Source organism: Papaver somniferum, unplaced genomic scaffold (assembly GCF_003573695.1).
Source record: "Papaver somniferum cultivar HN1 unplaced genomic scaffold, ASM357369v1 unplaced-scaffold_10, whole genome shotgun sequence".
Taxonomy (NCBI): domain Eukaryota; kingdom Viridiplantae; phylum Streptophyta; class Magnoliopsida; order Ranunculales; family Papaveraceae; genus Papaver; species Papaver somniferum.
The window spans coordinates 11396017-11468105 of NW_020618825.1; the positions used below are offsets into that span (position 1 = coordinate 11396017).

General features: G+C 35.3%; 2 pseudogenes; both read right to left on the reverse strand.

Annotated features, from left to right (window-relative positions):
- Positions 1-8908: 8908 nt before the first annotated feature.
- Positions 8909-18441, reverse strand: LOC113326340 (annotated as a pseudogene).
- A 35381-nt stretch (positions 18442-53822) lies between these two features.
- Positions 53823-53922, reverse strand: LOC113327449 (annotated as a pseudogene).
- Positions 53923-72089: the final 18167 nt, after the last annotated feature.

Genomic DNA, 72089 nt, shown 5'->3' on the forward strand with positions numbered 1-72089 from the left:
TGATTCATGAATCAAAAGAATCAATAGGTGTATTGGTCTGGGTATTCATCGTATATTCATTGGATGACCAATATATGTGTGATTTGGTAAAACCAATCATAATCCTAGACTCGCGGATGGTGCAACCGGTCCCAAGTAATCACCATGTAATGGTATGATCGATCCTTGTAATAGGTGTGACTGATTCTTATAATTGGTGTGACCGATCTCAAGTATATGTATGATCGTTCCTTGTGAGAGGTATGACCGATCTCAAGTGAATATCATAGTAAATGGAACCGATCATAGTGAGAGGTAAAACCGATCATAGTGAGAGGTATAACCGATTCTAGTGAGAGGTGTAACCGATCCCTGTGAGAGGTGTAACCGGTCCTCGTAATATGTGTGACCTATCACAAGTAGGTACCATATTTAGGCGGAACCGATCCTTGTGATTGGTGATAGACGCATTTATGTGTCTATTTTGATATCAGTTTTCTATGTTCTTGGTTCCCATTTATGTACTTATTTTAGTGTTTTATGTCTTTGTAGGTACTTTTGGAGACATAAGCTTTTGCGGAGAAATTGGCTCAGAAAAGTGCCGTTTGCACCCTCGGCAGGAGTTGTCAAAGGCACACAGGAAAAGTACTATTTACGCTCGAAAATTACTATTTGCACCCACCATGGCATTCACTAAAAGGACTGATAAGCACGTATGTGCTACATTTTATATCCATATTTATATTAACTAGGACTCTATATTTTATTAATAAAACTATGTTAGTGCTTTTGTAGAAAGTACACGTAAATCTGATCAACGAAGGAGAAACAACTAAATAAGAGATAAAATGGCATTTGCAACAAAAATGGCCTGGTATGCGTACAATCTATATATCAGCACCACATCGTTGCCAGAGAGATTGATTCAGTGAAAGAAAGATATTCTTTGTTCAACCACGTGAAGCTCCTAGCACATAAAAGATGAGTGAACGTGGCCAGCTCTTAACCACAGAAATGTTTGGAATAGTCCGAAGCACCATCAACATCTTTTGTTCTCTGCCAAACACAGAAAGTGCATTTCTTATTAGGCAAAAGAAGAGGTTCTGGGCAGTAGCGTCGGTGGAAGAAAATAAATCAAGATTGGTAAAATGCAAACTGCAGCCTGGAGCTGGTTTGAGTTGGTGATTCAATTAGAGGCTTAATTGGTGCTTGGTGTATGCTATACGCTCTTGGTAATCGATTGGGATACAAATGGCAGCAACCAAGTTAGAGTTCTGTTGTTGCAGATGGATCGTATGTTAACCGTAAGCTGAAATTTGGAATCCCAGACGTCTCTAACAACTACAGCAGCGAGCTAAGTTTGAGCTGGTTTTGTATGCGGCTATGCGATCGACTGAAATAGAGTTCAGTTAGGGGTTGAAAGAAGTGATTGCAATCAATTTAAGCAGGTCCGTTATATGCACCAGCTATTTAACGATGCATGTTGCATGGGAATGTAACTGAAAAGTTCGGTGCAGCTACTAGTGACGAAATGTGGCAGTGATGATGATTGAATTGAATGGTGTTAGCTGAATCGATGTGTTTGAATGGGACTGATTGTTTTAGACAGTATCCAGCTTCGAATCTAACTGGAGATGAAGTGGAGATGTTTGTTGGCTCTTGGTTGTGAGAAGACGGTCAGATGGAAATGGGCTGGTCTGAAGTGTTGCTGCCAGTGCAGTAAAGACTGGTCTTGTGGTGAGTATGTGAAGGAACTGGAGTTACTGTTTAAACTGGAATGAGCACAAACTTCAGTTTATTAAGGTGAGAGTTGTTTCTGCGATGGCCGAACAATGAAGCCAAGACGTGATTGTCCGAGACTGTTCGATTGGCAGCAAACAAAACATGGAGAAGTGGTGTTGGATCGAGTGTTATAAGCCCGTGTAGAGTGTTAGGAAAGCAAAGAGACAGAGTTTACCAGTTGAGTTGGTTTGCTGGTAAAGGAAGTTAGTGATATGAAGCTGAGATGGAGAATGACTGGACAGCGGTACTTGAGATGCTGGTGTTTGGATTATCTACGGACTGAGATATTAAAGATGGGTCTCTGCCCAGTTCTGGCAGCGACAATGGAATGGGAGCTGAGGATTTCTGGAGGTTGTTGTTGAGAGATCGAGAGATGAGACCGTAAGAATAATGCAAAGACAAGACAGAAGAATGTTGAGATGGCCAGAAAATATAAACGCACAGGCCTGCAGGGTTGGAATTTAGAGTCCTCGAATGGACTGGGACTTGGCAGATGACTCGCAGCAACACGTAGGGAGAGATTTCCCTCGAGACATAAGGGGGGAAGATCCCAGAGACGGAGGGAAAAAAATAGGAGGCGGCATGGAGTAGGAGGAGGCGGCTACAGAGCCATGAACTGGGAGACAAGGGTATGCAATTTTGATTGTTCTCTTCTTGCCATGTCTTGCTAGTTTTTCCATGTTAGGGCGACGGATGAACTTGTAGATGTTGGTTTATTTTGTGTTCTAAAACAAAGTCAGATTTATGCCTAATGATGTTTGAGTGTCTCAGTTGATGGGTTTGATTTATAACTCCCTTCATGTTTTATGCCAAGTACATCTCATAGTTTGATATTAAAAAATCCATCTATAGACTTGATTGATTATTTTCCTATGATTATTTTCCTATGATTATTTTCCTATGATTATTCATGTACTATCGATGCCATGTATATTTAGTTCTTCGAATATCTAATTTTAAGTCGAGACCAAACATATCTTTTGCTAATCATAATTGAGCTTTTTATCGATAAATCCTCCTTGTATGATGCTATGTGTTGCTACCTTATATGAGTAATATGAGACTTTTGTGATAGGATACAGATAAATTCAACTCTACAATGGAATTCTCGAGTCACAAACATGTTTGTCACCCTTGATATTTCTTTTGTCCACAGTAATCTTATTCTTTTAGCTTTTGATTATCTACATACTTATTTTCTTCGACTAGTAATTTCTGGTATTGATAAGTAGTATTTTCACACTCCTTGAGGGAACGAACCACATTTGTTGTTGTCTACAATTTCGACACCGTGCACTTGCGGTAAAACAAAGTCGGTCTACCGACACATAAGGGGCACCGAAATTACTAAGGGGCACCAAATTTCTATCGCCACCCCAGCAGGTTGGTTAAGGGGTGATCTTCTTCAAGCTTTTGAAAACCAAAATTTTGCGGGAAAAAAGGATACGAACAGAATTAGGGTTCTTCAGTTGGTTGAGTTTGAAGGAGATCTAATCGCCAAATCAGGTTGGAGTGGGCTCGATTTATCTAAACAGGGTTGATACATTTGTTTGGATCAACCAGATTGGGTTGTATTATGGATTCGAAACATAACAGGGAGATAGATATTCACGGGAGTTTCATGCGAGATTCAGAGGAGTTTTAGTCGGTTTAAATTGCTGGATTGGACTGGCACGGTAAAACATGCCTGGTATAGGAGTTTAAATTGATTAACTTGGGCTGAATCATAGATGGGAACGAAATAAGGGACGTGTATCACCGGAAGAGGTATAATACGAGTTTTCTTGTGTTTGTGTATGGTTGAGACGAGCTGGGAGATTTTGAGATAGTGTTTGATGCGTGGAAGAGTTAAAACAAGGAATATAAACAATCTGCAGATGCGTGCAGAGATAAATCAAACCCATGGCTGTCCGGAATAGAGAATTTTTTCACCGAAAAAGAAAAGAAGATATTCAGAGTAATTGCAAGAGATTTCTTGTCGATGTTGAATATAAAAAGAATCCTTGGGATACAGAGAAGAGGGGACGGAGAGCCTGGGGGAAAGAATAGAGGCTCAGAATCGAAGAATTGAGGTTTGCAGAATTGTTCTTCTGCTGCTGCAAGAAAAAAAACACGTAGAACATAGCCTGCAATAGACAGTCGCGGAAACTATCGTTATACAACCACATAAGTGCTCTATCGTTTACTGTTTAGTTGCATAAGGTCTTTTTCTACTGATTGCTTGCAACTGCCTAGCGACTGAGAATCATTGTAAGTTATTTTAATTATTTTTGAATACAATGATTAATCAAGTTTTCTCCATTTTTCGATTCATGGGTAGCTAAATATCTTTTCTAGGGTTTTGGAAGAAGCTATTTTTGATGCATAATATTTACTAATTAATTTCTTTGGCATATTTACTCCATATTTCTGCTTTTAATTGTCTAGAAATTTTCTCTTCTTTATATGCTCCGTAACAATATTGTTTTGGGTACTTTGAGCTATCGATCTTTCATAAGCGAAGGAAAATTAAGCCTTAGAATAGTGATGAGAGTCATAAAAAGAGCTTGTAACGTTTTATCTTCCAAAGCATGATATTGGGTTCGAAATTGTTTTGAGTAAAATAGGAGTATTTTGTCAAAGTATTATTATTGAGATTACAAACATTAGAAGTAGTGGAATCCAAAACCCTAGGATCATCTCTCCTTGATAAACCAACAATCAAATTTTATTAGTATTTTTCTTTTAATAATCAAAAACCAAATCTTCATAAAAGTCCGAGCAACGAATCTTTTATTACCACAATCAAAACTACATGAATTGGTATAACAGATCCAACCCATGTATGTGACTTGATAGGACCTATCACAACTAACCATTGTGACTTGGTATGATCAATCACATTGTAGTCTTGGAATTTCGGTAGAACCAATTCTAAACTTGTTTGGAAGTGTGGTAGAACCGATTCCAATATACAAATTCGATTTTCCATGAATAAGGATTTGTGAAGTAACGATGTCAACATACTTTGAACATGAGCATTCACTCTTTATTGTTCAAATATATTCATTGGTACTCAAGGTGATCATGTGCCGAAATAAATTGAGAATCTTTTAATTAAGGTTTTTGGTTTTATATGCTTTTGTTACCATCAATTAAAGCGTAGCTCTAGAGAATAAAAATTATGTGTATTTACTAATTGGATATTTTCTATGAGAGATTTCAGAAAATATTGGACAACATTTATTATAATTATAAAAACCGAATTTGGCCACTCATTGCATATCTTAAATATATTTCGGATTTGGAAATTCCTTGATGTCCAAACAACCTTGGTCTATAAATACTAAAGTTTGCATTTCTAGAAAATTATCCTAAGAGCTACGTAAACTTCATTTCTTGTTGTTTATGGTAAAGCCGTCTAATCGGAGAGGAAAGTACCATAATTAGGTGAAATCTCTTACGAACGCTCGTTTAGAGACTTCTGTGGGATTAAGAATCTCTACAAGTACCATTGGTGGGAAAACTAGATATTGCATGATTTTATTAGTTTTTGATTATTGATTTGATTGACTAACGGGTGTTGTAACTTTGATTGCACCTAATTTAATTATTCTTGAGAGACTTCTCTTCTAACATAAGGGTCACTCAAACTAGATCAAAGTATCGACAGGATCTTTAGAACTGTTTGTAGATCTAAAGACATCTTGTGATAATCCATTGTTAACAGACTCCGTTCTGTGTGAAATTGAGCACAAGAATATTCGAGTGTCGTTGTGCAGGGTTTGAAAAGAATTAGAACTAAGATTTGAAGACGAAGAAGATTTCTTATTGGTTTTCGTATCTTGTGGATTTTATTGCACAAACTTTGATCGGTTGGGATCCAACTAGAATCTATTTATCTTTGATAGATTTGATTATCTAGTTGCATAAGATCGACACTCTCTAATTTTCATATATTTGGACATTATATGTATTGGTATAAAAATAACTCAACATAACGAAGATAAAATGTCAAAAAATGTCGACTAGACATTATATGTTTGAAGGTGCTTATAGCTAAACATAACCCAACATTATATGCTTTGTTTCCCAAACTTGAAGTTATAAAAGTGTCAATCCTATATCAATACATATAATGTTCAAGTTGGGGAACAGTTGACATGCTATCTTCAATATTGTCTCTTGGACCATATTACAACTTTGCAGAGATTTCACTCAAAAATTTATGAGTAGTGTGCCTGACAAACATAAACGAATAGTTGAACACATTTCCATATCAAGGTCAGACCACTTCTCATTGTTCCAATCCTTTGGTAACACCGCTGGTTTCCCATTGATTGATTTGATTTGTTTCATACTAACAAGAATATCTTTTACATTAGTTTTCCATGATGTAAAATTATTCTCCCTACTGGACTAGATAATATCAAATCCATGCAGCTTCGAAAAACTTCCACTTGATGTACAACCAGACATCTTTATATATAACTATGATCCTCTCAACGCTCACCAGACCACGTGTTAGGAAATTTCCACCTTCACTGCATTACTTGTTGGGTAAATAGAACTCAAATTGTCTCACAAGACACAAGATCTTTGGATGGATGTAAAATGAAAGATAAACCAAATGCAAACATAAACAAAACAATAAGTAAAACACACAAGCTTTAACTTGGTTCAGCAATATGCCTACGTCCACAAACGTATACGATCAACTCATATCATAGTACAACTAAATAGAAAATTACACACTCAAAGATTGATAGAATAAATCACAAAATTATAACCAGCAAGGTGTTGTTTATAATATCTCAAATAACTCTCTATGAACAAAACGTTATGTTAGAGCATTGCTCGGTCGAACTCGCAAGTGTTGATATCTCAAGCTTGTTGTAAAATTTATTTGATCAAAACTATTACTTGATTTCTAGTCTGCTTATAGCTATGTCTCGGATTAGGATAGAAGTGTGTAGTTGAGTATTAGATTTCACGACATTCACCAATTAAAGAAGAAGATCTACTGAAGAGCTTGGAGAAACATCAACAAAAGATATTAGGAGAGTAAAACTTATATATCACTCAGAAGTCTATTCTATTTTATCTTCTAAAGAGACTAAGTCGTATAGCTATATAGACTTTGTGTTTATGCACAATTTAAATTTCGATCCGATTTTATCTCGTATATCTATTTCTCGAAATACAAGTTGGAAGCTTTCATAGCTTAGCTTAAGTTCATCATCCACTTGATGAGTTTATTGATAAAAAATTTATTTATTGAAAACTAATTAATGAGTCAAGATGATCATGTGAAAATTACCTTGAACATGTCTTACATGATTTGTGTGAGACAGTCATTTGATGTTAACTCGGGAAGTTTCGTCTTGATCATTTAATCACTTAAAAATTACTTGAAGCTAATGGTATGTGTGAGGTTACCATTGTTTTCTTCTAAGGATGATTCAGTGATTGAAATGAGAGTTTAGAATGATTACCAATGTCTGGATACAACACGGTATGCATACTCAGTATGGGAACTGTATTGTGGCAATTCAGGTCCAGAACTCTTGATTGCGTACCTAGTATGCGAACGGATTAGCCTGAGAAGGTCCGAAACTCTTGTTTGCGTGCCCAGTATGCGAACGTATTTACCCGAGTTAGGTCCGGAATGGTTTTTCATGAACTGGGTTTGCGAACGGCTTGACTAGGACAAGGTCCGGAACTATTGTTCGTATACCCAGTTTGCGAACACAGTGGTTAAGTTCCAAAATCGGTAAACTATGATTTCCATACTCATGAACACAGGTTCTTTTGAGATCATGTCCCTTGAACGATTAATGATTTAAGGTATGTGAATTATCTTTGCAAACCGTGGCATTATGTTCATGAATTGATTCTTGTATATGTATTTTGTACAATTACGAATCAAACCGATTCTGATTCAATTTGTTCATGAATATTTTTATGAGATAGTGAATAATTGAACAACTCTATTTAAGCATGATTAGATTCATTTGATTATGTATCGTCATTGATTGATCATCATATTTGATCTAAAAGTGTTGGATGAATATGGCTAAGTTGAAAGGGTTAAAATGGCTAACTTCGGTTGACTATTTTTGAGCCAATTTGGTATATATTTTAGGTACGGTTACCCATATCTAAATGAAGGTGTATTTCATTTGTGTGTAACAAGCTAAGAATACCATCTAACAGTGGAGATTGATTACTTATTTTCTAAGCAGACTTAGTTTGAATCTGAGGTCAGGATTTCATCTAACGGTGAATATTAATTGCTTTGTTACTAATTAAGCTATCTTAGCTTTGATGGTAAGTAACCCTGATTTGGAAGACTATATAAGGGAGAACTCTAGCAACTGGGAAAAACTAATCCCTTCATTATTGTGTGTACTAGTTGTATACTAGAGTCAGTTCTCCTTTAACCCAGGTTTTCATCTTCTTTGAAAAATTGTTCTAGGGTTAACGACTTGAAGACTTCATTCGGGATTCGTGAAGCCAGGTCCAACTATTTTACTTCGTAGTTGCGCATCCTGATCTTACGTTTACTATCGTGTTGAGTTTAATCTTCTCTAAGGTTTTCTCGAGATTATCTCTGATAGGTAAGATACAAGAAATCATAAAGTTCTTCGTCTCAGACTTTGTGGTTCCGCAATAACTTCTTTTTACACCATATAGTTAATTTATTGTGAGGTGACTAATATTTCTAGGTTGCACTCGGTGTTGTAAGACCGGATTATTAGTTGGTTCATCTTCACCTTGATCTATCATAAGACGGAACCATCCAAGTTATTGTGAGGTATATCCGACCTTTGTTTGACTCCTGGATATTGTTCTTTTTGGTACCATCCAAGTTATTCTCATAACAATCAGTTTCACGGATTTCTATCTGTTAGATTTACTGACTGTATTGAGAAAGAGATTAAGCTCATGAATATATATTTTGATTGAGCTCTGTTGGTACCCAATTTCATCAATGGTAAAATGATGCTTTTATAGGCTACAATACACGACAAAATTTTACTAATCTAGGTTTTTCTATGATTTAGAAAATCACATATTAGCAAATATTTTGAACAGAAGACTGTAGTAGTTCTAAAACCCGATTTTATTCATTGCTGTAAAATTTCAGCTGATGAATCGAAAAACATCAAACAGAAGAAATCAAGCTAGCAGTAATACTACTACCCCATCTAAAGGCAATTGGACTCCTCACAACATGTACTCCATCATACCATTCGATTGACCCGAATTCGTGTCTGGATCGGTTAGACTTGAAACGAATGTGATTTCATAAGACAAGCTGGTGTTATTCTTGTCAAACACAAGTTTAGTTGGAGAAACACTTGCCGTAACATATGGTGTTCCGTTTCTAATCCTTAAATTGTAAACCACATCAACTGAGCTTCCGACATTCGTAACGACTCTCTTATACTTGACGGTATCAACTTTTCCTGATTGAAATACAACTGAAAATGATGGATAGTTAAGATTACCCGGATTTGATAACGCAACTGATTTGCAATCAACCTTCTTACTCTTGACAAATATAGAAATCTGGCGCTGAGTGTAACCAATGGAACAAAGAAACGCCACATAATCATCAGGGACAATATCATATACCAAACCCGGATTTAAAGATCGGTTTGCATCCACATGTCCTGAACCATGCCCAAATGGTGTTGAAAGCTGGCCAGTAGAGAGATCACTGATGTACTTACCTGAAATGTCAATGTTATAAGCAGTAGTCATTAGAGCAGACTTAATTGCAGCTGGTGACCACTTAGGATGAGCTTGTCGAAGCAGTGCCGCCAATCCACTCACATGAGGACATGCCATGGAAGTACCAGACTTTATATTGAACGAACTTTCGATCCAACCGGCCAAAATATTAACACCAGGAGCAATAACATCTGGTTTCAGTATCTCTGGTGTTAAACTGTTAGGACCACGGCTAGAACTTCTGGCAATTTTAGGAGCTGGTGGCGAATTACTGATCACAGTTCTTTCAAATTTGAACGTAGCTGTTGGATTTCGATCAAATTTGATGTACTCTCGAATCGCAGCTCCAGTGTCTACATCAGCAGCTACTACTACAGGTGTGCTAGATGTAACACCGGACGATCCATATCCGGTTTCTTTTGGATCTTCTACTAGAATCAATCCGACTCCACCAGCTGTGTTCACCGTGTTCATTTTTCTTGGTCTTCCGAAACCACCACCAGAATTACAAAGAACTATATTTCCAGCCACTTTAGAAGAATTTGAAGCAAAGCTTCTGTTGCAAAATTCGTTACCGATATCGCCAGCATAAACTAATTTCTTGGCTAAATTCCCATGCGGCTTGCTAGGATACACTGAGAAACCATCAAAAGTCTTACCATCACCTGAAATGACATCTGCGTGAAATTCTCTATCAACTGTTGATGCCCCGACACTCAACATCCACGGTGCGACTTTATTTGTAGTGGATGGACCAGGCCCTGCATTTCCAGCAGAGGTGAAAACAAGAATTCCATTCTCCATAGCACCAAAAGAAGCGATCGAGAATATATCCAAATCATATGGCCTAGCAACTCCTTTGGGACCAATAGATAAAGATATCACATCAACTCCATCTGCAACGGCTTGATCCATTGCTGCGAGAATATCTGAATTACCACATCCAGTGATCCAGCATACCTTGTATACAGCAATTCTTGCTCGAGTGGCAACTCCCTTAGCTTCTCCTACAGCATATTGATTGAATCCAGCATTTTTAACCGAAGATCCAGCTGCAATGGAGGCACAATCAGTACCATGTCCACCTGTATCTCTTGGTGATATCGATTCGTTGAGCACTTCGCGTCCTGTATAGAAAGCTCTGGCACCAATCAATTTTTTGTTGCAGGATGTTATCGGAAAATCAGGACCTGTCTCACAAGTACCTTTCCACCTATTTGGTACTGGGGATAATCCGGTATCAATGAAACTCGGCAGTTCAGGCCAAACTCCGGAATCAAGAACTCCAATAATGACATCCTCGCCATAACTCGAATTAGGCCAAAGACCATAATTCTCACTCAGACCAAGAAATGCTGGAGAACGTGTAGTCTCGAGTTGGTAAATCTCTTCTGGAAGGATTGAGAGAATTCCAGGGAGATTACCTAGATGAGAAGCTTGAGAAGGTGTTATACGGGCCGCAAAACCATGAAGGACATGATTATAAGTATAAAGGATCTCTCGAGGATGAGATGAATGAGGAAGAGATTGGAGAGTCGATGTATACCAGTTATGGTGGGAAGTAAAGATGGATGGTTTTTCAGATTTAAAGACATGAACATCAAGTTCTCTGGTTCTTCATCCAGCATTAACGCCATTAAGATCGAAACTGATGATATGATTGATAACAGAAAAATAAATAAATACAACGACATGATAAATGAAGTCATCTTCTTTTCTGTGTATGTTGTCTTTCCTCAGTGTAACTTACTTTTATAGATGATCGCATAGAGTAGCAAAATATATGCATCGAGATCGGGTTCTTTTAATAATATGGTTCGGACAACCATTGATTGATTCGTTATCTGGAGAATCTTTTTCTTGTATGAAGAAAAGTAGTTATATATATATATCTTGAAAGCTTCATATTTTGTTTGATTCTCTATCACAATTTTTGTACGAAACAGGGTTCACAATATAAATACATAAGTAATCCAAGTACTAACAAACAATAGGATGCGAATTCGGATACTTTGTTCCCTTGCTACCGATTTTAACTTATGAAGAATTTTCACTATGTTCAGTATCTTCATATTTGTTTGATTCTAATTTCTTGGAGTTACATATACAACAGTGACGGAGCTACATTGGGATACATGTGGAAATATGATCTGTATGATTTAGATGGGCTAGATTTTTCTGACCTCAGTGGCGGAGCTACATGGGGATACATGTGGAAACATGATCTGTATGATTTAGATGGGCTAGATTTCTCGACCTCATCTGTTTAACTTTATGGTCTCAACTTATGGCAAAGTTCCGAGTAAATTTGGATATTGTAAAAATCAATATTTATTACAAAATGATCTTCTGGATAGTTAAGACTTAAGAACAAAATTCAATAGGGGTTTGGGAACCCAAATTCTAAAATAACTTGAAAAGTTACAAAACCACATATGCCTTCTATTGTGAATCACGTCAAAAGTAAAGTTATTCTATAAAAAAAAGTACACAAATTGTATTTGTTTTTGACTTCAGGAGAGCAAAACTACTTCCGGTAGAAAAACACAATTTTTATGTTCTTATAAGTCATTTTGAAATTATATCATCCAATTAACTTCTGGCTTTTCGACTTTTATCCAAATACCCAATAAAAAATGTGAGCATTACTTACTTGATTAGACTTGAAGTGGCGTCCATTTTAGGACTACAAATCGGTGCTCATAAAATTGTAGAAATTTGCTCTCGAAAACTAGGATTTATGATGAACTAAGTAATGGGTTTATTTATATTTTTTTTTCCGCATGATACAGATTGGAAGCTAAAAGGTAATGCCGCCATGAGCTCTAATATCAGGTAACCCTTTACTCTAAAACTGAACTAACTGTAATAACAATTTTAAAGATGACTTCCCTTTCTGATTACGAAAATTATGAGTATCCTTCACCATCTGGAGCATCTGCAATAGTCAGCAATGTCGATATGTTAATCCAGATTCTACCGCTTTTACCAGCAGGCGCGATGCACCTGTCGTTCCGCAATTTTATTGTTTTCATGTAGTATAGTCGACGGTCAAATTCAACACTAAGTCAATTTTCAAAGTCAAGGATCAACGCCAAGTGGTGAAAACTCATTTCAAGCTCACCTGTAAAAAATAATTACAACTAAATTCGACTTTTTCATTTAATAATTTTTCAATCATAAGTATCCTTTTACATCAAGAATATGTATTCGTAGCTCGTAGTTTTTAAGACAGAAAGACTTCTTTATATACAATATTTTTCATGTATGTTCCCTTCTTCTTTGCAACGGTGCCTTTAATCACTATGTTGCTACTTGACACTCTTCTCTAGAGAGAAACGTATAGTTGACCATGGATGAACACATGTCCAGGGAAAAAAATAGTTGTGTTTTCAATCGTTTTCCCTTGCGCCTTTTTGACAGTAAAGGCGAAACACAAACGGATCGGAAATTGTTTATGTTTAAATTTGTATGGGAACTTCAGATTCTCAGGTGGCTCCAGTGGCATCCTGTGAATGAAGACTCGTGTACTTATATAATTCCCACTAATAACTACAACATCTATACAATTTGGGAAAAACTCTTTGATTATTAACCTGGTACCATTATATAAACCATTCTTAGTGAAAATGTGGGGTACCAAAATAAACCACCAACTTTTTCTTAGGAAATTCGGAGAGTTACAACTTGATGAATCTCAATCAGGAATAATATTTAGAGTTTATATCTCTTTCTCTCACAATCAGATTGTAAACAGAGGCTATTCCGTAAACCTGATTACTTGTGACAGTACTTGGACGATACCAAAGATCAATATCCAAGAATCAATCGGGTCGTATCTAGTTAATTACGATGGACGTATCAACTTTGATTGATTTACGTACAACCTGTGATATTTGAATTATAAATGAAAAGAAGAGAGTACCCAAATACACCACAGTCTTTTTGTTACAACCTATAAGTCCTCTTACCAAGTGTGATCGCCTATGGACAAAGTCGAGACAATACAACAACTTCGGTATTCACACTTTGTGTGATTGTCTACGGATACGAAATCGAGACAATATGACTATCAAAGTGTGATTACTTGATAATAGGTTCGGACTTAACCAAACTCTATAGGATCATTATCAAGTATATGCGGAGTTAACGTTAAGTGCAATTTACTTTATATTATACAAACAAATGTAATTGCGGAAAACAAAAGTAAATCACACAACAATATTTTGTTAACGAGGAAAACTGCAACTGCAGAAAAACCCCAGGACCTAGTACATAATTGAATACTCTCAGAATTAAGTCGCTATACAAAATCTACACCAACTTCGTATAGTTGAGACCAATGAACTATCCCTAGTGACTTAGTTTCCTCAGTATCCATTCACTTCCGAATTCCAATGTCACGCACGGGTACAATTCCTTTGGATCGTATTCCAAACAGTAAAGGAACAACAAATCTGTTTGGTAACAACTCTATTGATTCTTTCAAGATAAAAATATCTCAAGTCATACGCAAAGGCTCTTCCTTTTAATCCAATAAACTCTTTTGCCTAGTTAGATCAATCTATCCAATAACTACAACAGTAGTTAAGTTTAGTTTCACACTAAATAAAAATAAATCTCAAAGAGATATATTGAGAATGCCGATCTCATGAAACTAATCACTCGAAGATATCCGATTATAGTTGGATCCAAGTCGTTCAAGGTTTGTGCACACACAAAGATATGAGAACTAATAACAAATCTTTTTCGTCTTCAAATCTTCAATAAATACCTGCACAACACCACTTGAATCTCTTGTAATCAATCACACACAGAACGGAGTCTCTTAAAAATGGATTATCACAAGATGTCTTTAGATCTACAAACAGTTCTAAAGATCCCGTAGATATTTTGATCTACTTTGAGTGAATCTTATATCAAAAGAGAAGATTCTCAAGAATAAACAAACTAGGTGCAATCAAAGTTTCAACAACAGTTAGTCAATCAAATCAATCGAAAACTAATAACACTGCAATTATCTAGTTTCCCACCAACGGTACTCGTAGAGCTTCTTGATTTCACGAAAGTCTTTAAACGAATAGACGGCTCCACCAGAAACAACATGAAGATGAAGTTTGCATGTCTCTTAGGATAGTTTGCTAGAAATGAAAACTTAAGCATTTATAGACCAAGGATGTTTGGACACCAAGGAATTTCCAAAACCGAAAATATTCTCAAGTATACAATGAATACCAAAATTCGATTTTTCTAATTCCAATAAATGCTTGTCCAAAATTTCTGAAATCTCTCAATAGAAAATCTCCAATTAGTAAATGAACATTACTAATTTTTATTCTCTAGAGATATGCATCTAATTGATGGTAATTAAAGCGTATAAATCCAAAAAACTTAATTAAAAGATTCACAATTTATTTCGCTACATGATCTCCTTGATTACTAAGGAACATATTTGAACAATAAATGATAATAGATATTGTGCGTGTTCAAAGTATGTCGACATATCTTCACTGTAAATCTTTATTCATATTTACATGGATTTACATTTTTGGAATCGGTTATACCATACTTCCAAACAAGTTTAGAATTGGTTGACCTGTATTCCAAGATAAATATGTGCTTGATCAAATATCAAATCACATACATGGGTTCAATCTGTTCTACCAATCACTAGGATCGGTTATACCTCAATATGGAAATACTTGTGATCGGTCATACAAGTTACCAGGACCGGTCACCATATTCTCAGGGTATTGCTTGTGATCGGTCACACCATTTACCATAATCAGTTACACCAATTACCAGGACCGGTTACCAATTACAAGAATCGATTACACAGTACTTTGTGATCGGTCACACCAATTACTAGGATTGGTCACACAAATTACAAATATCGATCATACCATATATCATGGTGATTGCTTAGGATCGGTGACACCTACTAATAAAAACTAGTCATACCAAATCATAATTCAGGCATTGTGGTAAGTTATACAAGATACATACGATCGGTTTTACATCTCACACATATTGGAAATCCAAAGATTTGCAATGAATAACTGTACCAATAACCTTAATGATTTCCCTTTCGATTCATAAAAAAAGTTCATGAATATACTTCCTTTAAATGAATGTAAAACATTGTTTCCTAGGATTAAATATTCACCATAACCCATTCACATAATCATAATCGTATATACAAGATTATGTCGATGTCACATCTATGAGGTTCAAAAGATAAGCGTTATACTTCGTAGTCTAATTCTCTAATACTATGATCATACAAATATGAGCATGTCACATAACTAGAGTATTATACAATATGTCACAATATTCCTAAACTTTCTAGTACTACTTCTTCACATTCTCCAGGTCTTCGGAGTAATACTTGTATGTTTCAACATTCCTAGACTTTCTAGTCTAACCTAAATGAAGTTGACTTCAGTATATAATCAAGCGACTTTGGATGAGTTTTGACACACTAAAATATGACAACCAAACTTGAAATACTAATGTTTGGTGAGTTCAACCGATATGTGCTCTATCAATAAAGATAAACAATATAATGCAGAAAAGAAATAACATAGACGCCAGAAATTTTGTTAACGAGGAAAACGCAACTGTAGAAAAACCCCGGGACCTAGTCTATATTTTAACATCAAACTATATTAAAACGCTAGAGACTCTAGCCTACTATTAATACTTCGGATTGGAATGTAGTTGAGACCGAGTTGAACCCTCACAAAAATTCAGTTACAGTAGCACTCCTTGCGTCTCTTGAATCCCAGCAAGACTCTGCGCAATTGATTCCCTTAGATGACGTTCTTTACCGTCTAAGATTTTCTTCAACTCAATTGAAGACTTGAAGACAATCTTCCTCCCACATACAAGCCTATATGTAATTTTCATCCCGATCAAAGATCAAGGTGAAATAGGAAATCGAATGCAATAAACAAAATTTAGCAAATCTCAAAATCCGGAACATACAACTCCAAGAGCATCCTAGATTCTTATTCACCTCAAAAGTGAAAACTCGTGGAATCACGAAGTCTGAGACAAAGAAACTTTGTGATTTCTATCTATCTTTTTTTGATCGGAGTGAGACTCAACAATCAGTAACAAGATCAGGATACACAGACTACGAAGATAAAGATAGTTGTACCTAGATTCACGAATCCCTTGGAGAAGTCTTTTTAGTCGCTACACCTAGAAGGGTTAGAAGGATAGGACGACTCTAGCTTATATAGACTTTCAAAACAAATGTTGCTTTCGATTTAATCTAGGTTATTTTTGGAATAAAGCAATCAACATCCACCGCTGTATGAATCTTTTTTTTTATATTAAAACAACAAAATGTACACTATGGTTAGTATGAACCGTAACCGAACCGTACGCGTACAAATACTTGTTCATGAAAGGTTAGCCGACACTACCTAGACGGACTATTAGCTTAATAATTTTCATGTAACACTTAAGAATTGATCTTGAGTCACAATCATAAATTATACTGTGATGAAAAATGTCTAGATAGTGTTTTTAGAAAGTTATTGAAATGCCGATTATCTTATAAAAATAAGTCTGATGCATCTGAAAATATTCGACATTGTAAGTATATATGTGTACCTGGTATGTGTACTTACTTCTAGTTCGTGACTATTTTTGTCAAGGTAGATGTCCCGCTTATGTATACCCTTAAGATATAATAAGGTTCAGGAATCCATAGATCTTTTCCGGTTTGCATATTAGGTATGCGTACCTTTTCGGTATAGAAACCAACAGATATTTTTTGGTTTCCATACTAGCTAGGTATGCGTACATTCCTGGTTCACGAGTCAAAATTTTTTTTATGGTATGTATACCGGGTATGCCTACCAAAAATTCGCTACCGAACAATATCTACGCCGGTACATGTACTGGGTACATGTACTGCGACTCCGTCCTTATAACAGTGTCTGTATGTAAATTGGTATGCATACTATCATGTATCCATATTTACAGTAGTTTTATTTTTCTCTCTCGATCAATTTGAAACATTCCAGAATAACATCAATGGCACATATCACTATGCCGGTGTATTTTCAAATGATAATCTTGAATCACGATTTAGATCATGGAAAATAAATTGTTCTTAACCAAATTTATCAAGTATGAACAAATGTTCATAAGCTTAGTCATATATATTTCGATAATGATTAACAAGATAAACTTGACTCGAAATTCTTGTGCATGAATTAGTCTAATTAGTCATGCGACATAGTCTCATAGATATAAAGGTGAAAACTTGAGTAATCGGTGGTTCATTCTTCACTTACCTTTTGTTGAATAAGTTCTCCAAAATCTTCGGTTGATCTTTGCTTTCAAACGGTAGAACGCAGTGATATTCGATAATCAACTATACACTTCTATCCTAATCCGAGACTTGGCTAATTGTAGACTAGAAATAAAGATATAGGTTTGATAACTAAATTTGACAACAAGTTTGAGATAGCAATACTTGTGAGTTCGACCGAGCAATGCTATAAAACTTAGCATTAACATTCTGCAACAACATAATAGATGCACCTATCTTCAATTTCAAAATGTGTGATGGTAAACCCGTGGAGCAATGTTGTTCAAGTATTCTTGATGGTAAAGACCGTGAATATCGTCGTCCACATAATCAAATGAGTAGAATATAACCTCTTTTCCAGGAAAGATTCCAAGTCCTTGGTCATTAAGCTTCTCAACGTACTCGCTCAATGGTGTGATCAGTGTTCTGTTGACTATATAGTCTCTATCTCAGAAATTCTCCATCAAGTTTGGAAATGTTACATCTATAAGCTGAGACAATGAATCATCTGTAAACCACGGTATGACCATCTCTTTCGGAACCTTTACCATCTCATTAACAACGCAAGGTCCATCCCCATCACCACCACGAATCCAAAACTCGGGATAAGAAGCATCCCCGGCTGCACACATATTCTCCTTCATATGTAAAACGTGTACTTTTTTACACAAATGTGATCTATTAAGAATGTAATGTAAATCAATGTCATTTCGAATTACTCACTTATAAGTTGGTTATCAAAGTTTAAGAAATATTATGTCATAACTATCGCATATCAATATAGAAGTTTTTAACTGTTCTTGGAGAATCTGTTACACATCGACCACAGGAGGTAGAAGACTGCATATTCTATGGTGCCTTAAACAAACTCCAGTTTTATGCTAATAACAATTGATCGTCATTACCAAAAAGCTGATCATAGTCATTTGGAACTTAATTCATTTCTACTGTCGACGTCCTCATATCCAACTTTCATTTTTCTAGGTCTTCAGCAAGAAAACCGAACCAAACATGTTAAGTTTCAGCAATTAAAAATAGTTGGAGGTCTTCTAGTGATTACTCCCACTATTAACTCCACTATTCTCTTCCTACTTCTACGCACCATGAAAAAAAAAAGCAACTATGAACATAAAAGGATAAAGAAAATGTAGGGGTTGATTTGTTAAGGGAATTATGCATCTATCTAATCCAACAATAATCCTACAATGTATGTAATACGTTATTTAATTTATTTATCGTTGATTCTAACAGATATATACTCTACCTATAAGCAGTACAGCAGATATATACTTGAAATTTTAAGCAGCAGATATATACTCGAATTTGTAAGCAGTCCAGCGGATACGTATTCTATTTGTAAGCAGTGCGGCAGATATGTACTCATATTTGTAAGTATTGTAGAAGATATGTACTCGAATTTTTAAGAAGTATAGAAGATATGTACACAAATTTGTAAGCAATGTAGCAGATATGTACTCGATATAATGAGCGTCTAGACTCACACGTTTGGTAGTAGGGTATTATGGTCATTTCTATGTTTTAATTAATTTTGGATCTCCAGATAAAATAAAATTCCGGTTGGACCCTACTATAAATAATTGTATGGCCTTTGGACCAACTAACAAATTTCCCTAATTTTGCAACAAGTCTCATGTCTACTCGAAATTATTTTTGCAAGTTTTTCTTTAGGAAATTAATTCCAAAAGTATTTTCTTAAGCGTTTAATTATTTTACAAGAAACAAATTCCTTTGGTATTTATTTTTGGGAGAATTATTTTTCCGCGTTTAATTGTTTTACAAGAAACAAATAACTTGATTTACGAGAACTCTGAAACCCTAAAGGCTTCTTTTCTCCTATAAAAATATTAAACATTTTCATTGTTGAAACTCATACCAGAAGCGGCTACTATCTGGTTTTTTTTTATCGTCTTCTCTCTGTTTTTCACGGCATGTTTACTTTCAATCCATGTATTTAAGTTCAAGAGTGGGTAACTTGTGTTGTGCTAGCTCAAGTTATAGTGGTTAAAAATGCAGGGGATACCAAATACACCCAACTTTTTCATTCGGCAACCTGTATATGCAAAATTTAATTCAATTGCAAGTAGACCAACTTAATGATCCTTGAGAATATGTAAAGATTTAATATCTCAACCTCTACTGAATCAGTATGTATATAGATTCAAAGTCCGTGAACCTGATTGTTAAGCAGAGTACTTGGACGATCTCAAAAATCAATATTCTAGATCAATCTAGTCGTACCCAAATTTCAATTGGAATTCTGCCAAGTGATTAAACATGTAATCTATCTTTTAAGATACAAATTATACAAGAAAGTAGTCTCGTAATCGATTTAATTAATGTGACTTATCTACTTAGATTGAATACGTACAAACCTGTATAAATCTAATTATGAAGATAAACAATATAACGCAAATACAAAACACCAAAAATTTATTTAACGAGGAAACCGCAATAGCAGAAAAACCTTGGGACCTCGTCCCGATTGAACACCCTTCAATATTAATCCGATACAAACACTAGACTACTATGAGACTTCGGACTAGAATGTAGTTGAGAACGAATTCACTCTTCAACCAATTCAGTTACAGTCGCGCTCCTTACGTCTCTTGAACCTCGCAAGGTTGTACGTACTTGATTCCCTTAGATAAAGTCCTTTACGGTCTAAGAATTTCTTCAGATTAAGTGAAGACTTTTCATACCAATAGTAAGCCTATTTGAATTTCGTTTAGATCAAAGATCAAGGTGTGGAAATCTGTTTGCAATAGTAACCTAGCAAACGTCACAAATCCGGAACTTACGACTCCCCAAGAGCATCCTAGATTCTTAACCACCTCTCAAGAACAATCATCGGAAGATCAACTAAGATCGGTCTTTAGATATCTATCTTCAGGAATTACAAAGTCTGAGATGAAGAAAACTTTGTCATTACTATCTATCTTTCTTGAAAGAGATTACAAAAATCTCGATAACAGAAAGCAAGATCAGGATTCACAAACTATCAAAAGGTAAAGATAGTCGGACTTGGCTTCACGAATCCCTCAACGGAGTTTTTTAAGTCGTTGACCTAAAAGGTCGAGGCGACTCTCAAATCAACTAGGACACAAAGTGTCAGGGATTGATTTTTCCAGTTGACATAGATGCTCTATTTATAGTTTTCAAAGATAAGGGTTAGCTTATAATTCAAGCTAGGATAACTTGAGAATCAAGAAAACAAATTAAGTCTTCAAACTACAATAAAAAACTATACACAAAGATTTGGTTCTTGAACCGTGCATAGTGACTGTTCGGTTTGGCAAGAAATCCAAAGAAGTAAAAGCTACTTGATGTTCATTTAAAACACCTAATAAATTAATCATGATTCAAAAATAAGTGTTTAATAAATCAAGAATTCTTAGAAGTGTTTAAGAGAGTTCTAGCAATGATAAACATATTAAAATAATAAGTTTTTAAGCATCTATTAAACATTTCGGGACAATTGGTACAACGGTTCTCCAACCGTAGGGCTTGTTCACAAGTCAGGGTGATACGGTTCGTGAACCGGGTTCGCCAACCTTACAAGACTCCGGAACTCAGTTGACCACAGTTCGTGAACTAGGTTCGCCAACTGCTAGCGAAATATGCCTACTTATAAAATTCAGTTCACCATATTTTCCCAACCGAGTTCGTGAACTTTTCTCAACTGAACTTAAGGTTCGTGAACTGAGTTCGCCAACCTTCCTCTAATTCTGAATTTATGGTTTGAAAACTAAGTTCTCCAACCTTTCCTAAACAGAAATTTTAGTAAATTCATATTACTCTGTTATGATGTTTGAACTTTGAAACACTCCCAAATGATATAATCATGTTCATGGGAAGTTGATCCAATAAATTAATTTAAAGAACTAATATTGTTTAAGGACCTTTGAACATCTAATCGCTAAATCATATTTAGAGATTGTTCACAAGACAAGCTTCACTTGAAACATATTCTTTTGTAAATCTACTAAAATCATATGACATAGTCTCAATAAATAGAATGATGGTATAGTGAGTAAAATAGAATGGTTCAGTCTTCACATACTTGACACAGAAGTTCTCCAGAAGTTTTCGTCAATCTTCAGTCTTCAAGAGTGATCCCTGATACACAACTATAATTCTAACATATCTTAAACTTGACTTGGTAGACTAGAAATCAAGATATAATTTTTATCATCTAACATTGACAACAATCTTTAGATAACAAAACTTGTGGGTACAACCTCTCAATGCTCTAACAGCGAGCAGTCTTATCCTGGACTCATATTCGCACGTTGAGGCTTAGCATTCCTCTTCTTGAGTATACCCGCGAATTAATTTGTTAAGGATAACTTGTTAAACTTGTGATTCTTCCCTCATCAAGTTGTTTGTGGTAGAGTTAATTCGATTCAGTTTTTTTATATATTATTTTGGTACATCTAACGTTGTTTTATTGTTGGAAGATTACAACTATATGTACCTATATTTTTCATCTTTGATTTATGTATGTGTATCGGTGACGCAACGGTCTGGTCTAGGAGGAAATTGGCATCTTCGTACATGTGTATCACTAATTGAAATGTTTCTTTCAACTTAATATGAATAGGTTTCCATTAAAGCTATACAGGACTTCCAAAAATCTCATGGGGTTATCAAATCTATATTAAACAAAACATTTCCAGCCACTGGATCGCTAACCCAACAAGAAAGGTGGTAACACCGCACAACATTGTGTTAATTACTGAACCAAAATAGTTAGAAAGATCAGAAATCAAAGAAAGGGTTAGAGTTATTTTACCTGGCTTGTTCAGGGCCTAGGTAACTTATTTGAGGCCTACACAAAAAAATTTCCCAAGAAGGAGGATAAGCGGAACCTATTGAAACTACCAATTTAACCTCATCAAATCCTAATACCAAAACATTATTCTTTCTTCCATTACACTTTTAATTTCCACAATAACTGATTATTCTTCTCTTCTCCCTCTTTTTTTTTCATTGTCAAATAAAAAACATTGTCGATCACGACACAAAAGGATTAATCGTTTTTTTATTCTATATAATAACAAAAAATCCACAAATAAAGCAAAAAACTAGAATTACTTATTCTAGTTCGGATGATCCAGGAAATGAGAGAGCGACTTAACATAAACATCCGACATCGAACGTGGTTACGGGAGTAGAACAAACTCTTAACGCAATGCAAGCATCAATTGATCCAATAAGGTACTTTTCTATAAAAACAATTCTAAATTAGGTTTTAGCAACATCCATTCACTCAAAAATTGAATTTTTTGAAATCAATTTTTTCTGGGTTTACTAGAACCGTTATATATTAATGTACCTGTGGACCGATTTATTTGGAAAACGGTCGTTGTTCATGCCCACAACAACCGATTGTTCTGGATTTTTTTTACTAGTCGAAGAACATTTAACCAGAACCAGTCGATGTTCACGCGCACATCGCCTGATTCTGGTATGGAAATAATACTCAGTTTTTTATATGTTTTTTTTTGCTAGAACCGAATTATGTGAATTCCCACATAAACCGATTATATATCCTTTGATTTGTTTACTTATACGCCCATAATCCATTCATATGAATGTCGACATGAACCGATTCTAAGTGAAAAAAATGTCCAACTTTTTTGTATAATTTTTTTAACCTATAATCGGATTGTATGAGCATTTATACATACCGATTATGTAAGTGCATTGTTAGGAATCGATCTATGTATGTGTATTTTTATAACCGATCGTGTACTTGGAATTCCTAAATATACTTTAATTGGATTGTTATTTATCGTGTATTCCCATAAACTCTAACGATAAAGAAAACAAAAGCAAGTCGAAAAGAGAGCGAAGATGAAATTTGATCTTTCCTATCGTCCGAGTTTACGACTTCATAAAAGGGATGATAAAAAATTAGATGTTAACACCATAGGGACTCGACGAGTAAAGATAAATAACTCACCATAAATGAACCACCACCTCATGTGGAGCATCCACCACAAGAAGAAATTGATTCTGTTACACTTACTTAACAAGAGTAATGAAAAACAATATGATGACAAAAAAGTTGTGTATTAAGAAGTTGACGAAGAAAAGGGCAAAAAATATCAACAAGAAGGTGAAGCACAACTAGAAGAAGGCTCCAAAGAAGAGCAAGTGGAAAACCTGTTAATGGTATTACAGGATTCAAAGTCAATACAGAGAAGAGTACAATGATAAACATTAGTGCTTACCATAAGTTTCAAGATTTAGCTAGAATCCTCTACTTCAATGTAGAGAAACTATCATTCAAATAGCTTGGACTACCATTGGGGTCCTATGCAAAACAAACAAGTTTCTAGGATTGCATCATTGAAAAGTTTAGGAATAAACTTGCATTATGGAAGAAGAAATTTTTCTCCGGAGCAGGTAAAATCATGCTCATCAACTCAGCTGTGGCTAGCTTACCATTGTAGTTTGTACTGCATGTCACTGATACAGATGCCAGCCTCAGTGGAGAGATAATGGTGAAGATTATAAGGGAATTTTTATGGGATCTTCTGCTGAGAAAAAGAAAATATGTTTGGTTTCATGGGAGAAGATGTGCAAGAAAAAGGAAGATGGAGGTCTTACCATAAAGAACTTGAGATATTCATGAATAAAGTTTTATTGGAAAAATAGATTTGGAGATACTCAGCAGAAAACCACAAAAAAAAATGATGGCTAGTTGCAATGGATCTTTTGAGAGGTCTGTCACAAAAAAGTGGTCAAATGTGACACGACTTTGATGCCGTCGGTTCTGCCTGACCTATTTTGACGGCATCAAGCCAATTTCGACAGGCATGGTTGTCACTAGAAAATATGCCGTCACAAGTAATCCAGTATCTTTGACTGGTCAATATTTTCTCTGCAAAATACAAAAAATCAATCACTTCTCGAAAAAAAATTCTCTCTCTCTCAAATCCCTCTCCAAAATCCCCTCTCCAAATCAAATCCCTCTCCAGAAACCCCTCTCGAAAATCTGAAACTCTAGATTTTATCATCTACTAATTGTTTGCATCTGTTCCTTAGCCAGGGTTTCGATTTATCGTCTCATTAACAATGCATGGTTCATCCTTATCACCAACACGAATCCAAAACTCAGAATAAAAAGCATCCCCGGTTGTATGCATATTCTTCTTCATATGTAAAACATGTACTTTTTCCCACAAATATGACCTATTAAGAATGTAATGTAAATCAATGTCATTTCGAATTATTCGCTTAAAAGTTGGTTATCAAAGTTTAAGAAATATTATGTCATAACTATTTCATATCAATGTAGAAGTTTTTAAGTGTTCTTGGAAGATATGTTACACTTTCAACCACAGGAGGTAGAAGACTGCATATTTTATGGTTCCCTCAAAAAACTTCAGATTTATGCTAATAAAAATTGTTCGTCATTACCAAAAAGGTGATCATAGTCATTTGGAACTTATTTCATTTCTACTACCGACGTCCTCATATCCAAATTTCATTTTGCTAGGTCTTCGGCAAGAAAACCGAACCAAGCATGTTACGTTTCAGCAATTAAAAATAGTTGGAGGTCTTCTGGTTGTTACTCCCACCACTAACGCCACTCTTCTCTTCCCAGTTCAACGCACCATAAAAAAACAAAAGAAACTATGAACATAGAAGGATAAAGAAAATTGAGGGGTTGATTTGTTAAAGGACTTATGGGTCTTATTTAAGAGCAGAATATGTATCTATCTAATCCAACAATCATCCTATAATGTATGTGATGTAATACGTTATCTAATTTATTTATAATTGATTTTAACAGATTTGTACTCTACCTGTAAGCAGTGCAGCAAATATATACTTGAATTTGTAAGCAATATATATATATATATATATACTCGAATTTGTAAGCAGTTAATCGGATACGTATTCTATTTGTAAGCAGTGCGACAGATATGTACTCATATTTGTAAGTAGTGTAGCAGATATGTACTCAAATTTGTAAGAAGTGTAACAGATATGTACTCGAATTTGTAGGCAATGTAATAGATATGTACTCGATATAATGAGCGTGTAGACACATAGTTTCGTAGTAGGGGGTATTATGGTCATTTCCATGTTTTAATTAACCTCCAGATAAAAAAAATTCTGGTTGGATCCTACTATTAATAATGGTATGGGCTTTGGACCAACCAACAAATTTCCTTATTTTTGCAACAAGTCCCATGTCTACTCAAAATTATTTTTGCAAGTTTTTCTTTAGGAAATTAATTCAAAAAATATTTTTTTAAGCGTCTAATTATTTTACAAGAAACAAATTCCTTTGGTATTTATTTTTGGGAGATTTTTTTTTCGCATTTAATTGTTTTACAAGAAACAAAATACTTGATTTACGAGAAATCCGGAACCCAAAAGGCTTCTTTTATCAAACATTTCATAGTTGAAACTACTGGAAAGGTAAGAACAAAGTCACACTAGATATATAATGAAGTCAAAAAGTATTGTGTATAATTTGAAGTTCAAGTTGCTAATCTTTTGTTCAACTAATTATGCAGAAATTACGATTATTCGGACGATCGGAAGGATACAAATCTGGCAACAGTTCATCAAAAGAGAAACCTTGGTTCCAAGTGCGGAAAAATTTGAATTCCAATATGGAAGTAGATGTAACGGTAGTGAAGACTGAATCGCATGAAACCGGAGCAAACTGTTACCGGATTGAGACATTAAAAGGAAGCAGCAGCAAATTAGCATGTAAGATAATAGATGTCCAAACAGGAAGAGTTATTGCCGAATCGAAACAAAACCAATCAAGTGGAGGAGTTTTTTTTGGGAGATGATGTTATGGGTTTGGTGGTAGAACCAAATGTTGATCACTCTTTCATCATGGGGCTTATAGTTGTGCATGGATTAATTCGTCACAAAATGTAAAAAAAAAAAGTGTTGTAGGGTCTATGGATGTGCGGTCCATTAGATGACTATATTTTCCCATTATTAGTACAAAACAAAGCCAGGATAAGTTTGTTTTTGTTAGTGGTGGTCAGGATTTGTCCAGATAAAGATAAATCAAGAGTTGTGGTTCTCCTGACCACCCCTACAACTCGCATGCGTGGCATTAATTCCAATATTATGAATGAAAAATAAATACTCAAGTCAAGATATGGATTTTCAAAAATTATAACGGGGAGGTTCGAACACATGACCTATTGTGTCATAAGAGTGACCTATAACCAGTGTTCCATCTTGGTTGAAATAAATAGAAAAGATAAATCAACGGTGGCGGTTTGTTCAACTTAAATATCATAATTGTTTTATTAGTTAGTGTTTCACTAATTGCACATAATAAATAATCTATACATTGTAAAGTGTTCTTTAATTAATGTTTCACTAATTGCTCATAATAAATGAATAATCATTTTTTAATTATAAATGTTTTCTTAATTAATTATAATATTTATTTCTACTAATAAGTAATTTTGATAAATAATATCAATAGACATTTTTGGCGACAATGAGTAGTAGAAGAGGTGGAGGCCGAAAGATTAGTGGTGGTTAAGGGCGGAGCCATGCCTAATTATTTATTTTTGTTCTTTTATCGTAAAATGGGATACAAAGTCCATTTTTCACATGTATCCAACTTGCCAAGAATTTTTTCTCCCTTTTTCCTCAAAATCCTGGCTCTGCCCCTTGTTTTGTGGTGGAATAAATAGTGACGGCGAGTGCTGGTGAGAAGTGATGGACAATATTAATTTTGTGTTGTCGTTACAACATCGATAACAGCATAGTGTGGAAGATGTGGTTGGTTATTTTTAACACTTTTGATAAATGAAGGTACCATATATTTCAGGGATGATATCATACAAGATAATATTTTCATGATCGTAGTTGGATCACCCAAATGATACCCATGTAATCTTTGGTACTATATCGTATAAATCATGATTTTTTAATGTTAAAATAAAATTGTTTGCAATACAAAAAATAATATATACGCAGAAAAAAATCAATGAAACTAATCAATTGACGACATTTTGTTCAATCTAAACCTCATACATGGCATTTGTGATTGAAAACTAGAATTGCGTCCAACAATGTACATGGGGTGGGCGGCAGTGATGGTGGCAGTGGTGGAGTCAAAAATTGACGTTTAGGAGGCCTACTTTGGTGGACAAAACCATAAATATATATGGACAAAGTACTATTTATAAAATAAGATAAAAAAGTTATGTAGTTATTAAAAATTTAAGGGGTTTGAGCCAGGTTAGTCAATTCTTGGACTAGGTGGTGGTGGATAAAAAAATGGATTCATATGATTTTATGGTGGTGGCGGGTATTGGTGAAAAAAACATATTATGCTAATTTCGTAACGCCACAAAATATGTAACGTTATATTATATTATAAAGTATAAAACGTAGTTGATCATTCTAATGTTAAAATAAACTCGATAAAACACATGTCCATTTTAAAAAATTGGTGTAATCAATTGCAATGTTATGTAATAACTAAACGAACGACACGAATCAAGATCAGAACATATGAAATTATTTATTATCGATTTGTCTATGTAAAGAGTGGTCAGGATTTGTCCTTGGCAAACATAAATTTACCGTTGGGATTTTTTCAACTTAATCATTTTTAAATGTTTTATTAATTAGTATCTCATTGATTGTTCATAATGAGTAATTAAATTTCTATTATAAATGTTCCTTTAATAATCTAACATAAATACATAATTTTATTAATAAATAATTTTATTAAAAACTATATTAATTCTAATGGTGGTAGTGGAAGTAAGGTTAGTATAAACGGTGGCGGGAATTTGTGAATGGTGGAGGCAGTAACATTACTATTGGTGGAAGAAATAGTAGCGGTAGATGGTTTGTAGGGTGGTGGGTGTTGGTAATATTAGTGGATAATAATAGTTTTTACTTTTAAGTGAGTTTTATTGACTGAGTAAAAAAAAATCTTCACAAAACATGCAACATTTTATCGTGAAAGATGCAATTGGTTGTTATTAGCACGATTGATAAGGACAAAAACCAAATATTTCTAGGTTGATATCGGAACGTGTAAGAAAATATGATCATGACTGTTGGATCACCGAAACAGTGTCTGTATTATATAAAGGCAATTGGTGTACCCGCGTAAGAGAATATTATCGCTCTCTCAAGTACTATTACATTCTTTTTCCTGAAAGACCATCAATGTCGAGTTGTTTCGCGACAACTACTTACAAAGACAACAACTTTCACTCAATTGCCGATATAAAACCTTATTGACCGGGAAAATGTATTTGCATTCTAAAATATTTGTTTGAAAATTATGTTTGTTCATAAAAATTATCATAAAAAAATTCTAAATCATAAATCTAAATTTTGCCTCCGATGTTTATAGAATATTTTTTATATTTTACATTCTCAAATTATGCGACCTCTTGATTACAAATCAAAAATATCAAATTACGGATCAATATGTATAGGTTTCATTCACTGGGTTAGAAGGTATAGTAGATACAGATGGGTAGATCAAACAAAGCAGAACATGACTGAGAATACTTCAATAATTTGGTCAAGAAATAAGGTCAAAAATTTAAGATTAACTTTCTATAGGACTAATTAGATCGTCTTCGATAGGAGCCGACTAAAATATGGATTAATAATAATTTCCACGTAAGACAATTGCAAAACATAGTTTGGCTAACTCTGGCTATGTAAAGAGTGGTCAAGATTTTTCCTTCCTCAATTGTTATGTTATGTGAGAAGAAGGTGATATCTAAGATTGAGGTACAATTCAAATCTATTAGATTCATACCATTTACAACTGGACGCCTTGAAAAAAATTGACGTGTTGTTATTATTATTACAGGTAAGGGATACATTGACCATACTTGCGCAAATAGCTCACTTCGCAAATGATTGGTTTTGCATGTACTGTCTAGAATGCAACGAGGAATTTGAGGAAACAAGGCATGAGAAGCAGTGTCCGGAGTATTTTGGATATAGTAACTTAGACCCGGTGTAATACTTATGTTCTTTTTTTTAGTTTTTCCACAATCTATTTATTTAATAAAAATGAACATTGCAAATACATAACATCAACAAAAATTAGACAGATTGTGTTTGACAATAATGTCTACTGATGGTCCGGAAACGACAAAAGAAAGGAATTGCTGTAGAAGAATTGTTGGGACATACAACGGATTACTTGATACGAATGAAAGAGGTATAACTATTTCGATTCTGAAATCACATAAAGTTCACAGTAGAAGATGATATCAAGTTTAAAGTTAGTAACAAACATAATATGGCTAACTAAAATGTTAAAAACAAACAGGATATATAAACTTAGAAAGCCGTGGGACTTGAAGAGGCCAATTTTGAAAACTACAATCTTAGAAAGCAACGATCCACAATACCATAATTTTTTTTAATAAATATTCAACGTAGAAGATGTCAATTTTTGGTAAAGGATCTATTGACAACCTATTAATTTGAAATAGGATCAGGGTGTATGTGTTCAAGGTTCTTTATGAGGTAATGTGTCGCCAGATTGTATTCCAAATGAAGGTAGGAACATATAGAAATGACAAAATGTCCAAGACTTTTGAAGTTACCAAAGCCTTCATTAAGACAAAATGCTAGGAAAAATACTTTGTTGAATATTTAATGGCAGAGGTTCGCGTATATACAATCCCTTTGAAAAGGTAATGGATACACATTTAAAACATTGTCATCTAATGAGTGTTACAGGAAAATCATGTTACATTGGAGAGTTTGTATCATCCGTTCGATGCAAAAAAATACTATTCCCCGCCTATTTGGAGGATCGACAACATGACGATGATATATGAGTCAGTTGGAGCGAAATAGGAGCATGGGAAGACTTTTATGGACGATATTGATTAATTGATTTCACTGAGATGAGCGTTGTTGACGACATATTTCCAAAAAATATTTAAACTTCCATGTTCATGTAGAGCATTATCTCATTATAAGCAATGAACCTAAATAAAAAAGTTTCTGGAAGTTAAGATTATATTTCTTTCGTTTGAGCAAATCTCCGGCGGTAAAATATTAAAGGAAAAAAACAACAAGAAAAAAAAGAGGAAAATCTCAACTATTTTTATGACAAACCATATTAAATCATAAGGAGTTGATAAGTATTCAGGACACAAATTATACAATATATTAAAAATGAACCAACATCATGGCCCGTGCCGTAAATAACATTATGTGTATGTAATATATGATGCCTATTTATCAATGATAAGTTCTTCTTCTTAGCTAATTGTTACACAAACACGTTATCATGCACGAAACTATACCGCAGAACTAGATTGGATCGGTTGATTTTTTTTCCATGGATGCGTTACCAGGTATTTCTTTTGAACAAAGATATTTCGTTTCATAGTATATATTAGAGTTCCACGAAAGCATGATTACCAAACGTAGCAATTTAACCGTTAGATTTTCATGAAAATATACTATTTTCTACCCAATTAGTCTTTTTTTACTCTGTTAAAATTTTAATCCATTCGGAATACGATGCAATCTCCAAATTCGGATTTTAGTAGAAATGTCTTCGTTCAGAAAACCCTAATTATAACCGCGTCGCAAAACCTAGGTTTCATATAAGTTTAACCGTTGGATTATTCTGTAATTTGTGTATGTGGTATATGTATCCTAATGGATAAACTTTAAAATTTCATAAAGATCCAACCATGTAAAGTACTCCAAAGTACGTTATCTTTCCTGCCTTGTCCACAAAAACGTGAATCGGAACAGTCATACAACATCATAAATATATTTTTGTAGAGTCGTTGGATGTATTTGAAATTTCAATATGTTTGTCACAATATTTTCATGAATCAACTGTACAAATTGCATCATGATCGGACCATGGTACATTTGCCTGTCGATCATAAAAGTTGAAAGAAGAATTTTGTCAATTTTTAGGGTTAACGATATGTTTTGGGCTCATATGATAATAGTTTCAAAATTATCAATGGGCCTGAATATTTCATATATAATGGACCATGTATGTTTATATTCATTAACCATGACCTTGTCAATCCAGTGGACCGGGTCTTGACCAAATAGTTGACCAGACTTTGACTAAACCAATTCGACTCTAATTTGACCCTTTGAGCTCAGAAGTACTTGATCACCATTAAAGAGTCTATGATGTTGAACTTTGTGTGCACAAGTAAAATACGTTCTTCATAAAAATCTTCAACTTGTAAAGATACACCTTTGAAAGAGGAAGCCATACCCTCAACTTTTCCAAGGCGACATATTAACTTCAGACGATGTAATGCTTTGAAAGAAGTTTGTCAAAACATTCATTTTCCCCCAAACTTGAATGTTCAGTGGGATGTAATCCACTTGTTAGACTATAATAAGTCAATAACTTTGAAAACGATATGTTGTAATTAAAATCACACCTCACATTTTGTGGAAAGATACTCACAAAAGTTTCCATGAGTCAGAGATGTAATTCTTGTTCCAGTAGTAATGATACAAAGTAAATGTATCTACCTATAATGGGACAAAGATGTAATTCTGACTCATATCAAAGAGAGTTACAAATCTTGGTATAAGAATTTTACTGAGAATGATACAAGCGTTGTAATGCAAGTATCATATAAAAGTAGTCAACTACAAGAGATATAGAGAGTTTAAAGGAAAACGAACACACTATATTCTTGGAGAAGGTCATTCCCTAGACATCAACATTAATGGCAAGAAGAAATTTTCCAAGTCAATACACTTATCCATTTTTTGCTTACCTTTATTCAATCGAATTCGTATGGTTAGATTCTATATTTTGATTCTAGAATGTTGTCTACATGATAGTTTGACATATATTTCATTAGCTAAAATGAAGAATTTTTTTTTGCGAAGAATTAAATTCATTATCATTTTCATGAGATTGAAATAATCTAAAGAACTTGAGATATACTCAAAAGTACTTAAGTTATAAGGATCATTCATACATTATGATGAAAGTATATCATCTTCATGAACGGTAACACTCTAAAGTAAATGAGATAGATTTTCTTTTGTTACGTAATAAGGTCACACCACTTATTACACGAAACTATTAAGGAATTTAAATTAGTTGTTGAACTATTTCCTTATAATGTGACTACAAGGATTGGATCATCGGGCGCAACATTGCTCAAAATTTGTTTTGAAGATAGAACAAAGACGTCGCAAAATCTCTAGATGTACCGAGATATAATCACACATTTTTAAATTCCCAAGTAACCCGTGCAAATGGATATCATGTGGAACATCACAATGATGAGAATGTAATTGATTGCATCTTTTATAGTCTCTAATATATTTGGAAGGAAATATATTTTAGAGAAACTAACAAGTCAATCTAGTGCAATGTAATTCACTATAATATTTGGATTAGTGAATCCATATTGACTCCGACGATGAAATGTTGGGAACTAACTCATACAAGCTTTGGGCATAACCATAGAGAAACTTTGGTTGTGACATGATGATTGTTTTGAAAGAACTCATACAAATATCACTTTATTTGAGTGAACAATAATGGGAAAAAGATTGACAGAATGCAAAGTGACGACATATCTCTCAATAAGTGTTTTCTAAAGTACTAGATGCATAACCCCCCCTTCCCATTATGCTTTTAAGTAAGAGAGCATATCACTCATTTTACAAAGTCTTTAGTAAAACAGGATTTAGACCATCCTAAAATGAAAATGGTAAACAATCCATATTACAAAGAAAACGAGGTGATATTTAGAAAAATATTCATGCAGAACGCGGACCATTAAAGTGACTTATGGCTCTGGTGAATGTTTTGATATTTTGAACTAGATATAGTTCCCAAGAAGTTTTGCGTTTGGAAAACTACTAGCACATATTATACATCTAAGGGCTCACCACCCCTTGAAAATGATATCTAGTTCACATCAAAAGGACTTGATGGTTATTGCATGTTTAATAGGATCAATGTAGAGCATCCTATATCCCATGGTCTCGCGAAGGCTATCAGCAAAGGTTATAGATGGTGCCTAAGGCATGCTTATGCGTACAAACCTACCTTTAACTTCTTCGGGAATATGCAATATTACACGCATCTTCACTTATTCGTTTTAAACCCACAATTGGTTAACCATTCTTTGCGTACCAGTTGGTTACTGGATATAAGCCTGACATTTTTTGTTCTTACACAATTTTGGTTGCACTATATATGTTCCCTACGACTCCACGTCGTACTATGCTGGGTCATCAAAATGATTAATTTACTATGTTGGACAAGAATTTCCAACAATTATCCGCATTTTTAAAAACTTTGGCAGAGAGATCTCTTACTACTAGATTTGCGGGTTGTCATTTTAATGAGACAGTCTTCCTGTCATTAGGGGGAGATAAGAAAAAGTATTTTCTAAGGGAACGGCAGAAATTTTCGTGATGTGTTCCCACTGTGTCTCATATTGATTCTAGTACTCCACAAATCACTACACCATATCCTGTATTTCGCAACATTTTGAATTTCGGGAGTGTGCAACGGATATTGACGTTGCACCATTTGAAACGTCTATATCCATTGCGCATTCAGATATACACTGCACAAAATAAGTAGTATAGGTTTATTAAATGAAATTAACGGAGCAACGTTCTGAAGCGTGTAAAAACGTTGTAAATAAATGGCATTTATGTAATATAAGCTATGAAAATATTTACTTGTTTTCAGTTTTAATAAAAAAGAACTTAGATAATTCGGAACTCGTTTCTCTCTTTCTCTCTAAAAACTCTTCTTTTGAAAACCCGAGAACCACTCTTGAATCTGCTATGATTTCAGCTCAAAAACGAAAAATCGAAACATCATACTTCTATAGCCTGATTCGTAAACAACACCCATATACCATAAATGTAGATCTATTAACCCTAGTTTTGAAATTTTCGTAACCCTAGAAGAAAAAAATCCTGAAATCGGGAACCCATGTACCAAAAATATGATGGTTGTTCTTACAACAGTTTGTTTATCATCATGTATGCTTTAATTTCAGTTACATGAATTCTTAGGTTTAGTTTGTTTTGTTTTTATGAAGTTGTTCTGATTTTGTTGATTACTTTTGACCTATATCTAAGGTTTATATAGCTCTGATTTCTCTTTTATTCTTCCTGCATCGCTAGAAATTCATTTAGATCAATAGTTCTTTTTTGTACTAGATTTATAGCTACTGATTTATGAAATTTGGGAGATAAATCTATTTACTGGTGCAATAAGATTGATTTGGAAACCCTTGTTTTTTGGGAAAGATTTTGATCTAGCAGTGCTAGAGCAAAAATGATCTAGCAGTGCTAGAGCAAAAATGATCTAGCAGCTCCTAAGCCACAAAAATTTGACCATCTATGAAATCAACAAACTCTTTTAGCTAACTTGAGTTAGCTGCAGATTCTTTTGTTGCAAAAGTTATTGAAAGAGAATTTAAAACTTTATACAAGACGACCGACGATGAACTTTCGTAAAAAAAAAAAGAAAAAAAAAGAAGATAGCTTTCACAAATGTACTAAACACCTGCGAGTATGTTGGAATTTAACCAAAAAATTGGTTGAAGACTAGATCGAGATAGAAATCCAACTCAAGAAGATATGAAGGCCGACTAAGTTGCATAATTTGTATAAAGACACGAATTTGAGCAGTGAAAGTTGATCATATGAGAAAGAAAGACTTGTGTTTCTACATGAATCAATTGTTTGAAAAGATTTTTTTACATCATCAGGTAACAACACAAAGCTACAGAAACAATCATTGTGAATATACATGATCAAATCTGTGTATGGATAGTCCTTCTAACTAAAAGAAATCAGTAGTACCGTAGTTGTAGATACTATTCACATGAACCATGAACAAAATAATTAACATCGTACTACTAGTTGATTACGATAAGAGAGGATATGATCAGGATTCCACTTCTTATATTGTTGTAACAAACTTATGTAAGAAAACTAAGACATCAGATGTATTGATTGGAAAAAAATCCATCAAACCAATATAAACGAGAAATTCAACTTCTTTCGATCGCGATAGTTAACGCTTCTTATGATATATGTAGTTTGGATTACTGGAGTTACTTCAACTTTTCACGATTATAGTTTAAAGGAATAAGTTTTTGATCTAGATATATTTGGATGCGATTCTCAACTAAACTAAATATAATAGATCTTGGGAATTCCATATATTTAGGGATTCTGCATATTTTTACTCCTGCCGGAATAAAAAAAATACCGATGGGGAAATAAATCCACAGTTAACTCAGGTTAACACTAGAGTTTGTTGTGGTCATATTCATTGAAATTTTGTTGCTAGGGAGATGCTAGATCATGTTTGCTCTAGCACCACTAGAGCAAAATATTTTCCTTTTTTTTCAACTGTAAGGTTTGTTGGGTTTGACATATTCCGATCTGTTGATTCCTGCTTTACTCTCTTTTGGTTAATATTTCATAATTTATAAAGCCAGGGTTTTACATATTATGATCAATAATGCTGTTTTTTTTTTTTTTTGATTCGGTTGTTGTGAAGTAATTCACTGAGGCGCGACAGAAAAAGGAAGCTTCATTTTCTAGAGGATCTCGTTTTACCGAAAACGGCTGCTAAAGGTATCACTATTAGGTGGTGACGATGGTGAGATTTGGTGGTGCAGATATTCTAAGTAATTCACCAAGTTTCTTTTCTTTCTGTTGTTAATATCGAGTGTTCGGTAAATATAGCTTTTGACTCGGGAAATGTATTTTTTTTAAGGTTGGACGTGAACTAATTATAGCATCTATGCTATATATGCTTGGTGGTTTAACCACTCGGGAAATGTATTTTGTTTAAGGAATGAGACCTGAAATTTCACAACCAGCCTCGGATTTATAAATAAATCCTTAGGGGTGCATTGGTATGTATATATCTTTTGACTGTAAATTTCTACCTCCACCAGGCATATATTTATGTGTATATTCTTTTTTGGGGGTCAACTAGAAGGGAATTTAAAGGTAACTATGATGGTGTGGCATTCCTTGGTGTCATGGAAATCACACCTCACATTTTCTCATGTATTATTATGATCTGAGCAACTTTGTTTATATAGTTGCACTATTTCTGTAGCTCTGTTGTAAGACATAAAAGAAATCCTAGGGAAACTGCAGATCTGTCTAGCGTTCAGGAGCTCTTAATCGAGGTTGATAGTAACTGTCTTTCAGGAGAGTTACTTATTTTTTTGGATTTGATCGTTTAGAAAAGTTCAGGGTGTTTATGTTAGCTCTTCTTTTGTATAATTTCAGGTTTTTTGGACATCGTCAAGCAATCGACATATGTCAGAATAGCAGATAGTATCTTGGCTTTGGTTCAGTACAACACCTACCCGTATCTTGTTAATGTAGTGAATTCGAGGTTAATTTTTATTAATCACTAATCCACTATTAATGAATGTGTTAGAGCATTGCTCGGTTAAACCCACCAAGCGTTGGTATGTCAAGTTTGGTTGTCATATTTAAGTGAATCAAAACTCATGCTAAGAGTCGCTTGATTATGTACTAGAGTCAACTTCGTGTAGGTTAGCTTGAAAGTATTAGGATATGAGACATTACAAGTATTGCGAAGTCTTGAAGATGTGAAGAAGCAAGGAGCTACAAAGACAACAATCATCCTTCCACTTGAGGTTAGTGATATTTGACTTGAACTGTTTCATTCCCTAATGTATCTTTCAAGTCGTGCATATTGAAAACATAACTGCAAAGCATATTTGAACTCTAGATAGATATAGTATTAAGGAATAAAATACAAAGTTTATTACTTAACCATTAAACTTTGTAGATAAGACATCTCCATATCATTTGAATGCTATTATGATTATGTATGGGTATGAGGTGAGGATTTCATCATAGAGAACAATGTTTACATGTGTTCTAAGGAATTAAGTTCATAAACTTGTTTGTGGAACGAAAAGGAAATTTCCAGGTGTTATTGGTTTTTTTATTAATTGCATATCTTATGAACAACCAATATGTGTGATAGAATATTACCGCTCACAACTTGTTGTGTTCTTGGTAGAACTATTCACAAAGGCCTGACTTATGTATTGGTATAACTTTTAATAGTAAAACCGATCTTAAGCAATCACCTGTGGTATGATCGTATTTTGTATGTCTGACCAATTAAAAGTTAAGAGGAACCGATCCTTGTAAGGGGTGCAGTACATCAAAGGGAAAAGATCCTTGTATGGGGAGCAACAAGGTTTATAGCAGAAAGGGGAACCGATCCTATGGACATGTGCAACATGTTTTTAGACAAAGGGGAACCGATCCTATGGACATGTGCAACACATTTAATTTAGATACCATATATATGTGGGGAACCGATCCTAGTACCTAGTCAACCGAACTTGTTTTGGTAGAATTGTAAAACCATGATTGTGATTCAATGTTGGTTTGATCAATCACATAGTTCTTGAAAGTCAGATGAACCAATTCTAAACTTGTTTGGAAATGTGGAAAATCGGTTTCAAGGTTATAAGTGTCAAAGAGAACTTACAAAGTAAAGATGTCGACAAACTTTGAACACGTGCTGTGAATGTTTATTTCTTTAATTGTTCAAAGATATTCCTTACGGCTAAGGGGAGAGAATCCCAGGATCGAAACATAAGTAAGTTAAGAATCTTTTAATTAAGGTTATTAATTTCATTTTGTAAGCAAATTACAAAATTAGTAATGTGCATTTACTAATTAGATTTTCCGAGAGATTTCGATCGTTATTTTTGGACATAGCATTTCCAGGAATTATGAAAACCGAATCTGTGCTTTAATAAATATATTGAGAATATTTCGGTTTTGGAAATTCCTTGGTGTCCAAACTTCCTTGTCTATAAATACTCGAAGTTTTCCTTTCTAGCAAACTAATCCTTCGTAACAATAGATTTACTCTTTTGTTGTTGTTACTGGTGTAGCCGCCTATTCGGAGAGGAGAGTAACATAATTAGGAGAAATCTCTTACGGCCGCTCAGTTTAAAGTCTTCTTTGGGATTGAGAAGCTTTAGCGTGTACCGTTGCTGGGAAACTAGATAATTGCGGTTTATCTTTTGTTTTCGATTGATCTGATTGACTAACGGTGGTTGAAATATGATGCACCTAATTTTTTTATTCTTGAGAATCTTCTCTTCAGATATAAGATTCACTCAAACTAGTTCAGAGTTTCGACAAGGATCTTTAGACTGTTGTTAGTTCTAAAGACGATCTTGTGATAATCCATTGTTAACAGACTCCGTCTGTGCATGATTGATCATAAGAGATTCAAGTGACTGTGTGCAGGTTTTTATTGAAGATTTAAGAAGATTTGAAGACAAAGAAGATATTGAAGATTTGACTTGGGTTTTATAATCTTTGGTGTGCACAATACTTTTTTCGGTAAAAGAGGATCCAATTAATAATCGGTTATCCTTGTGGTAGATTGGATTGATTAATTGAGTAGATCGGCATCAACGCGATTCTTTGGATTAAAGATGTTGTTGGCTTAATCTTAAACGATTACCTTTGGGTGATTGAACAGAAGATAGATCTAAGGACCCGACGAAGGAGTTTATGTTGAGATAAACGGAAGAGCCTTTGTCCGAATCATATCACTTGGTTGAATAGAGTTGATACCAAACATATTTGTTGTTCCTTTACTGTTTGGAATACGAATCAAAGAAATTGTTCCAAGTACGTGACTTATTTATAAGTTGGAGGCGTGGGAATACAGAAGGAACTAGGTGAAATATAGGGTTAGTTACTTGGTCTCAACTATACGAAATTAGTGTAATCTTGTGTAGCGGCTTAATCCTGAGAGTATTCAATTCTGGACTAGGTCCCGGGGTTTTTCTGCTTTTGCGGTTTCCTCGCTAACAAAATCTTGCTGTGTCATTTACTTTTATATTCCGCATTATAATTGTTTTATTATAATTAAAGTAAATTACACAAACGTTAATTCCTATTTACTTGATAAGCAATCCTATTGTGTTTGGTTAAGTCCGAACCTTTGTATCAAGTAAACATACTTCGTTGTTATATTGTCTCGATCTTGTATCCATAGACGATCACACGAAGTGTGAACCGATTAGTTGTATTGTCTCGATTCAGTTCATAGACAATCACTTTCGGAGAAAGGACTTATAGGTAGTAAAAGTTTTAGCTTGAGGTATATTTGGGTACCATCGCCTTTTCAATTGGTATCAGAGCAGGCAAACACGAAAAGATCTAACAATCTGTGTTTGGTGCGATCCAACCTATAAGAAATGATTCAAAGTAAGATTAAGCAAAAGAGAAAATTATTGAATGACTCAGTTAACGTATCGCAAGAGGTTTTTAAACCATCTTCAGAATCAGAGGTCACAGACTCTATGTTGTAAACGTTTCGTGAGAAATTGTTGTCTAACGTAATTCTCTTAAGTATGTATAATGAGCAAATAAAGGAACTTCAAGTTACTTTACAATTAAATACTACTGAATGTTAAAGGCATCGTCTAGACTACAAAAAATTGAGGGAAGATACTTCTCAACAGATTCAGGGTCTTGAAGAAAAAGAAAACGCTAGTCTCTCTCAAGCAAAACTGTTAAAAGAGGATCGTGATGCTGCTCTTGAAAAAATTCATTTGTTGGAAGAGAAACTTGTTGAATCTGATGCAATGATTAACTCTCAACAAAAGAGTTTTGAAGAGAACGAAAGTGTATATTTCTCACGAGAAAAACGCTTTGAGGCTGATCTAGCCAGTGCTCTTGATAAAATCAAGATGTTGGAAGAAGAAAATTTGGAACTAAAAAAATCTAATGAAAGCTCAAACAAGTTCACCTCAATGTTAGAAGAAAGTAAAAATCATCGTGATACACGAGGATTGGCTATAAGGGAATAGATGCTTCAAATAATAACAAAGAGGTAAAATTTGTTAAAGCTACAAATTCTTCTCAATCAGAGGCTTCCACTGATGACAAATATTCTCCTATCTCTTGTAAAGAAGAAAAGTCTGTCAATCCTAAGAATAGTGTTCAACCAGCAGTAATCAAAGAGAGCACTTCTGCTAAGAAGAAGAAGAAGAACACTCGTCGATCTCCAATGCAAGAGGACCCACAAAAAGGTAACACTAAAACTCACACTTTGTATATTTATACTAAGCATTTTTATTATTGTGGTAATAAAGGACACTTGCAATGGGGATGCAAAGTTCGTAAGATACAAGATGCGCTTTCCATTGTATCAGACGAATTGGCTAAGTTTTCTCCTCTTAAGAACTCAGATCGGTATTGTCCTAAGTTTAGGCAAAAGAATTATTATAATGATAGTTCGAATTTTTCATATCACTCGACAAGCTCATCTCATAAAAGACCCGAATATACAAAGAGATATAACTTTGTAAATGCAAAGATAAGATCTTATGTTCCAAATTGGAGAAAGGGTGTTTCGCAAAATATTCAAAAGGACAATGATTCTAATGGTATTATGAAGGAGAAAGCTTCTTCTGCGAAACCTAACTCTAAATGGGTCCCAAAATCCTCGATATCCAAGAAGGGACCAAAAGTTAGTCACAAGAATGACTCTCAGCTGCTAATTGTTGGTGACGATAATTACAAGAGTCTTCTTGAAAGACTAAAGAAAGACACTATGTCTGAAATCTCTAGTACTAGTAAAGGTTGTGATAATGACACTCTTCATCACAAGTCAAAGAAGAAAAACAAGATATGGAACAACAGAAAACAAACCAAGCAAGAGGTCAACATACTTGATTTTATGTTGAATATTTATGGTGTATTGCAAGTTGATTTATGGGATGTTTGATTTCGGTTTTACTACCTTAATATTCGATCTCATATATTGTGTACCTGAAAAAGCGGGGGTCTAACAACACCACCCAATATTTCGGTTAGCAATCTGTATGGACAAACTCGAATATACTTTTAAGAGAATCAACAAGACTCAATCAATTAAAAGTATATCAACGAGTTTATATCTCTCTTCTTGATTTGATTTACTCAAGAAAGAACTGTGAGTTCAAATCAAATACAAGGAATAACTTTGATGGTACCAAAGACCAATATCCAAGGATCAATCAATATCAATCAACAACCAAAGGTCGGATTTCCAATTGATTGATTTAAATGAAACCTGTATTATTTCAATTATATAAACAAATATAATGCGGAAATAGAAATAACACAGACACTAGAAATTTTTTTAACGAGGAAACCGCAAATGAAGAAAAATCCCGGGACCTAGTCCAGATTGAACACACACTGTATTAAGCCGCTACAGACACTAGCCTACTCCAAGCTAACTTCGGACATGACTTTAGTTGAATCCCAATCCGTATCCCACTGATCCAAGGTACAGTTGTACTCCCTACGCCTCTGATCCCAGCAGGATACTGCGCACTTGATTCCCTTAGCTGATCTCACCCACAACTAAGAGTTGTTACGACCCAAAGTCGAACACTTGACAATAAACAAATCTGTCTCACATAGACAAGTCTATCAAAGGATCAATTTGTCTCCCACAGATAAACCCTAAAAGGTTTTGTTCCGTCTTTTGATAATAATCAAGGTGAACATGAACCAATTGATAATCCGGTCTTATATTCCCGAATAACATCCTAGAGTTATCAATCACCACACAAGAATCTTAATCGTATGGTAGCGAAACAAGATGTTGCGAGATCACAAACAATGAGACGAAGATGTTTGTGATTACTTTTTATATCTTGCCTATCGGAGATATCAATCTCAAGCCAATCAATCTGATTTTACTCGTACGATAGAAGATGCAAGATCAGATCACACAACTACGATAAAAGTAGTATCGGTCTGGCTTCACAATCCCGATGAAGTCTTTAAGTCGTTAACCTGGTTTTAAAAGAAGAAAACCAAAGGTTAAAGGAGAACCGACTCTAGTATGCAAACTATATCACACGTGAGGTGTGGGGATTAGTTTTGCACATATACTAGAGTCCCCCTTATATAGTCTTTCAAATCAGGGTTTGCAATTAAGTTACCTTGGTGACAAAGCAATCAATATCTACCTTTAGATGAAAACCTGATTTAGATTCAAGCTAATATTTCTCAACCGTTAGATTGAAAACTTAGCTTGTTACACACACTTGAAAATGCACGCTTCTAGGTTTGTTAACCGTACCCAAACATATGCAGTTGTTGGTTCAACAATAGTTAACCAAAGGTTAGCCATATGAGCGTTCCATATCAACCACATTCTTCTTCATCATAACTACTTCAAATGATCATTTCAAATGAACTAGTTAGACAGTTGTTCAATTGGAAGGAAATCTCATGTAGTACACAAGACACAATCGAAGCAAAGATGATTTGATTCACTTGAATCGGTTCATGAACTTTTATAGCCACGGTTTTCAAACTTCATTCCTTAGTATTTTTAAGTTTAAGTTCAGAAATCATCTTCAGATATATAACCTTATCAAGTTCGCAGACTAGGTTCGCGGACTTAAGTTACCGGGCAGAGTTTTCAAACTTCATCAGAAATTCTCGGGTATGAGAACTTCGCCGGTTCGCGGACTGGGTTCGCGGAATTAGTTTCACGCAAGTAGTTTATCAACTCCAGCAAAAATTCTCGGGTTTGAGAACTTCGGCAGTTCGCAGACTGAGTTCGCGGACTTGGCTCACGCCATTCTTCCGGTTCTCAGGATCAACAAAGTTGGCAAACTTTGGTTCAAGGAATAGGACTTATACATAAATGTGTTTCCACAACAATGCTTATGTCCACCATTGGTTATGTAATATAAACTCCCATTTCAATCATTGAAACATTCTTAGAGGATGTTATACAGTTTTTACACCATTTCTCATCAAAGCATTTTTCAAGATGATTGAAACATATCATGACTTTCGTCACATGGTAAAGATAAACTCGGTTAAAGAGAAAAGCTTACCAACTCATATTTCGAGATATAGATAGGCGAGGTATACTCGGATCTAAATACCAAATGTGTATAATCACAGTCTATATATATAACATACGACTTATTGTATCAAAGAGTAGGAGATAGAGTAGATAGACTTTTGAGTGATAGATAAGTTCAAGTCTTCACATACCTTTTTGTCGAGAAGTTCCGCCGGTTCCTTGAGTAGTTCTTCTATTTTTATGATGAATCGCCATGAAGTTCTTGATCTCAACTACACTTTCTATCCTAGTCCGAGACTTAGCTATCATAGACTAGAAATCAAGACTTATAGTTTTGATCACTAACATTGACAAACATGCTTGAGATAGCAACGCATGTGAGTTCGACCGAACAATGCTCTAACAGTACCCTTATGGTTTGGGTGACCTTTTGATTTAGCGGGATTAAGTTCTATCCCTAGTAGGTAGGCTTTATCAAAGGATCATGAGGGGTTCTGATAGAAACAATATGTGAAAAAGTCACAATATGTTGAATCGGTTTTGGTTTAGCATAAAAGCATATTGTTTCGACGGTTTTCAACTTTTGCTTGCAATTGTTAAAACCGGTTTTCAACCTTTCTCTGGTATAGGTTGAGGTGTGTTGTTATTGTTTTGTTTATGCATAAGGATGACAACGTGGTGATATTTCAATTTCAATTCTCCCTGGACGAAGATGCTATCATATTGGAGAAGTGGATGCGAAATTTGAGGTAACAATCTTGTTAGTTAATTGTTTTCCTGTTTAAGAAAAGCCTGAGTTTATATTATATATATTTGTTGCTTTTGCTTAAGAAAATTTTGGTTTAACTGATATTTATTCCATGATGTGTGTGGATGTGTGTTTCATTTGGTTCCGGTTAAGAAAAACTATTGTTATCTTGCTTTATTGTGTGATATCAATTGTTTAGGCTTACAAAATTTCAGTACAATTGATGTGTATGTGATTCAATTGGTTCCGGTTAAAAAAACTATTGTTATCTTGCTTTTGTATGGTATCAATTGTTTAGGCTTACAAAATTACGGTGTAATTTCGGTGCTTTTAATGTCTATGTTGTTTCAATTGCTTCCGGTTGAGGTGAATAAATATGCAAGTTCATTTATTTTGGTTTGTATGAATTATTTATGGCTTAACGAAATAATTTGAGTACGAGATGAGTTTTTTAGTCCAATTCGATTCATTATAAGAAACTAAGTTAATTCTGATCTTAGTTTGTCTTATCAAAGTGAGGTTTCAATTATTCAAGTCTAATCGAATGCCTAAACAAGGAATGCTAGTTAACTAACCTAGTACTTGTCTTGTTTTAAATCAAAAGGTCTAAGTTTATGGATAATTAGAACCTGATGAGAAAAATGGAATTTATCTTTATTTTGGTCTTATCGAATTAAGCGGTTGTTTTTGAACAATCGGTTTAGCAAAGGGACTAATGTGCTTAGTTGTTTTTGGTTCGCTAAACTAAATTGGAAAAATTGTTTCGGAAAATTGTTTCCTTGGTAACATACCAAAATAAGACTACTTGTAGTTTCGGTTTTAATATTGGTTATCAGAACGTGATGTGTGGAACCCTCGTACCTCACTCTACAGGTTTGCAAGTCTATTCTGAGATTTGTAAGATTCTTTTCGTGTTGTCTTTTATTTTTTCGTTTCTTTGTCATTTTTGTGACAAAAAGGGGGAGAAATATATGGAGTAAACAGGTGATGCTGGCATTGATTTTATATTGATTGGTATCGCTAGGGAAAATAACATTGGTACTTGAATGTTTTATCTAAAGAAAGAGTAAAAGCACAGACTAAGGGGGAGTAACATGTCATATAAATTGGTATAACAAATACGTGCGGATTGAATATCTACCTATCTTCCTTAGGGGGAGTATTAGCTTTGTTATTATAATGTCAACAACGGAATTTTCAAGGATTGAATGTAGTTTTATTGTGTTGTTGAATCGGGAATCAAGAGGATTGTAATGAATTATTGTAATTTGTTATCCATATGATGTAAGAGTTTTTTCACTAAAATTGACAAAGGGGGAGATTGTTATCTATTGAACCCACCAAGTGTTGGTACGCCAAGTTTGGTTGTCATATTTTAATGAATCAAAACTCATGGTAAGAGTCACTTGATTATGTACTAGAGTCAACTTCGTATAGGTTAGCTTGAAAATATTAGGACATGAGACATTACAAGTATTGCGGAGTCTTGAAGATGTGAAGAACCAAGGAGCTACAACGAAAACAATCATCTTTCCACTTGAGGTTAGTGATATTTGACTTGAACTGTTTCATTCCCTAACGTATCTTTCAAGTCGTGCATATTGAAAACATAACTGCGACGCATATTTGAACTCTAGATAGACATAGTATTAAGGAATATAATACGAGGTTTATTTCTTAACCATTAAAATTTGTAGACAAGGCATCGCCATAATCATTTGAATGCTATTGTGATTATGTATGGGTATAAGGTGAGGATTTCATCCTAGGGAACAATGTTTACATGTGTTCTAAGGAAGTAAGTTCATAAACTTGTTTGTGGACCGAAAAATAAATTTCCAGGTGTTATTGGTTTTTTTATTCATTGAATATCTTATGAACAACCAATATGTGTAATAGAGTATAACCGCTCACAACTTGTTGCGTTCTTGGTAGAACTATTCACAAAGGCCTGACTTATGTATTGGTATAACTTTTAATAGTAAAACTGATCTTAAGTAATCACCTGTGGTGTGATCGGATTTTGTATGTCTGACCAATTAAAAGGAAAGGGGAACCGACCCTTTTAAGGGGTGCAGTACATCAAAGGGAACCGATCCTTGTATGGGGTGCAACAAGGTTTATAGCATAAAGGGGAACCGATCCTATGGACATGTGCAACACGTTTTTAGGAAAAGGGGAACCGATCCTATGGACATGTGCAACACATATAAGTTATATATCATATATATGTGGGGAACCGATCCTAGTACCTAGTAAACCGATTTTTTGGAAAGCTAGTGTGACTATGCATAGTACTCACAATGGAGGTAGAACCAAAACTTGTTTTGGTAGAACCGTAAACCCATGATTGTGATTGAATGTTGGTTTGATCAATCACATAGTTCTTGAAAGTCAGATGAACCAACCTAAACTTGTTTGGAAGTGTGGCAAATCGGTTTCAAAGTTGTAAGCGTCAAAGAGAACTTACAAAGTAAAGATGTCGACAAACTTTGAACACGTGATGTGAATGTTTATTTCTTTAATTGTTCAAAGATATTCCTTAACGTCTAATGGAAGAAAATCCCAGGATCGAAACATAAGTAAGTTAAGAATCTTTTAATTAAGGTTATTAATTTCATTTTATAGGGAAATTACAGAATTAGTAATGTGCATTTACTAATTAGATTTTCCGAGAGATTTCGATCGTTATTTTTCGACAGAGCATTTCCAGGAATTATGAAAACCGAATCTGTTCTTTAATGAATATCTTGAGAATATTTTCCTTGGTGTCCAAACTTCCTTATCTATAAATACTCGAAGTTTTCCTTTCTAGCAAACTAATGCTTCGTAACAACAAATTTACTCTTTTGTTGTTGTTACTGGTGTAGCCGCCTATTCGGAGAGGAGAGTAACCTAATTAGGTAAAATCTATTACGGACGCTCAGTTTAAAGTCTTCTTTGGGATTGAGAAGCTCTAGCATGTACCGTTTGTGGGAAACTAGATAATTGTGGTTTATCTTTTGTTTTCGTTTGATCTGATTGACTAACGGTGGCTGAAATCTGATTGCACCTAGTTTGTTTATTCTTGAGAATCTTCTATTCTGATATAAGATTCACTAAAGCTAGTTCAGAGTTTCGACAGGGATCTTTAGACTGTTGTTAGTTCTAAAGACGATCTTGTGATAATCCATTGTTAACAGACTCCGTTATGTGCGTGATTGATCACAAGAGATTCAAGTGATTGTGTGCAGGTTTTTATTGAAGATTTAAGAAGATTTTATGACAAAGAAGATATTGAAGATATGACTTGGGTTTTATAATCTTTGGTGTTCACAATACTTGTTTCGGTAAAAGAGGATCCTATTAATAATCGGTTTATCTTTGTGGTAGATTGGATTGATTAATTGAGTAGATCGGCATCAAAATAATTCTTCGGATTAAAGGTGTTGTTGGCTTAATTTTAAACGATTATTTGGGTGATTGAACATAAGATAGATCTAAGGACCTGACGAAGGAGTTTATGTTGAGATAAATGGAAGAGCCTTTGTCTGACTCATATCTGATGTAGTTTTGAGAGTGATAAGTAGAAGTTTGTTCAAAGACTTGTAAAGATTTGATTTCAGACTTAATTTTGGTTTCACTTAATGTTACGAGAGACTGGGACTAAGGATTCCACCAATAAATCCATTCATGTGATTCATATAGTTATTCTAGACAATTATAGCTCAAATAGAATATTGACTTTGTTTCTTTGCCAAGGTAGATTTTTGAAAAGCAACGACTATAAATCTAAAGCATGGGATATCAAAAGACTTAACCTAAGTATAACCCATCAATTGAAATCACAACCGTTCAATAAAACTCATAAAAAATTAATAATCCTTCCAAAATGTCATGAAAGAATTAAATATAATTACCACACGCATGAAAAATGGCTTCCTCCGTCATCCCAATGTTGGGGTTTAGCTCATGATGTCGTACAAACTCTCAAAAGATAGAAACATGGCTCAAAGAGTGTTTAAAGATGGAAGTACAAGGAAAATCACCAAAACAGATCAATTGCAACGTTTATATGCGTGGAAGATCGACTGTTACTAACGATATAGAAGATGTAAGACTGCTGGGAACGATACTATGTGTGTCGTTGATAAACCACAATTTTCTGCGACTGACTTGGGTCGTCCAATGTTCTTCAGCTTCGTCTTCTTCCTCCTGCTGCTGCAACTTTCTCTGCAGCATGATTTCTTCGTACCAGAGCCTCCTCTAAAACTCCGTAAAGGCCCCAAACTACCCAACAACCACTCCTGACTCCCACGGCTCCTTTTTATATGCCACAGGTCAAAAATCCAACGAGTTAATCCTCTTTTTTTCTTTCACATAAAGTTACGGACTTCCCTTATTTCTCTCCTCTAAGCGTCCTCCGAGTTTCCCAAACTCTTCCAAAATTGATATATATGAATTAAGCAGAATATCTTCTCCCATTACCCACGTAGTTTCCATATTTGATAATCCAGAAAACCCGTAAATACCAACTTCTTGTTTTATCGAAACCCATGATAATCCTCTATTTATTCGAATCTAAACCACATAGCAGCCCATATACCTTTCATGTTTTATTGCAACAAACTACTACCAATCCGTATCCATGAAAAAAAACCGTGAAAATCTCGTCCAAGTAAATCCAGAAAAGTCCGCAACTTGTTTTCTCTCCTGTTTTATCGTACATGACCATAACTTCCTTCTTTTTCGAACTGAAATCCTTCACCTATCCCGTGTTGCCCCAACAGGACTAAAGAAAACGAAATCGGAGATTGAGTCTCGTTAAAAACACTTCCAAAATCCGATCAAACTTCCATGCAAGTGACAACTTGTTTTCCTGCCAAATTCTTTGTTCGAAAGTGAAGAAGAAATGCCCCCTAACCAGAATAGGGTCCCATTAGCCGTGGGGTGCAAATAGTAGATCTGGGGTGCATATAGTGAGGGGTTATCCCTTATCAACTGAGTGCCCATTATCCAAAATGGGGATCCGAATAGCAATTGTCCTCCGGGTGCTTTTATCAACTTTTCGAGCCAAATTTCTCCGCACAAGTGTATTTCTCCAAAAACACCTACAAAGACATAAAATAACCAAATAAGCACAAAATCGAGCACTAACAATATATACAATTGGGATCAAAATAGACACATAAATGAACCTATCAAATACCCCCAAACTTATTATTTTCTAGTCCTCGAGCAAATCAAATGAAATAAAATCCTAACTCATTGTCGCAGGCATCGTCGATTGCATTTAGCGTATGCAATAAGCCTTTAAACCCATAGGTGTCCCTAGTGGCCGAGTTATAGTATCGGGAGGGCTTACCATAGATATACCCACAAAACCTTTACTCCAGACCCCAACTATCTACGCAAAACCTTGGAAGGCACTAAAGAATCTCCTTGGTTGGCATACTTATTGACTACAGGAGGAAGTACCCTGATGCGAAATTCCAATTGTTGTACACGAGTTTGCACTCTAGCATACTAAAATTCATATATAAGTGACAGAGCTCTACTCAGATAGTCGCATTATGGACATCAATATCCGGAGTCAAAACTAATCACATGGATAGATCAAGAAGATGGATATAGAGAAAAACATAGATGGTTTTGATGTTTACTAGGTGAACGGTGTTTCTCATATCTGTCTGAAGGCATCTGCAAAAATGAACCTATCCTAATGGACTGAGATACTAGTCTGACTAATATCAACACACTGGCATATACAAGGGTACCAGTGGTCGATAATCCTAACTCTAGGTCAACACAACTGGCATATACAAGGGTTCCAGTGGTCGACTTTATTGAATTTATTCCAGTTGGTATGATGGTTTGGTCTCAGGTTTTTTTTTTTCTTATTCTTTTTTTTTTATTTTTTTTTGGGTATCTCAATCACTCTAATTCACCCTAGAGAAACATAATTTAAAAACAAAACAAAATAAAAACATAACTGAAAAGGACTCAACGAGATATGGTGAAACTATCATGTTATTTCTAACACCTGAGCTCTTTAGATGTTAGAATAGACTCTTTATGAATAGACTCTTTAGATGTTGCCATCTAGTCAGATTGGTTCCTCAACTCCTACAACCAAAATGCTTCCATCCACTTAGATTGGTTAGTGCCATCCTGATAGACACGTTTTTGTGTCTGATTTGTCTTGATTCTATATATTGTTAGGGCTCATTTTTGTACTTATTATGGTGTTTTATTTATTTGTAGGTATTTTTGGCCAATAAACATTTTTGGAAAAAATTGGCTCGAAAAGTTGTCGGAAAGCACCCGGAGGACATTTGATATTCGGACTCTCACTTTGTATAAGGGGTAACCTAATTACTAAGGGGCATCCCATTTACAGGAAGTTGTTAATCGCACCCCTACCCTGGATAAGGGACAACCATCTTCAACATTTCAAAAACCAGGTTTTGGCGGGAAAATAGGTGCAGCGAAGAACAGTTTTGGCAATCGTGATTTGGAGGAGTTTGAGGTCGATTAAACCTCTGATTTTCATAGGATAGACTCCTTATGGGTCTAGGAACCTGATATGGGTGTTTAAATCGATTAGACTGGTCTCAATCGACGGATTTTTCTCACAACAGAAAACATGGAAAGTCACGTGTCTGACCTGTTTTAGGGAATTTTAGAGAGATTAAAGTGTTGTAAACTTTCCCAAAGATTTGTATCTATCTAAGGAAGAGTTTAGAATAAAAAGGAAAGCTCAGAAACGCGTAGAAATTCTAAAACAAGAAATTGCCGCAACTTGGCCGTGAAGAGAAGGAAAGAGATTTTGGAAGATTTGGGAGAGATTTAATCGGTATTTTTGATATAAATAGATATCTTGGGTCATATAGAAGAGGTGTCGAGAGTTTGGGGACCTAAGGAGAGCCAGAGAAGAAGAAATCAGAGTTTTACCAAACTCTGTTTCTGTTGCTGCTGCTGCTGCTGAAGAGGAAGAACGCGAAGAACATTGACGCACAGGAGACAGTCGCAGAACAATGTCGTTGTTTAACAACTGAAGAACATTAAGCTGTGCAGGGCATTCGTATTCTAGGGTCTTAAAATCAGCGACGAAGCAACAGTACTTACAACAGTTTTCTGTAACAGCTGTTTTCCAACACCAATACACTGTTGCAAACAGTCTGTGTTATTACTTTTCACTCTTTTAATCATCTTTTGAGCAAAAAAACACATATTTTGAGATCATGATTAATATGAGGAGCTAAACCCCATTGCTGAGGCGATAGAGGAAGCTATTTTTCCAACAAAAATTGGTATATTCTATTTTATCTTTTTATTTGCAATAATTATATGATTATTTTCCTTGAACTATTATTGAATATGATTTTTATTTGAGTGATTGTGATCTATTTTGATGGAGTATGCTTACTTTTAAGACTTTTGATACTTCATACTTGTTATTTACAATTACTACTTTTGAAAATCTACTTGTTGCAATATTTTAGAATCAAATTAAACGAGAAGATTGCATAAATATAAGTATTGGTTTAATCACTTTGAACTTGGAAAATAGTGGAATCTTAGCCTCAGTGTTTCTTTTAGTATTGATATCATCTTTGATTGAGTTTGCTATAATTTTTAGTGAGTTTTTTATTTTAATATTAGAATTTAAGTCTAATTAATATCCTTCACAAGTCTGAGAATCGAACCACTTTCACCACTATCTACAAATCACATCAATTTTTGGCGCCGCCGACGCAGACTTGTTTTTAGGGCTTTAGATTTATTTTTCTTTATTTTTATTTTTTTTTTGTCCCTTTTTCTGTTTTTGGGTATTTATCTTGTGTCAACAGGTTCTGGATCATAAAGAAAATTGAGCCAAGGAGTTTGGTGATTTCATAAAGACTTGGAGATAAAGATTAAAGCAAAAAGAACAGAAAAGAAGACAATTTTAATTTAGACAATTTTAGTTTAGGGTTTGTTTATTTTATTTAAAAAAAAAACAAAACTGTATTAGGGTTTATTATTTTTGTAATATTTCTTTATTTTTTGGACTTTTGGACTTTGGGACATTATTTTTTTATTACCCTATGTAAGGGTACTTTAAATATAAACTGTTGGCAGAGAAGGAGGACAATTACGATATTGTCTCTGCACCTTGGGTTCGTACACTAGACATCGAAGTCAGTGACCCGAGTCGACTACAACCGATTCATCCCCCGTTTGGAACGGGAGGTAAGATTCTTAACACTCGCAAATCCCCTGTCAGCGAGTTACTGGACTCCTTCGTATGCATATATGCTGAGGACTGAATACGGACATTTATTTTTCTAGTAAAGGGCAAGGCCTGGCCATACAAGATAAAGGTTCGGATTTCATTACCGTTCTCTTCTTGCCCGCTTTAGGAACACGTAACCTACGCGAACCTAAGCCTAAAATTTTGACTAGAACGAGACCGATAGGGTAACGAGCTTAACAGGAAAGTCATTCGAAAAATATTGGTTACTCTTTTAAGCATACTTCGAAGTTCTTGACGGTTTCTGTAAGTTGAATGCGTGACTGCGCCGCCTTGTAATACCGGTGAGGCCTTGGGTATCAAAGCTCCACCGAGATTCCCTCGCCTCTATTCAACTTACGTTAACTCGGATTGATTCCAGAGGGGTTTACTTAAATTGTAACGAAGTCCCGTTCGAAGGATTAGAAGCTGGTCTAGAAACAATCTAAGTGAAGCCATCATGCTTTTTGTTTGCTAGAAATCAATAGGTTTGATTTGGTTGAGTCGGCCTTCATCTGTGTTTGCTTACCCTTCAAATTTATAAAATTCTATTGTATGCCTGAACGTAAAAGAGACGCACTAGGTAGATTTGTTAAAGAGAAACCTAGTAGTTCGAAGCGTCTCGATTACCTTAATCTAGAAAGTCCGGCTTTTGAAGAGTCTGTTTTTGAACGTTCTTTGACTAAGGAGAGAATTCATATTGCTCCAATAGCGCCAGAAATGGCAACTTTGAAAGCTTTGTTGAATCCAACTAGGACTACTTGTCCTTCGTGTATTAAGTTAGCTGAAACGGAGGCACCCTATGAACTGAAACCTGGGACCTTACAGATGCTCCCAATCTTTTTAGGGAAAGCAAATGAAAACCCTTATTACCATGTTAGGGATTTTGAGGAAATTTGTAGTACTCTAAGAATTAGAGGCTTAGATGATGATGCTTTGAAACTTAGGTTATTCCCATTTTCCCTGAAAGATAAGGCCAAGTCGTGGCTGTATAGTTTGGACTCCGAGTCAATTGAGACATATGAACAACTTACATCTGCCTTTTTCAATAAGTTTTTCCCTAGGCACAAAACATCGTCTATTAGGACGCAAATATGCACATTTTCACAACAAGAGGGAGAATCTTTATATAGGTATTTGGAAAGGTTCAATGATTTATTATCCCAGTGTCCTCATCATGGTTTAGAAAAGGTTAGGCTAGTTCAGATCCTTTATGAGGGTTTAGATTATTCCACAACGACCATGGTTGAGTCTCTATGCACTGGTGGATTTGAAAACCAAACTGTTGATGCGGCGATGGAATTTTTTAATGAAATCGCCGAAAAAACCCAGCAATGGGAAAATAGTAGGGCACCCCAGAAAACAATTCTTTTAAGTAGAGGAAACGTTAATAGGGTAGAAGGAGGCTATGAATCAGATGCCAAAATTGCTGCTATAGCAAAAAGGTTAGAAGCCTTAGAAGTGGGCCAGACTAGTGGTAGAGTGGAGCCTTTTTGGGAAGGCCAATATTGAAGAGCAGCCAATGCTCTTTATAATAACACTAGATTTGATAACCGTCAAAAGATTGACCCATATTCAGAAACCTATAATCCTGGTTGGAGAAACCATCCGAACCTTTCGTGGTCTAAGGGCCAAAGTCAAGGTCAGTTTAGTAATTCTAATGCTCCCCCAGGTTTTGGCTATACTAAGAATCCTTCAGGACTAGCTCAGTTTCAGAATCAGTCAGATAAGAAAATCCTAAGTTTAGAGGAATCTCTCGCCTTGTTAACTCAGCAAACTGCAAAATTCCAGTTATCCGTAGAACAGAGTCTACAAGCTAGTAACAGGATAGGACAAGAAAATAGTCAGGCTATTTCCGAGTTAAAAACCCAGGTTGGTCTGATAAGTGATTCTTTGAGAAAAAAGGTAAGTTTCCTAGTCAAACACAACCCAACCCTAGAGGAGTTCATGAATTAGGTGCAAAACCATCGAATCAATTGAATGTTGTTAGAACCCTTAGAAGTGGTAGAGTTGTAGACAATAAGGTAACCATGCCCGATAGTGAACATACTGTAGTTCACCCTCAGGATCTCACCTCTCAGGACCAGTAGCTGAAGAGACTGATAAAGTTTCTGATGATGTGAATTCGGTTCCTGAAAGGTCTGATTTTAGGCCTAGAGCCCCATTTCCTCAGCTATTAGTACCAACAAAGAAGGAATCGAACTTTAATGACATAGTGGAGGTTTTTAAGCAAGTTACCATAAACCTTCCCTTATTAGATGCAATTAGGCAAATTCCTGCTTATGCCAAGTTCCTTAAGGATATGTGTACGCGAAAGCAAAACTTAGCGTCCATAAGAAAGCCTTTTTAGCTAGTCACGTAAGTTCAATCATTCAGAACACCACAACTCCAAAGTACAAAGACCCAGGTTTCCTACCATTGCTTGCACAATAGGTAACTTCCGGGTAGAAAAAGCTTTACTTGACTTAGGAGCCAGTGTGAACTTACTGCCATTCCATGTATACTTACAGCTAGGACTTGGTGAAATGAAACCTACTCAGATGACACTGCAGTTAGCTGATAGGTCTGTTAAAATCCCTCGAGGTGTTATCGAGGATGTTCTTATTGAGGTCGACAAGTTTATTTATCCAGTGGATTTCGTGGTCCTAGATACCCAACCTGTCCCTGACCAGAGAACCAGATACCTGTGATTTTAGGTCGCCCATTTTTAGCTACGTCTAATGCGATCATTAACTGTCGAAATGTGTGTGATGAGTTTATCTTTTGGTAATATGACTATGGAGATGAACATTTTTAATGTCAGTAAGCAACCTCATGAGCTAGATGACACATGTGTTGAGGAGGTGAACATGATAGAAGCCTTAGTTCAGGAGTCATTACCAAACATCTTGTCTGAAGACCCATTAGAAAGTTGTCTATCCCATTTTGGTTTAGATTTTGACGACGATAGCACTATTGAACAGGTGAATGCTCTATTAGATTCTACCCCTGTGTTAGACACTGATAGATGGAAAGCTAGGTTCGAACCGTTACCAGTTTCTGAGACTACCCTAATTCCTTCTTTAGAAGAGCCCCAAAGTTGGACCTTAAACCACTACCCGATACTCTAAAGTATGTGTTTTTAGGCCCATCTGAGACTTTACCTGTGATTGTAGCTTCCAATTTGGATAGTGATCAGGAAAGTAGGCTAGTAAATGTACTTCAAGACAATAAGGAAGCTTTAGGGTGGACTATAGCAGACATTAAGGGTATAAGTCCTACTGTGTGTATGCATCAGATTCATTTAGAGGAAGACTCCAAACCTTCTAGGGAGATGCAACGTCGACTGAACCCTAACATGAAAGAGGTAGTTCGAAAAGAGGTGCTTAAGTTGTTAGATGCGGGTATTATTTACCCAATTTCAGACAGTAAGTGGGTCAGCCCTGTTCAGGTTGTCCCCAAGAAATCAGGTATCACTGTAGTCCAGAATGATAATAATGAATTAATCCCAACCCGAGTGACCACGGGATGGCGTGTGTGTATTGACTATAGGAAATTGAACAAGGTCACAAGGAAGGATCACTTTCCCCTTCCTTTTATCGACCAAATGCTAGAGCGATTAGCTGGACATAGTCACTATTGCTTCTTAGATGGCTACTCCGGTTATAATCAGATCGTTATTGCCCCAGAAGACCAAGAGAAAACCACTTTTACCTGTCCCTTTGGTACCTTTGCGTATAGACGCATGCCTTTCGGGCTATGTAATTCCCCTGCAACTTTTCAGCGTTGTATGATGAGCATATTTTCTGATATGGTAGAACGGTTCTTAGAGGTCTTTATGGATGATTTTTCAGTGTTTGGTTCATCTTTCGATGAGTGCTTGCATCATTTGACATTAGTGTTGACTAGGTGTAAGGAAAAAAGTTTAGTGCTTAATTGGGAAAAATGCCATTTCATGGTTAAATCAGGAATTGTGTTAGAGCACATCGTCTCTTCAAAGGGTATAGAGGTAGACAAAGCCAAAGTTGACCTTATTAAGACTTTACAGGTCCCAAAAACCGTGAAAGATATTAGGTCATTCCTAGGGCATGCAGGTTTTTACCGTCGATTCATTAAGGATTTTAACTTGATTTCTAGACCTCTTTGGAATTTGCTTGCAAAAGATGTTAAGTTTGTCTTTGATGATGCTTGTTTAGAGGCTTTTGAGAAGATTAAAACTTTACTCACTACTTCCCCGATAGTCCAGGCACCTAACTGGAACCTACCCTTTGAGATTATATGTGATTCTTCAGATTATGCTATAGGCGTCATTTTAGGACAACGAGAAAACAAATTACTTATACGTCCGATAAAAAACTAACGTCGTTGCTTCTCCTGCAACAAGTTCGAAGACATACTAGTAATTAATAACAAACACCAAGCATATTGTTGTAAGTAATTTAAAGTTTTATCAATATATCACTAATCCAATAAAAGCGAAATTCACATGGAGTATCCCCAAGAACTGAAACTGCTATAGAAGAAATCTAGGTAATATCAACTAAAACTTGAAGGTAATAATGGGAGTTGCTTAAATGATGCTAGTTTTAACTTGTAACTAAAAGTAACAAATCTAAAGTGGCAACCCAACTCAAGATAAAAATCAACAGGTTAAAAAAAAGTACAACAATGTACTATAATTGAAGAATATACAATCAAGCTAAGAATATAGGGAGGAAAACAAGATTTAAGAAATTTTGAGAAGAAACTTTGATCTACTTATTATTGCGATAAAGTGTACCTTTTTAACTAGGCTATGCCTTTTATGATTTTGATGTCTACTCTCTGAGTACTTTTATCTGTAATTTGGGAGTCCATGACTGGCAATTGCTAATTACTAGCTTCTTGTTTTTCTTTTGGCAATTTTCACTTATGATGTCTTTTTTCTCTTAATATAATTTTCCCTTTGTATGTCGGAAAAAAAAACAAAAAAAAAAAAACAATATTTAAGAAGTATCTATGATGCAAAACTAGAATTTTGCAGAGGGAGCTCATACAAGTTTAAATGGATTTAACCATATCAACCTGGAATTGAAATCGGCAGCCCCAACTGCTCCTTCCAAGTTCCAACTACTCGGTTCCCCTCATTAACATTACCCTCTCCACAGCCCGCCAATAAAAAAAACTATTCTCCAAACGCTCATCCAAAATTCTCAGATCTGAGATCTCCCTCTATTTGAATCGCGCAGCGGATCTAATTTACATTGGGGAAGGATTTCGATATCTTAGGGTAATCGAATTACAAGGTGGATAAATGTTGTAGTTTGTTTGTTGATTCATTTCGACAAGGGAACACCAGCACAATTGAAGAATCATCAATGGTGAAACACTTGTTTTTCAACTCTACTATTGTTTTACCATCAGAAGATCATACAATTCACAATCTGTTTGCATTTTTTTTAGAAATTTTATTGATTAGTCAGAGTTTAAGAAATAATCTTCAGCATCCAAATGAATACACTTAGATTTCTTTGTCGTTTGAATGAGACTGAAATTATCGAGCCTTTGATCCCGTTTATATTGAACATCGTTGCCTTTCAATGAGTTTAAGAAATAATCTTCAGCATCCAAATGAATACACTTAGATTTCTTTATCGTTTGAATGAGACTGAAATTGTCGTTGTTGTGATTTATTATGCTAGCAAAACTATGAATGATGCCCAAAAGAACTACACAACTACCGAGAAGGAACTTTTATCCATCGTGTTTGCCTTGGATAAGTTTATGTCCTACCTATTAGTATCTAAGATCATAATCTATACAGATCATGCTGCTCTGAAATACCTTTTATCTAAGAAGGATACCAAACCTAGATTGATTAGATGGATCCTATTGTTACAGGAATTTTCCCCAGACATTAGAGACAAAAAGGGTGCAGAAAATGTAGTAGCAGACCACTTTTCTAGGCTAGTTGTTAGTTCCCCTAGTGATTTCCTTCTTATAAGGGATAGCTTTCGTGATGAACAATTGTTCTCTGTTTCCCAATCACCTTGGTATGCAAATATAGTGAATTATCTTGTTACTGGTCGAACCCCTCAACATTGGGGTAAGCAAGATCATTCTATGTTTTTAGCCGAGGTTAAGCATTTCTTTTGGGACGATCCTTATCTGTTTAAGTATTGTCCGGACAAGATTACTAGGAGATGTGTATCTGAGAGTGACCAGTCTAGTATTATCTCCTTTTGTCATGAACATGCATGTGGGGGTCATTTTAGTGCTAAGAAGACTGCTGCTAAGATTTTGCAGTGTGGATTTTATTGGCCTTAGTCATGGTGTTTCTTGTGAGCGTTGCCAGAAGTTAGGAACCATTTCCCGTAGAAATATGATGCCTTTGAACCCTATTTTAGTGATTGAGGTCTTTGATGTGTGGGGCATTGATTTTATGGGTCCATTTCCTATTTCGTTTGGTTATCTTTACATACTTGTCGATGTAGACTATGTGTCTAAGTGGGTTGAGGCGGTTCCGTGTAAAACGAATGACCACAGGGTCGTAGTCCAGTTTTTGAAAGAGAATATACTTACACGTTTTGGTACGCCGCGATCTATAATTAGTGATGGAGGTTCACACTTTTGTAATAGACCGTTTGCTCTTTTAATGAAACAATACGGTATTACCCATAAAGTAGCAACCCCATATCACCCTCAGACTAGTGGTCAGGTAGAGGTTTCCAATAGGGAAATTAAACATATTCTAGAGAAAACAGTTAATCCAAATAGGAAAGACTGGTCATCGAGGCTTACTGATGCCTTATGGGCTTACCGTACTGCGTTTAAGACACCCATTGGAATGTCACCTTATCGTTTAGTGTTTGGAAAGGCATGTCACCTGCCAGTTGAGTTAGAGCATCGAGCCTATTGGGATATTAAGAACTTAAACTTTTCACTTGACAAGGCAGGAGCTCAAAGAAAGCTCCAGCTCAATGAGTTGGACGAGCTTCGTAGAGATGCATACGATAGTGCTAAGGAGTATAAGAACAAAATGAAACTTGTGCATGATAGGAATATTTTACGAAAGTCATTTTCTCCAGGTCAAAAAGTTCTTCTGTATGACACTCGTTTGTATCTATTCCCCGGGAAGTTGCGCTCTCGGTGGACCGGTCCTTTTGTGGTCCGCACTGTTTTTCCTCATGGCGCTGTTGAGATTGAGACACCATATGGTATTAGTTCTTTGAAGGTTAACGGTCAGCGATTGAAGCCCTTTTTAGAACCTTTTCCTACAGGTGATGTTGAGGAGGTCCCTCTGGAGGACCCTGTTTACCTTGATTGACCATCAAGGCGATTTTGTATGTTGTATAATATTTTTGTAGGTTTTTGGTTACACTTCACCCGGGTAATATCTTTTCGACTTCTCTCTTTACTATTTCCTCATGTTACTTATATTTTTGGTACTGTTCTTTGATTAGAAACATTGAGGACAATGTTAGATTTAAGTGTGGGGGTGGGGTAGAACTTTTTGTTACCTGTTCGTTGCAATAAATAAACTCCAGAGCCTAGAAATTTATCCCTATTAAGGATGGCACTAACCAATCTAAGTGGATGGAAGCATTTTGGTTGTAGGAGTTGAGGAACCAATCTGACTAGATGGCAACATCTAAAGAGTCTATTCATAAAAGCACAGAGCTCAGGTGTTAGAAATAACATGATAGTTTCACCATATCTCGTTGAGTCCTTTTCACTTCTGTTTTTATTTTGTTTTGTTTTTAAACTATGTTTCTTTTAAGTGATTAGATGGGTCTCACGATTCAATCTGAGACCAGACCATCAGACCAACTGTAATAAATTCAATAAAGTCGACCACTGGAACCCTTTTATATGCCAGTTGTGTTGACCTAGAGTTAGGATTATCGACCACTGGTACCCTTGTATATGCCAGTGTGTTGATATTAGTCAGACTGGTATCTCAGTCCATTAGGATAAGTTCATTTTGGCGGAGGCCTTCAGACAGATATGAGAAACACCGTTCACCTAGTAAACATCAAAACCATCTATGTTTTTCTATATCCATCTTATTGATCTATCCATGTGATTAGTTTTGACTCCGTATATTAATGTCCATAGTGCGACTATCTGAGTAGAGATCTGTCACTTCATATGAATTTTAGTATGCTTGAGTGCAAACTCGTGTACAACAATTGGAATTTCGCATCAGGGTACTTCCTCCTGTAGTCAATAAGTATGCCAACCAAGGAGATTCTTTAGTGCCTTCCAAGGTTCTGTATAGATAGCTAGGGTCTGGAGTATAAAGGTTTTGTGGGTATACCTCTGGTAAGCCCTCCGGAGATAACACTCCGCCACTAGGGACACCTAGGGGTTTAAAAGATTATTGCATACGCTAAATGCAATCGACGATGCCTGCGACAGTGAGTTAGGATTTTATTTCTATTTTATTTTTGCTCGAAGACTAGCAAATAATAGGTTTGGGGGTATTTGATAGACACATTTTTGTTTCCGATTTATCTCGATTCTATATATTGTTAGGGCTCATTTTTGTACTTATTATGATGTTTTATTTATTTGTAGGTATTTTTGGCCAATAAACATTTTTGGAAAATATTGGCTCGGAAAGTTGTCGGAAAGCACCCGGAGGACATTTGCTATTCGGACTCTCACTTTGGATAAGGGGTAACCTAATTACTAAGGGGCATCCCATTTCCATGAAGTTGCTAATCGCACCCCTACCCTGGGTAAGGGGCAACCATCTTCAACATTTCAAAAACCAGGTTTTGGCGGGAAAATAGGTGCAGTGAAGAACAGTTTTGGAAATCGTGATTTGGAGGAGTTTGAGGTCGATTAAACCTCTGATTTTCATAGGATAGACTCCTTATGGGTCTAGGAATCTGATATGGGTGTTTAAATCGATTAGATTGGGCTCAATCGGCGGATTTTTCTCACAATAGAAAATATGGAAAGTCACGTGTGTGACCTGTTTTAGGGAATTTTGGAGAGATTAAAGTGCTGTAAACTTTCCCAAAGATTTGTATCTATCTAAGGAAGAGTTTATAATGAAAAGGAAAGCTCAGAAACGCGTAGAAATTCTAAAACAAGAAATTGCCGCAACTTGGCCGTGAATAGAAGGAAAGAGATTTTGGAAGATTTGGGAGAGATTTAATCGGTATTTTTGATACAAATAGATGTCTTGGGTCATATAGAAGAGGTGTCGGGAGTTTGGGGACCTAAGGAGAGCCAGAGAAGAAGAAATCAGAGCTTTACCAAACTCTGTTTCTGCTGCTGCTGCTGAAGAGGAAGAACGCGAAGAACATTGACGCACAGGAGACAGTTGCAGAACAGTGTCGTTGTTTAACAGCTGAAGAACATTAAGCTGTGCAGTGCAGTCGTATTTTAGGGTCTTAAAATCAGCGACAAAGCAATAGTACTTACAACAGTTTTCTGTAACAGTTCCATTGTAACAGTTGTTTTGCAACACCAATACACTGTTGCAAACAGTCTGTGTTATTACTTTTCACTCTTTTAATCATCTTTTGAGCAACAAACACATATTTTGAGATCATGATTAATATGAGGAGCTAAACCCCATTGATGAGGCGATAAAGGAAGCTATTTTTCCAAGAAAAAGTGGTATATTCTATTTTATCTTTTTATTTGCAATAATTATATGATTGTTTTCCTTGAACTATTATTTAATATGATTTTTATTTGAGTGATTGTGATCTATTTTTATGGAGTATGCTTAGTTTTAAGACTTTTTATGCTTCATACTTGGTATTTACAATTACTACTTTTGAAAATCTACTTGTTGCAATATTTTAGAATCAAATTAAATGAGAAGATTGCATAAATATAAGTATTGGTTTAATCACTTTGAACTTGGAAAATAGTGGAATCTTAGCCTCAGTGTTTCTTTTAGTATTGATATCATATTTGATTGATTTTGCTATAATTTTTAGTGAGTTTTCTATTTTAATATTATAATTTAAATCTAATTAATATCCTTCACAAGTCTGAGAATCGAACCACTTTTACCACTATCTACAAATCACAACACATCCTTAATAGGGATAAATTTCTAGGATCTGGAGTTTAATTGTGCAACTAAAAAGTTTCTCTTATACCCCCAAACTTAAATCTAACGTTGTCCTCAATGTTCTAAAGATCAAATTAAAAGCATGAACAAGGAGATAAGGAAAGATATTACCGTGTTGCATGAGAATGGGTTACCTCTCAATAAGTGCTAAGTTTAATGTCTTCAGCCATACTAAGAAAGGATTAGTCACCTTATAAAATCATAAAGTAATAGCCAAAATATCTGTGGGTCATCAAAACCAAATAGAGCTATCACAAGTAAAAGGAATTTGCAACATGCCAAGAAAATGAACAAATAAAGCACACCCTTGTCTAGTTTCCTGTTTAAGACAACTACATCTAGTTGTGGTTCAGGTTCAGGATCTATAACTGGGTCCAAATAAAATATTTGCATGGGTTGCGTTTCCTCACAGGTTAGATCCAAATGTTCAGGTTCTAGAGTCTGGAAAAACTCAAATAAAAACTTACAAGAACATAATAATAACCTGAATAATTGAGGATCCTCTAAGTCAATCAGATTTGACTTACACGGCTGACCACAATGAGAGTGGTGATCTTCCTTAAACAAGTATGTCGACCCTAATCTCCTAAAATAATTAGGTTTAGTCTCAAAACTTAATATTCGACACATTTGAAAATCAAACATTCCCACATTTGGGAGAAAAATTTTTGGTGGGAAAACAAAGTCAATCTGGGTATCATAGCCTGGGTAAACCACATCAACCAGAGGATGGGTTTCTAATAACTGAAATTTCTTGTGGACATCACTTGGTTCAAGAAAACGTGTATGAAGATAATCTTGTAAAAATGGTTGAGGCACATATGTCAAGTCCCAAGTGAGGGATCTCTGTAAGAGCTAAAGATAAGGCACAAGTAGAATTATAATCACCCCCAAACTTAGAGTTTTGGGTGTCTCTAGATAGACTAGCTACAATTTCCCTAATTTCTAGATCATCAGATTCATGAAAATGGTCAATTGATTCTTCTAAGTCGGGTACATCCTCACTCATCTCGGTGAGTTCATTTTCTTTTTCTAAGTCTATTGTTTCTAAATCGCTAGACTCAAAATATACTCGTTCCTCTAAACCATTATTAGCTTCGTAATCAAAAGGAAATACTACATCGTCTAAAACGGGGGTATCTCTAGTCAAATCCTCGTCCTTTTGAATAGGTGAATAATTATTAAAATTATTTGGATTTGAACTAGAAATAATATTATTATTAAGCTCAATTGGAGTAACAAATTCCTGATCACTATGCCTATTTATTTCAAATTCTTCATCAACACTATCCTCATCATAATCATTATAATAACATGAAAATGGTTGAACCTCATCTAAACAACAAGTAGTGTTACCAATTATATCCTCGTCATCTTGATTATGCAAATAACTATCCTTATTTTCAAGTGTACTATTGGAGACACTGTATTGAAAATTAAGATTATTTCGAGCAATTCTTTCGTTCATCTCAGCTATTATCTTGAGGAATTTCTCTATAGAAATTTTTCTTTCGTCATAAACTAAGTTATTCATCTATGCTATCCTACGTGTCGACTCTTCTAATTTCCTGAGAGACTCTTTTAAAGGAGAAATATAAGAATTTTGCTCATATGACCGGTGCGTATGTGGATAGTAATTGGGCTCACCATGGTATGGACCATAATCTTCAAAAGGCTGATGTTCCCAACCACTATTCACACTATTGTCAAAGTAGTAACATCCATTTTGAAACTCAGTCGGATATTTGTTGTATTGGCTATTGTAATACCAGTTCGACATTCAACTGCAGGGGTGTGAGTTGTCACACAAAATAAAACCCACTGACAGGGGATTCGTGGGTGGATAGAGTCTTACCTCCCGTACCAGACGGGCGATGAATCATTGAAGTCGACTCAGGCCACCGACTCCAATGTCAGTGTACGAACCCGAGGGGCCGAGACAGTATCGTAATTGTCGTCCTTCCCTGCAAACAGTTTATATTTAATTTTTAACCCTTCCTTAGGGTTTCAAAATAATAATAATGTCCAGTACAAAAATAAAGTCCAAAAATAAAAATGTCCAAAAAGGAAAAGAAAAATTACAAAAATAAAATCATATTTACAGTTTCTAAAAATAAACAAAATAACTATATGCAAAATCTTCTTCTTCACTCATTTCGGATTCCACTTTTATTTCCTTCTTTGGCGATGCTTTCTTTTTACAGCACTTTTTCTTTCCTTGTAGCTTCACTCCAAATCTGAAAAGAATCGAAATATACCGAAACACGTAAAAAGGAACAAAAAAGAATAATAAGAATAAAAATAAACTTAAAACAAATCTAAATACGAATCCGCGTCGGCGGCGCCAAAAATTGATGTAGTTTTGAAAGTGATAAGTAGAAGTTCGTTCAAAGACTTGTAAAGATTTGATTTCCGACTTAATTTTTGTTTCACTTAATGGTACAAGAGACTGAGACTCAGGATTCCACCAATAAATCCATTCATGCGATTCATATAGTTATTCTAGACAATTATAGCTCAAATAGAATATTGACTCTGTTTCTTTGCCAAGGTAGATTTTTGAAAAGCAACGACTATAAATCTAAAGCATGGGATATTCAAAAGACTTAACCTAAGTATAACCCATAAATTGAAATCACAACCGTTCAACAAAAACCATAAAACAATTAATAATCCTTGCAAAAAGTCATGAAAGAATTAAATATAATTACCACACGCATGAAAAATGGCTTCCTCCGTCATCCCAGTATTGGGGTTTAGCTCATGATGTCGTACAAACTCTCAAAAGATAGAAACATGGCTCAAAGAGTGTTTAAAGATGGAAGTAAAGGAAAATCACCAAAACAGATCAATTGCAACGTTTATATGTGTGGCAGATCGATTGTTACTAACGATACAGAAGATGTAAGACTGCTGGGAATGATACTATGTGTGTCGTGAATAAACCACACTTTTCTGCGACTCACATGGAGGTAGAACCAAAACTTGTTTTGGTAGAACCGTAAACCCATGATTGTGATTGAATGTTGGTTTGATCAATCACATAGTTCTTGAAAGTCATATGAACCAACTCTAAACTTGTTTGGAAGTGTGGCAAATCGGTTTCAAGGTTGTATGTGTCAAAGAGAACTTACAAAGTAAAGATGTCGACAAACTTTGAACACGTGATGTGAATGTTTATTTCTTTAATTGTTCAAAGATATTCCTTAACGTCTAATGGAAGAAAATCCCAGGATCGAAACATAAGTAAGTTAAGAATCTTTTAATTAAGGTTATTAATTTCATTTTATAGGGAAATTACAGAATTAGTAATGTGCATTTACTAATTAGATTTTCTGAGAGATTTCGATCGTTATTTTTGGACAGAGCATTTCCAGGAATTATGAAAACCGAATCTGTTCTTTAATGAATATCTTGAGAATATTTTCGGTTTTGGAAATTCCTTGGTGTCCAAACTTCCTTCTCTATAAATACTCGAAGTTTGCTTTTCTAGCAAACTAATGCTTCGTAACAACAGATTTACTCTTTTGTTGTTGTTACTGGTGTAGCCGCCTATTCGGAGAGGAGAGTAACCTAATTAGGTAAAATCTATTACGGACGCTCAGTTTAAAGTCTTCTTTGGGATTGAGAAGCTCTAGCATGTACCGTTTGTGGGAAACTAGATAATTGTGGTTTATCTTTTGTTTTCGATTGATCTGATTGACTAACGGTGGCTGAAATCTGATTACACCTAGTTTGTTTATTCTTGAGAATCTTCTCTTCTGATATAAGATTCACTAAAGCTAGTTCAGAGTTTCGACAGGGATCTTTAGACTATTGTTAGTTCTAAAGACGATCTTGTGATAATCCATTGTTAACAGACTCCGTTATGTGCGTGATTGATCACAAGAGATTCAAGTGATTGTGTGCAGGTTTTTATTGAAGATTTAAGAAGATTTTATGACAAAGAAGATATTGAAGAAATGACTTGGGTTTTATAATCTTTGGTGTGCACAATACTTGTTTCGGTAAAACAGGATCCTATTAATAATCGGTTTATCCTTGTGGTAGATTGGATTGATTAATTGAGTAGATCGGCATCAAAATAATTCTTAGGATTAAAGGTGTTGTTGGCTTAATTTTAAACGATTATTTGGGTGATTGAACATAAGATAGATCTAAGGACCTGACGAAGGAGTTTATGTTGAGATAAATGGAAGAGCCTTTGTCCGACTCATATCTGATGTAGTTTTGAGAGTCATAAGTAGAAGTTCGTTCAAATACTTGTAAAGATTTGATTTCAGACTTAATTTTGGTTTCACTTAATGTTACGAGAGACTGGGACTCAGGATTCCACCAATAAATCCATTCATGCGATTCATATAGTTATTCTAGACAATTATAGCTCAAATAGAATATTGACTTTGTTTCTTTGCCAAGGTAGATTTTTGAAAAGCAATGACTATAAATCTAAAGCATGGGATATCAAAATACTTAACCTAAGTATAACCCATCAATTGAAATCACAACCGTTCAATAAAACTCATAAAACAATTAATTATCCTTGCAAAAAGTCCTGAAAGAATTAAATATAATTACCACACACATGAAAAATGGATTCCTCTGTCATCCCAATGTTGGGGTTTAGCTCATGACGTCGTACAAACTCTCAAAATATAGAAACATGGCTCAAAGAGTGTTTAAAGATGGAAGTACAAGGAAAATCACCAAAATAGATCAATTGCAACGTTTATATGCGTGGAAGATCGAGTGTTACTAACGATATAAAAGATGTAAGAATGCTGGGAACGATACTATGTGTGTCGTTGATAAACCACACTTTTCTGCGACTGACTTGGGTCGTCCAATGTTCTTCAGCTTCGTCTTCTTCCTCCTGCTGCTGCAACTTTCTCTGCAGCGTGATTTCTTCGTACCAGAGCCTCCTCTAAAAATACGTAAAGGCCCCAAACTACCCAACAATCCCTCCTGACTCCCACAGCTCCTCTTTATATACCACAGGTCAAAAATCCAGCGAGTTAATCCTCTTTTTTTCTTTCACATAAAGTTACGGACTTTCCTTATTTCTCTCCTCTACGCGTCCTCCGAGTTTCCCAAACTCTTCCAAACTTGATATATATGAATTAAGCAGAAAATCTTCTCCCATTCCCCACGTAGTTTCCATATTTGATAATCCATAAAACCCGTAAATACCAACTTCTTGTTTTATCGAAACCCATGATAATCCTCTATTTATTCGAATCTAAACCACATAGCAGCCCATATACCTTTCCTGTTTTATTGCAACAGACTACTACCAATCCGTATCCATGAAAGAAACCGTGAAAATCTCGTCCAAGTAAATCCAGAAAAGTCCGCAACTTGTTTTCTCCCCTGTTTTATCGTACATGACCGTAACTTCCTTCTTTTTCGAAATGAAATCCTTCACCTATCCCGTGTTGCCCTAACAGGACTAAAGCAAACGAAATCGGAGATTGAGTCTCGTTAAAAACACTTCCAAAATCCGATCAAACTTCCATACAAGTGACAACTTGTTTTCCCGCCAAATTCTTTGTTCGAAAGTGAAGAAGAAATGCCCCCTAACCAGAATAGGGTGCCATTAGCCGTGGGGTGCAAATAGTAGATCTGGGGTGCATATAGTGAGGGGTTACCCCTTATAAACTGAGTGCCCATTATCCAAAATGGGAATCCGAATAGCAATTGTCCTCCGGGTGCTTTTATCAACTTTTCGAGCCAAATTTCTCCGCACAAGTGTATTTCTCTAAAAACACCTACAAAGGCATAAAATAACCAAATAAGCACAAAATAGAGAACTAACAATATATACAATTGGGATCAAAATAGACACATAAATGAACCTATCAATATCACTTGGTTGAATAGAGTTGATACCAAACAGATTTGTTGTTCCTTTACTGTTTGGAATACGAACCAAAGGAATTGTTCCAAGTACGTGACTTATTTATAAGTTGGAGGCATGGGAATACAGAAGGAACTAGGTGAACTATAGGGTTAGTTACTTGGTCTCAACTATATGAAGTTAGTGTAATTTTGTGTAGCGGCTTAATCCTGAGAATATTCAATTCTGGACTAGGTCCCGGGGTTTTTCTGCATTTACGGTTTCCTCGTTAACAAATCTTGCTGTGTCATTTACTTTTATATTCCGCATAATAATTGTTTTATTATAATTAAAGTAAACTACACAAACGTTAATTCATATTTACTTGATAAGCAATCCTATTGTGTTTGGTTAAGTACGAACCTTTGTATCAAGTAAACATACTTCGTTGTTGTATTGTCTCGATATCGTATCCATAGACGATCACACGAAATGTGAACCGATTAGTTGTATTGTCTCGACTCAGTCCATAGACAATCACTTTCGGAGAAAGGACTTATAGGTAGGAAATGTTTTAGCTTGAGGCATATTTGGGTACCCTCGCCTATTCAGAATGTTTACTGATTTTTATTTTCTAAGAGATTCAACCAAGTTAATAAGCCTGAAACTAGTGTTTCTTTTCTGTTTACTTACCTACTTCGATGTGTTAAACTATTTCCAAGAGCAAAGCTAACAACTTGTAATTTAATAACATGTTTGTGATGCATCTCTTCTTTGGTCTTGTTATCCTCTTAATTATCAGAAGTTAATTACCTATTTTTTGTTGGTTGTGTTATAGCTTTGTGCAGCAAAGAGCTCATGTATCAGCAAATTTCTACGTCGATTTTCCCATTTCAATGCTAATCAACTTAGTGAGCCCGCCCCTCTTTATTGGGAGGATACTTTTACTGATTGAAGGTGTTAGTGGCATTGTATGTATCCCTCGTCAAGTCATCATTCAAACCTCAGATTTTCTTGTTCTGTATCCACTTTATGCGTTGTAATTCTCAGACTTACGAGAATTCCCCCCTCGCTACCCTTGTCAGTTGCAGATGACGGTTTAATTGGTGTTTCTTTCGGCTCATTATAAAATTCTACAGGGGCATCCACTTGTAAGTTGTAGGTGCTTTGCTTCTTTACATTGGCTGCTACCAGGTATGCATGATGTATACTTGTTATATAGATTTCATTATGACATGTTGGCATATCCTAGATCTTCTAAAATAGAGAAATTACCCTGAATATCATAATTTCAGAGTAGTACCAGTTGTAGCCCATAAATTGTTTTGAGTTGCACCACATATCCAAGTTGTTTTATTCCTCCTCTTCTTCTTGCCATATAGGAAGAATTCCACATAAACTACCAGATCTAGTTTATTTTCCTGCAACAAAGTGAATAATATAGCTACTACTTCATCATCTTTTATTCTTAATTTCTGGATTTTCTCGATGAATTCTTAGTGGGTTTTGTGAATTTGGTACAGGGAATTCAATATCAAGTTCTTGCATTGTTCTAGAAAATGTTTTCTTGTTTTTTCTCCCTTAACAATGTGAGTAGTACTACTTCATATATTCTTTGTCTCTGGGTTTCTAATTTTTTCATGAATTTTTAGTTGGGGTTTTGTGGATTTGATACACGAAATTCAATCCTAAGTTATTATATTTTCTTCAACATTTTATTATTAAATCAATTCTTTTTTCTCCTATAACAATGTGAGTTCATTATCTTAATTCTATTCAGAATTCAACTTTTTGATTCTTCATGAATCTTGATGTATAATCATGCATGTATGTGCAATTCAGGTCGAAATTTAGTTCAGTACTATTTGCATTGCCCAGAGAGAGTGAAGAATTGTCATCTGACAATGAAGAAGAACATATAATGGTTCTTCAATTTCGTCAGATAATGAAGAGTATGTGGTTATAGAAGCCACACTTGATGAAGAGTTTTGGGTAAGTAATTTTGAAATCTTGCTTTTAGTTTGTGTATCTGAATAATAAGATTAGAAACTGATGTCTGGTAAGCAATGTTCATGTGAATGTCGGGTGTAACTCTATATGATGTATTCAAAATACAGTGGTGCAGCATCTGATGTGCGGTCATGTGGACATGAATTGCTAAGATGTGTATCTAAATTGTCTTATTTGATGCGTGTCTGAATTTCCTTGCTTCTATTTGTTTCCAAGGCGTGTGAACGGATGAATTGACATCAAAACTAGACACTTCAGATAATGTAATTTATATACATGAAAGTTTCTTTGAGACTGTAAGATATCGACTTACAATCACTTTGTTTTGACAGTTGGTTAGACCAAGAACTAGAGGTGATCGTGGGGAGGTTCAACTGGATCAGATGCTGCTTCTACTATTACAGCTGTGTCAAGAGGATTCCATGGAAGAGTTGGGTCTATGGGAGGTCTTGGCGGAGCCGCACCAAGTACTAGTTCAGGTAAACTATTAGTGATGGTGGGGGAGCTTCACCAATCCCAAGTGCTAGAACTGGAACAACTAGGTGGATCGCGAGTGCTAAGGTGATCCAACTACACGTGAGCACAAGTGCTCACAAAAACTTAGCTGGTTTTGGATGTAAGTTGTAAGCCTGATACGAGGATCAGTAGAGATCAGTTGTTGGGTTGAATGTAGCTGGTGCACGTTTTTGTAAAAGAAAAAATAAAATAATAGGAAGATTTTATACAGGAATATACATATTTTTTTAATTCTGTTCATTTTTTTTAATTCTCATTAGATATTTTGGAACGGATATAAAAGTTGCATAAATTAAATTTTCCATTGCACAAATTAGTCTATCAGTTGCTCCAATTACATAATAAAACGTTGCACAACCAATTGAGAAACGTTAATTTGTGCAACGTATTTTGACGTTGCACAAATATTTGCTACGCCATATTAGCAACGGATGTTGGAGTTGCTTAAATTCATTGCAACTCATATATCCGTTTCAAATCATCTGTTTTGGTGTAGTGAATGTAAATGTGAAGTGACAAAGGATAATCAATTTTCAGAATGTACACTGATGTCGCTAAAGTGATGAGATCACACATACCAGCTGCAAACCTACTTGCAAGGTTACGAATCCTCAATAAGGGATATACACCATAGACTAAGGTGTTGCAACTACACTTAGTGGAAGTGCGGTTGAGGCCATGGCTCCATAAAGGAAGATGGAGAGACCACCAGGTTCGATCAGTGCTCACCTAGAAAGGAAGTAGATGAGTAAGGCACAACCTATAATTTGTATCATTAATGAAATCATCTCATTTGATTGTCTCTGACTATGTATATGAATCAAAACTGGAGGACGCTCCGAAGTTTAATGATTCCAGAGGACAATGAAATCCTAAAGGATTATGAGAACACACACGAGTCATTGGAAAGATCGTGCGAGCATATTAAT